Consider the following 60,948-nt stretch of genomic DNA (forward strand, 5'->3'; position numbering starts at 1 on the left):
CACTGGCACCAAGCCAGGATCTGCAGCCTTCATCCATAGACCTATTCTCCTGCTTAGGGGGTCTTTGCAATGGGGCAAGATTTAGGACCCATTCTCAGTGCTTATTGTTTAATCGCTTTCACTTTGTGCATCTTCTTACACATGCTGGGCCACAGCCTCAGCAGGTGTCAATTGGCGGGTGCATGGGGCAATGCCAATTCATGCCAGCACGGGCACTAGCCACCTGTGAACCACCTCCCTTTGTACTTTGGTGTCAGGTCAACCATCTTCTACTTACTAATAAGTCACTGATATCACTGTGCTGGAATTTCTGTAACGTCCTCCTTCTGAGAGCAGAGGCAGCTATGATCATGCGATAAAACAACACACACCGATGGCCACCTGCCAAAATATTATGCCTCTTATCCTGCTTTTTATCTAATATAAAAAAACTGGCACAGAACACACGTTAGGTTGTGACACTCTGCACCTCAGGTGAACACCCCGCGTGCCCATATTCAGCCTTATAATATGATGGTGTGGTATCCAATGCAAAGTTTGTCATGCTGGGTGTCTCTGGAAAGCTCATGATGCACTGATCATTACTGGTATAATAATGTTATAGATTGTAATTTCATGTATATAGTTATGAGGCTGAAAATGTGTCTTCATGGCTTAAAACAAGCCCAGGCAAAACTCTCCAGGAGCAGAGGGGCAGTTCACACCTCATCGGGGCATGTCTGGGACAAACCCAGCCCAGCCTCATAAGAACAAAGGACACTGGCCTAGGCAGCAACAAAGAATCTGTTGGACTCTCGAGTGAGTCACTCCCCTTCCCTTGGTCAGTTTGGGATTTCGATGAGGTAATGCTCACCTGACTCTGAAGTGCAGGGGGAGGGGTCAAAGCCAAGAGGAATGAAAGAACGTTTGCCAGGCTCTCTCTCTTCCACTTCCAGCTACAGACACCACCACCAAGCGACTGAAGTGCTGATCAAAGGGGAGAACCTGGCTGAAGGGCAACCAGCCAGCCAGTGGTGAGAAGTGTCTAATTTTGTAAGGGCACTGAAAGTGTTAAGATCAGGTTAGAATGCGTTTTGCTTTTATTTCATTTGACCAAATCTGACTTCTTGTGCTTTGATTTATAATCACTTAAAATCTATCTTTTGTAGTTAATACATTTCTTTGTTTATTCTACCTGAAGCAGTGCGTTTGGTTTGAAGCATGTCAGAGGCTCCCCTTGGGATAACAAGCCTGGTACATATCAATTTCTTTGTTAAATTGACAAACTCATATAAGCTTGTGGCATCCAGTGGGCATAACTGGACACTCCAAGATAGAGGTTCCTAGAGTTGTGCCTGGGACCGGAGATATTGGCTAGTGTCATTCAGTTGCACAATCAAAGCAGCGGCTGGCCAAAAGTGCTCATTCATGTAGCTGGGAGCAGCTGACATGCCACAGGCTGTGCGTGAACATCCTGGGAGTGGGAATTCTCACAGCAGAGTAGGATAAGGCTGGCTCCCAGGTGACTAGCAGATGACCGGTCCAGATAACACTAGGGGAACATCACATAGTGTATTAAGACACACTTTACTCCACTTGTAACATCATATTCACTTGCATTCTGCCCCACCCCACTCTCCACTTTTCACCCAGCATCTGGGAGAGGGATACCCTCAAGGGATACATGCTCTCCAAGATATTCATAACAGCACTTGGGAATGTTTGTTCCTCTCTGTGTTGATTAACGTACGAGGAGAAACTGTAGACCCTCAAATCATTTGGCAGAAAACCTGATAGTTCAGTACATAACGTCGTGACTCCAGCGGCAATCCATTCTCAGTTCACATGCGCCCAATCCATAACCCGCTCCAAAATGTAATGAGACACTGTAACTTAGCAGAGTTTATGGCCCTGCTGTCTACAGTAGGAAAATGGCTCGTGGTTGAAGACACATCCTTGGTGGACTCTCAACCAGTGTTGAGAATGGTTTGGTTGCAAGTGTTGACAGAGCCAAATGAGTTCCAATCCCCTTTGCAGAATGGTTACATCACAGTCCTCTGATGGGGAAATGGAACTCTCAGATGTCCTTAATTCTGAGAAGTATTGCCCATTTTTGTCCCCAAAGGTCCCTTCATTCCACAGAAATTCCATGCCCCTCACCCATATGTTTGAAAGAATCACATGCTATTAGATGCAACAGTTTGGCACCATCACATCCAGCAGCTTCCTGGGCATTGCACTGTAACAGTATTTGCATTACAAGCCGACAGCATAGGAATACAGGATTTGCCCTAGAAGCTCAGAGCTGCGGCCCCTCTAGTTCAGGATCCCATCTCTGATGGTGGCCAGCACCAGTTGCTTTATAGGAAGATGCAAGAACTCCAGCAGCAGCTGATGGCAGATAATCTGACCTCGTTGGTTTCATCCCAATCTCTAATACTTGGAGATTGGCTAAACCCTGAGACACGAGGTTTAATCTCCCTTGCAGAATTTGAATAGCAGTAATTATAATAAATAAAAGACATACCAACAGGATTGGAGTCCAGTTTAGTAAAGCATCCGATTCATGGAGAGCACTTAAGCACATGTACTTAATATCAGGCATGTGCTTAAGTGATTTTTCTTACCAAGGCCTTGAATGGTAGGAGAAGTAAATATATTTTTATATCCTGGAATTAAAATAGTTCATAACCCTGAGATATCATATTCAATGATTTGGTCAATAGAGGACTATCACAGATTAGTCAGATGAAGGTAGTATTAGCATTAGCTACTGAATATTCATCCTTAGCTAGCTGTCTTTTATGTTCTCCACATTGACCCCCATGTTACTCATTTTCTTCTGTGGTTTTTAATCCATGCTCCACGAAATTCTCCCAAATGCAGGAGTCACTGACAGCTGGTCCCTCCCAGCCCAGGATGGCTTTCTGCTTCACAGAGGTGGGGCTGAAGTTGAAGATACCCTAGGTACCAGCAGCAGTTCAGAAAGCGAACTCCTGGGGAGCAGTTTTCAGTCTGGGCTTTCACAGCTGCTAGTGTTGAACTTCTTATGGTCCTGTTGAGACAGAATAAACCACAGGTGAGGATCTGCTCCACAAAGGGGATGGGAGTGTGACGCTGGTGAGCACAGACCTTGGCGGGTTATGAGGAGCATATGGGAACTGATGGCAATGCCACTGGCATAAACCAAACTCTAACTATTGGGAGTTAGGAAGAAAATTTCCCTGTGGGCAGGTTTATCCTATTTCTGTCTCCTGCAGGGTTTCTGGCCTGTGGAGCCGTTGACACTGAGCATTGCTGGAGACAGGCTACTACACTAGATTGCCTGATCCAGCCTGGCACTTCCTACCCCGCAGTGTACCTCCAGTGCCCAGCTAAAGGGACTGGGCTAGGCACTGGCAAATCAGCAGGGACCAGAGAAGGAAGGACTTCACCACACAGCAGCAGCTGCAAGGATGCTTCTCGGCAGCTCCTGCAGGCTCAGCGCTCCAGAATCGATGCAGCCCAGCTCCTCAGGAAGAAATGACTGATGGACCTATGGAGTCACTGGTTCAGCAGCCCCCTCCCTGCTCAAGCCCCTTAGTGTGCTGGGGTGAAGGCAGCTCCCACACAGCAGAGTCCCCGTAGAGTTCCCGTAGAGGCCATGTCCCCTGCATGAGCTCCCAGAATCCTCTTGGTCAACTCACACCTTGCAGGAATTCAGTGCATCAAGCCCATCCTGACCAGTGATGCATTAACCCTTTCTGTTGCTCTGCACCATGTGCGAACACTCTCAACCCTCTGTCCCAGCACAGCCCACCAAAGAGCAAGAAGTGAAAAGCTTCCCTGTGTTGGTCTGTCTGTCGGAGGCAAGTGACACTAAATTTGGCAATGTAGTACATAGGAATAGGGCAGTGTCCTTTTAAATGGTTAGCAAGCCCTCCACTGGCGCTTACTGTGTTCTATGTTTTAGAAGTCACCAGAAACCAGCTAGAGCAGCATTGTGTGTAGCTAGGCCAGGCATGTCCGTGTAGGGCTATTTGGGACCCAGCTGTGCCCATGTTGATTCTTCATATTGTTGTGTAAAGAGCAAAAGACATAAGAGGCCTACAGACAAGAATCATAGAATCATGGAAGATCAGGGTTGGAAGGGACCTCAGGAGGTCATCTAGTCCAACCGCCTGCTCAAAGCAGGACCAATTCCCAACTAAATCATCCCAGCCAGGGCTTTGTCAAGCCAGGCCTTAAAAACTGCTAAGGACTGAGATTCTACCACCTCCCTAGGTAACCCGTTCCAGTGCTTCACCACCCTCCTAGTGAAATAGTGTTTCCTAATATCCAGCCTAGACCTCCCCCACTGCAACTTGAGATCATTGCTCCTTGCTCTGTCATCTGCCACCACTGAGAACAGCCTAGCTCCATCCTCTTTGGAAGACATCAGATACACACAGGAGGGCATTGGCAGAGGGATAAATAATATCCCAGGACCCATTGGACACAGTGTCTGAATGATCAGAGAACAGTCAAGGGACCATCCAGAAAAAAGACCACAACTGAGCCCAGTAGAAATGGAAACTTTTTAAAGTCTTCTGTGTTCCCATTCTCTTTTGATGGCTGTTACCCCAGGTCTGAAAATGAGCTGTTTTATGAGGCTGACACTACAAACCTCCACGATGATGTGTCAAAATGGTTTTGACAAAATTATTTTCTTTTGTCAAGAGTGGAGGAAAATAGTGGAGGAAAAACCCTGACCCCTCCCCCCCCACCCGCAAATGACAAGTTTGGGGTTGCTGAAAACAGAACTCATTTTGACTTTTCTGACAAAATTCCCAAATTTTTGGCCAAAAGTCTTTGAAGAAAATAAATATTTTTTTCGCTCTGGCGAAGTGTTTTACATGGGACCAAAATCATTTCCCAGCCAGCTCTAGACGCCAGCCACGGAGGCTGGATTGAGTGATACCGGAGGGTTTTAGAACTATTACAATATAAATCAGGACCATCAGGCAGAGAGGTGTTACAGAGAGAGGATGGTCTTATAGTTAAGGCACTGGATAGGGACTCAGGAGATCTAAGTTCAGTTCTGATCTCTGCTATGAACTCCCTGTGTGACCTTAAGCAAGTCACTTCATCTCTGTGCCTCTGTTTCTCCATATGTAAAATGGAGCTAATAATCCATTCCTTTGTCTCTCTTGCCTATTCAAATTGTGAGCTCTTCAGGGCAAAGATTGTCCCTCATTACGTGACTGTACAGCACCTGGCACAATGGGACCCTGATCTCAGCGGGGGTCGCTAAGTGTGACAATAATACAAATAACAATGGTGGGGTCAAATGCTCAGCTGGTGTAATCTGGCATAACTCCATTGATGCCTATGGAGCACCACTGGTTTACACCCCCTGAGGATCTGCCCCAGCATGCTGTCATGGGCTGCATCATACACTCATTTCTCCCTCTTACCCTGACGTTCTTGCTGTAGGAAAACTGCACAAAAGTATCCTGGAGATATTGGTCTCCAAAGCCCATGATCCTGTTCACCGTGTGGTTACAGATGCCGGCCACCTTGGCAGTTAAGTGCACAGCGAATGCAAATTTTATCTCCTCGGGAGACATCTCAGGCACTTGGGCCGTCACTTCTTTATTGACATAGACATCGGCTAAGTGCTTGAAGGAGCTGTAGGAGATATCTTTGAAGAACGTGGTGAGATTTGTGTCTTCTTTTATCTGTTTTAGAGGGAAACCAGTAGCACACACATTCATGAATATCATACGTATTGCCCCTAATCTGTGTGTCACTACCAACCTCACAAGATGACCCACTCCTGAAATCGTACTGGCTTCCTACCCATTTGGTCTATTCCTATCAATTCCCAGACAACCATCTCCTTCCTCTGCTAGCCTGAAACTCATCCCTGCAGAGAAGACCAGTGCAAGGTCAATGCACTGCTTAAGTTCCATTTTAAACCCTACCTGGTGCATAGCCTTTGCTCTGGCCCCTTCTGTCTGTCAGATTTCCTTAGGACTTACCCATCACTTCATCTCCCCAACCTCATCTAAGGTCTGATCCGAAGCTCAATGAAGTCAGGGGGAATCTTTCCACTGGCTTCAATGGTCTTTGGATCAGCCCTGGGTGATGAGAAGCTCTGAGAAGCACTGAGCACCTTTGGCAATCCTTTTGGATGGAAAGCCACCTTGTAGGTTAGCCAGGCTTTCAGTGACGTGTATAGCAGGTCACTCAGATATTGCAAAAGGGCTTGGGATGGAGCCCAGGTTCAGAAGTAGCTTAGGAGAGGTGTCAGGGCAAAGTCCTTAATAGATCACTCTATGTGAGACTCCACTGAAGTCAGTGATGCTGCCCCAGTTTAAACCAGCAGAGAATTTGACCCAAAATATCTACAGTCCACCAGACAAAGTCCTCCCCTTACCTTCTCATCCAAGTGATCCCCAGTGCTCTTGAGCAGGGCAACTATTTTTCTTATGATGGCTTCTTCTGCAGACAGAGAAAGAGAATTACTTCCAGAATTTCAGACCATCTCTTCTACAAGCCCAAGGCCTTCTGCCCTAGACGTGAGGACTGGATTTCAATGCAGGCACTTGAAGGTTATTTTCAGAAAAGCAATTTATGTGTCAAGGGCACCAGAAAAGCACCCTTACATCTGAGCCACGACAGACCTGAATCCCAGCTTGAGCTCTGCAGAGTCAGCCCCTGGCACAGAGCTCGTAGGACCGGGAATTTGGCCTAGCTGCCCATTTGCAGGTGTACAGTGTGGCTCTGAGTCCCCCTCTGTCTGTAGCAGGACTTTTATAGATCCCCCACAAAGGAACCTGGTCCGTTAGCTCACAGGCAGTAGCCCATTCCAATTGTGCTGACTAGCAATTGCCTGACTGTTTCCTTGTACTCCCCAGTCGTCTGTCTGGGTGTCCATCTGTCTTCCAGTAGTTACACTGTCAGCATTTTGTTAGTCATTGCTAACCCGACAGCCAATTTTCAGCCCCGTGCACTCATAAACGGGTTTAAAGTGCTCCAGATATCACGAGATTCGTTATAAAATTGCATGTTTGCAGCTCTGCCAATCAGCCAACAAGTAGCCCCTTCCTTGCTCAGAGCCAGCCACCTTGCTTACAAGGGCCACATGCCCTGCTCAGTCTGCATGGGCAATTCCTACCGGGATGAAATTCAGTCCTGGGCAGCAGCCTATGCTGCAGTAATGTACCCCACACCCATTCAGCGTGGTAGTCTGTCCTCCTCTAGTGGTGATTGGGCCACATAGCGAGGTTGATGAGCCTGTAACAGCTATGGATAGCAGAGCCAGGCCTTTTAGCTCAGGCACTGTTGGCTCCTGGTTTTAGACCTTGGGGTCCCAAGGTCCATTCCCGCTGCTGACAACCCATCCAGGGGCATCACACTACAGCTAGTGCCACTCAGTCCTCAACACAGGGCTTGTGCGGTGCACAGGCCTGCCTTGCGCTGCCTCTCTGCATACGGACAAATCTCATCCCACTGAGGGTTTTTTGTGCATAGATCAAGGGTGGCCCATGACTGTACATGTCCTGGAATGAGATGATACTGACCAGATTCAGGAGTGCCGACAGGTTTCAGTAGCCCCTCATAACTGTGTTTTCTTTTTCTCTTGGCTTCATTGCCCTGGATTATCAGCTGTATCTCTTCTGAGACTTGTGTGCAGTAAAGCTCATGTTCTTCCCTGTCTGCAAAGACAAAGATGGTGAGGTTTTTAATCGGTGTGACCCTGCTGACTGAAAGGGAATTGTCAGACATGTCATCTTCCAGTAGCAAAATTCCAGCTGACACTGCCCACGCTTCCCCTAGCTCTGGAACTCATGTGAAACTGCGGCCAGCGACTGAGCATGACAATCACATGGTGCTTTTCAAGCCCTGGCTTTTGCTACAAAGACAATCACTGAACCTCGCAAACATATGCTGAAAATTTACCAGCCGCTTCATAAACACTGTGTAGCAGAGAAGAAATGATTCTTAAAATGTGTCTATAAACTATGGGCCAGCCTACACTGAAAAGTTGTTCTGCTATAAGTATGTCGGTTAGGGGTGTGATTTTTAACTGATAAAATGATTCCATGAAATGCTCCATTGCGGACTCAGTTATATCAAGATAGAGGTGCTGGCTACTGGTATAGTTTTTGCGCATCCCAAACCGAAATAAGTTATACCCGTACAAAAGGGGAGATTTGCCATTTTCACTATACCAAGATAGTCAAAGTGGTGCAGCTTTCTTGTGGCAGCAGGCCCGAAGGAGAGAGGACTCCGTAGACACTCAGAGGGAGATCTTCAAAGGCACGAATGTCAAACAGTCCTGTAACTCTCACTGAAAGTCACAGATCATTTTAAGACAATGGGATTAAGGCCAGGTCTACACTTAGAAAATTTGCCAGTATAATAATGTGAGTTTGGGGTGTGATTCTTTATGACTTCATATGGCAAAAATCCCACCTGTAGATGCAAGTATACCAGCAAAAGAGTCCTTTTCCTAGTATGGTTTATTTTGTTCCGAGAACTGGTATAAATTACACCAGCAAAAGAATTTTTTGCCAGTATAAACTGCATCAAAACTAGGAAGATTCGCTGATATAGCTATCCTGGTATATCTGCACAAGCAAACCCTTTCCAGTGTAGACAAGGTCTTTGGCATCTGCAAATTTCCCAGTATGTGTCATAGTTACAGTCACTTTTCTGAACATAATCCCACTTTAAAATTCTGCCCATGGTCCCCTCAGGGAACACGGAGCTATTTAGCTACAAATGTTCTATGCTCCTACCTTGTGAGGACGGCCTGTGAATGCTCCGCAGTGGAAGAAAGCTGGGCCTCTTTGTTTTTATTCCTGCTTCCGTCCCTGCTTTCTTTTCCTCCTCGGTGGCATGTTTCTTAAGAGAGAAAGCTCTCCTGAGGGTGGATCTCTTTTTAATGATTTTCCCAGGCTGCGACAATGAACTAGAGGTCTGCCTCCAGTTCTTGTAGCTGCTTCTGCTTCCATGCAGCGAGGAGCCCGCTCCATGCTGGCCTCTTTTTCCTTCGTCTTTTTATCAGAGTGTTCTTTATAGTTATCAGTGTTTTTCTGGTAGAAGAAATTCAGGAGAGTCTTGATCCAGGAGTGTTGATTTTTCTGCTGGGACAAGCTCTTCAAGCCTTTCCCCTTTGGCTTCTGCTCGTCTTCTGTAGCATTCCCACAAGCCAATGGTTTGTTCTTCTTGCTGAGCGCGTCTTCCAGCCTCAGTGCCTGGGCTCTGTCTGCTTGGCCCTTCCTCATGATTATCTTGGAACCTGAGTACCCGCAGAGGTCACTTGCTGCTCTTCGGAGCTTAGTCATCTTCTTCCCCTGTGCGCCATTGGCCTCCTCCACCCTCTTCTTAGCAGCAAAGGAATCCTCACAGTTGCTCAGTGTGCGATTGACATAAATTTCCAACACCTTCTTGGCATCTTTCCTGTCTAGAGATAGGAACTTTCCCCTGGGATGGCTCTCTGTTTCCCATGGTCTTCTCGTTTGGGTTTCCATGATGTAGATGCTACAACAAAGGAAAAGAATGTTTCAGGTAGCCTCAGAGCTGGATTAGACTTAGTGGGACAGCTGGTGTAAATCAACATGGTTGAACTGAAGGCCATCAGTTGAAGCTTTGGCCCTCTGATACCGCTGGTCAATGATCGACAGCCTTTATTGGAGCTCATGATCCAATACGTCTGTTAGTCTATAAGGTGCCACAGGACTCTTTGCTGCTTTTACAGCAGGGCCCCCCAGAGGATTCCGGGGGTCTGGGGCCGTTGGCAGCAGGAGCCGCGGGACCAGCCACGCCTGCGGGAGCTCCACCAGAGCCGCGGGACCGGCAAGCGGCAGGGCATCCCCCGTGCAGCGAAATGTCTAGAGCCAGCCCTATTCGGCAGCGGGGGGCCCTTCCGTTCCAGGACCCGCTGCCAAACTGCCCTGAAGACCCACGGCAGGGGCCCCCCGCCAGCGAATTACCGCCAAAGCGGGACCCGCCGCCCAAGTGCAGCCCGCTCTTCGGCGGTAATTCGGTGGCAGGTGGCCCCCACCGCGGGTCTTCGGGGCACTTCGGTGGCGGGTCCTGGAACAGAAGGGCCCCCCGCCGCCGAATTACCGCAGAAGACCGGGTTGCACTTCGGCGGCAGGTCCTGCTTTGGCGGTAATTTGCTGGCGGGGGGTCCTTCCACCCCGGAGCGGAAGGACCCCCCCACCAGCGAAGACCGGGAGCAGAAGAAGCTCCAGGGCCCGGCCCCGCAAGCGTTTTCCGGGCCCCCCGGAGCGGTGAAGGACCCCACTCCAGGGGCCCCGAAAAACTCTCGTGGGGCCCCTGCGGAGCCCAGGGCCTGGGGCAAATTGCACCTCTTGCCCCCTCCAGGCGGCCCTGCTTACAGCCTTATTGTTATTACTCAATCAAATTCTTATCTAGGTTGTATATGTATTTCTTGTGCAGCTTTGTCACACAAACCAGGATAAAGATCAGAAAGATTCAGAAAGAAAAATTGAGCGGAGGGACTGGAAGAGTCAGGGGAAAGCCAAAGCCCATATGCTTCTATCCTAAGAGCAACTCCCAGGGGGAAGATTGGCTAGGTCATAAGCCAGGAGGCTGTATAGGACACAATGGATTTGCAAGAGTATAATCCGCATAATGTGATTTTAAAGACTAATAGTTCATAAACGTCTAAAGCTAAAATAAAATGCTACATGCTGGTAATCTCAGTTTTCTAGCATAGTTCCTAGCCCCAGTGATTAACTCGCTATCTGACCTTGAAATAACGGTCACTCCCTCAAATCAGAGGATAAGCAAGCCATTTACCAGACAAATCAGGGTGTTTACCACTCCTGTCAGGCTTGTGACTTGATCAAAGGTGCCTCACAGCAGCTCACTGGAGTTGGTGGTCTCAGCCCACTTCCTGGTGGACAGGTGTCTACACAGCAAAACTCATGACCAGCACAGCTGGTGGGTTTGGCATAGAGACCATGGATGGAGAGGATCATTGAATCTGAGCATCCTGCTTTCCCCTAGAGGTGGTCCCTCCAGGTAAGGGCTGGGGGCAGTGTGACTAGAACAGCCTGTGTGACTGCTCCCTTACATTATAATGATTAGCTGATGATGATGATGATAGTTACTGAAACCAGCTGATCACTAACTTATTCCCCTTTTCTTGTACCTACACCATGAAATGCTGCAACTAAAAACAAAAAATCCTAATTTTTCTCTGACACTAGCTGGGCAACTCCGTTCCCTTCAGTGGAGTTACTGCTGATTTACACCATTGTAAGGTGAAATTCAGCCCTGTGCAGAGATCCAGCACAAACAAAGCCTTTGCACCACTTAAGCCCTCTTTTGAGGGCTCAACTGGGACTTCAAGCGTTACCTGCTTTCTGCTGGCTCTCTCTGCCTTGCCTATGAGGTCAATTTCACCGTGACTGAGAGGAGAATCAGGTCCAAAGGATACTTTCCTTGCTAGAAATTAAAGGCACGGTATGCAAAATCCAAAATCACAATCGCTGCAGACAGCACGGAAAAGCTGCAGCCAAAATAAAAGCATGATGGGGCTTTCCCAGGTGCAAATCCCAGCTGACATCAATGGCAATGCACCAGTGCAAGTTTTAGATCACAGCTAGAGCCAACGGCGGTAAGACCACCCCACCCCTCCGAACGTCAGAACTTTCTCTAGAGCAGGGAGGCATGCTGTAGACTCATAGGCATCAAAAGCATCAGTCAACCCCAGGACGGCTTATATCACCCACAAATTTAGGAAAGCAAGTTCATTTTGTTGCTATTGATTCGGATAGATTGAAGACAAATCATCTTTAGTCTGATTGTATTTTATTTACCTTTCTGCTAGGACTCCTGCCTTTCTTGGACTGTTTCAAGACAGGTGCCTTAGCCACACCGCGCTAATGTTCATAGGACTCCCAGGAACCAGTGCAGTTCTTTTTATACTACAGCCGGCTTCACACTGAGCGAGATGTTTATTTTTACCAACCACTCAGGTAGCAGAAAGGTTGATAACACCTGCCTCTGGTCTCTTAGCCAGCACCTCCGCCCTGCAAGTACATGTCAGCAGTAAATAGGGAAGTCTATATTTGGCATGCTGGGGTTCATGAGTTTCACCGGAAGAAAATAAACTTCCTTATTCCAAGCAACCATAAAAGCAACAGCTTCATAAACTCCAATCAATGCTGCCAGAGGGCAATAAGTGCATTTTGAAACCTAGATGATCTACTGATCATGATGTTTGTTTCATTGCCCCTTTTGGCTCGAGCAGTTAGTCAATATTTGAGCCCTTGCCAGGTCCTTTCCATTAGGAGGAGACATGGATGATACACATCAGCTTTATGCTTTGGCAAAAGCCAGTTCATTTACAAAAAGGAAATATGTTTCCCTGAAACAGCAGGCCGTTTGCTTTCTCAGAAATCCAAGTCTGCCTCTCCAGTGAGTAATGTGCTCATAAGAAGCTCCATCTCTTGGCTTCATCCTAGGATCACTGTCTTGTTGGCTGCTGGTTATTGTCCGCTGTCTGCCTCTCATGCACAGAGCTGCAACCAATCTATACCTCAGCCCCTGTGCTTTACAATCAGTACCAAGGAAACCCTCTGTCAACGCAGCTCAGCTTCTGACCGGTCTTGACAGGTGGCCTATAGCCTTGGGCTTTGGCTTCCTATTGCTTCCAGCTATCATAACATAAAGGGGCCTTTTTAATTGCTCCTTCTCTTTAGCCTGAAAAAAAGGCGATTAGATTAGCCATCAGCTTTAACCAGGTCTGTGACTGATCTGTGCATCAAAGATGCACTTGATGACAGCCATCTACATCTTCTAGCATAACAGGATGTTTTCCATCACTGGTTATTCAATAGCTTTTTGGCCATGGGACCAGCCTTAAACAGAAAGGCTACAATTTTCAGAATGGGAGCCTAAAATTAGGCTCTTATGGCCATATTTAGGCATCTGGGATCTGATTCAAAGTTAACTGAAGGCCATGGAAGTCTTTCTACTGGTATCAATGGGCTTTGGATCAGGTCTCTAAGAGGCTTGATTTTTACCCAACATCTCATCATATGTGCAAAAGCATCATCGTTTATCCTAGGCTGAAAACGCACCTTTACCAACATTTAAACTACAACATTAGGTCTCAATTCTGCAATCCAATCTGCTCCTACAGCCCCCGTCTTCCACCCCGCAAGCACGTAGAGTTCAGCTGTAGCCAATGACAGGTGCAGGGATCTGCCTACACAAAGCTCACTGTAAGATCAGGGCCTAATGAGACATCCCTGTTCTTTGATTTCTGTATGTTTCTGCTCTCTGTGGTGATGGCCCTTCTTTTTCCAACACAAAATGTACCCTTGCCACACTACCTGCTGGAGCACCTTATACGCTTCACAGGAGTCCCCCAGATGGGCCATTTGCGGGCTAAAGTAAATAGATTGATTTATTTTTAAAAATGTAATAATGTACTGGACTTTTGGGACCAACAGAGAGGTTTCAATTGCTTTCACTCCCCCAGTATAATTTCCTCTGGATGGAAGCCATTCCATTATTGAGACCAAGAGCTTAACAAGCTGCAAAAAAAGCGTTATATAGCCCATGAGAACAGCCACAGTTGCAATACATAAGTGAGATAAGCCCTCCTACTTCAGGGCACAATCCAAACACTAATTGCCTGGGATCAGTAAGAAACTTTGCCTTAGGCAGGTTAGTCCATTAGGGGGATTTTACACCTCCCTGTTAAGCAGCTGGTATTGGCCACTGTCAGAGACCAAATACGGGCTAGATGGGCCCCTGGTTTGATCAGCTATGGCAGTGCCTCACTGCCTCTATTCCAAGGATTGTTTATTTTTCACATAGGTACTGATCTCAGTCACTCTATATAGGGACACATATTTAGCAAAGACAGGTACAGTAAAACCTCACCCACAGCCAGATCCTCTGCCAAAAAAACTGAGCAAATATTGTCCAAGCGAGGCTGTGGAGGAAAGAAAGAATGAGAATTTCACCTGTTTTTAGCTGTGCTCTAGTCCAGGGGTTCTCAACCATTTTCTTTCTGAGTCCCCCCACAACATGCTATAAAAACTCCATGGTCCACCTGTGCCACAACAACTGGTTTCTGCCTATAAAAGCCAGGGCCAGTGTTGGCGGTAGCAAGCAGGGCAGTTGCCTGGGGCCTCATGCCACAGGGGCTCCTGTGAAGCTACATTGCTCAGGCTTTGGCTTCAGCCCCAGGTGGCAGGGTCAGGGCCCCGGGCTTCAGCCAGCTTCAACTTTCAGCTGAGGGTCCCAGTGAGTCTAATGCTAGCCCTGCTTGGTGGCCCCATCCCCCTGAAACCTGCTTGCGGCCCCTTAGCGGGCCCTGGATCCTTGGTTGAGCACCACTGTTCTAGTCTTATTATTGTTTGCCTTTCATGCAGACATATGATACATATATCACCACGTAGTAAGGCCTCTTTATGGAAAGAAAAGCAAGCCCATTTTATGCACAAACTTGTGCCCCTTCCATTACTTCGGGAGTTTTGCTGGTTTTAATTATATCAGCAGAGGTGGATAATGGAGATAAGGCCATTCCTAAAAACAGAGTTAAAAAACATACAAGGGAGTTAATTATGCCCTAGACCAGGTAGGAATTTGGACCAGGAAGTTCATTTTCCCAGCATGGTGGTTACATTCCAAAAGCTGCTGTTAGCTGTTAATTGTTCTCATGCCACCTAGTGGCGAAGCTGGGCACTGCCCCTTGAAACATCAGAGTAAACAGAACTCAGTTGAAGCCGTGAATTTAAGGCACCAGTTACCATCCAGGCAAAAACCTCGCCTCTTGTACAGCCCTTGTGACCACAGACCTATGCACTGCAGCAAGGCTCCATGGGAGATGAGATATGCATAAGAATGGACATACTGCATCAGATCAATGGGCCATCTAGCTTCATATAATGTCTTCCAACAGTGGCCACTGCCAGAGGCTACGGAAGGAATGAACAGGACAGGGCAACTATTGAGTGATCCCTTGTCATCCAATCCCAGCTTCTGGCAGTCAGAGGTTGTGGGACACCCAAAACGTGGGGTTGTGGCCCTGACCCACTTGGCTAATAGCCACTGATGGACCTAACCTCCATGAACTCCTGATTCAGTTCCTCTCACTGTGTGATGAAGAGGAGAGATTTTTCCTGTTGAAGTTGTTCCACTTTAATTAAATATTAATTAGACCAAAGCAAGAGCCAAGTGCAAGAAGCCCTTTATGGATCGAGGGTTATGGTGCTCTTGTGGGCTGTCGAGCACCCAGCTTCCCTCCTTCCCTCTTCCTAACAAAGAGTAAATTTGAATACGGAGCTTGATCAAGTTTTTCCTGTTCCACTTTAACTGTTAATTGGGCCAATGGAAGCCCCAAAACCAGGAAGCTCTGAATAGTCCTGTGGTTGTAGTGCTCCCCTGGGATCCTAGAAAGCCTGGTTCAATCTCTCCCTCTATCTGAGAAAGATGTGGGATTTCAGAAGGGAGCTCACTGAGACTTTTCTTGTTGAAGCAGTGCCACTTTAATTAAATATTAAGTGGGCCAAAGGGAAGACTCAGTTCCAAAGAGTCCTCTGTAGGTGAGGGTGCTTGGCTGGGGTGTTAGAGACCCTGGTTCCATTTACTCCTTGGGTCCCGCAAAAGAGGCAATTTCAACAAGGAGTTCACTGAGTGCTTCCTGGTGAAGCTGTCCCGCTTTAGTTAAATATTAATTGGGCCACAGGAAAAGGCTAGTGCAAGAAGCCCTCTATAGCCTAGTGATGAGGGCTCTCCACTGGAATGTTGGAGAGCTAGATTCAATTCCACCCCTTGGCCTGAGGAAGAAGATGGATTTGCTGCCTCAGCTTTTAATTGGGCATGCATCTGACAAAGTGGGTATTCACCCACGAAAGCTCATGCTCCAATACATCTGTTAGTCTATAAGGTGCCACAGGACTCTTGGTTGCTTTTTGGTTTAGCTGGAGCCCATCCTTCCTGTATAGGCGCCTTCTTTCCCAAAATGTTCCTAAATCTCTCCTCCCTACACCATCATCTCATCCACGTATTGAGACCCGGAGGTTCTGCCTGTCTAACTAGCCCTGCGCATGGAATTGGAAGCATTTCAAAGAAGGCTACTAAGGAGGTCCTGGACTTTAATCTCTTACCAGCAGCCTATGTTTGGCCTCCAGGCCTTCTTGCCTACCTTTCCCTGTGTCACTGGCACCTACTTGTACCACGACCACCAGCTCCTTCCCAGCCCTGCACAATAGTCTGTCCAGATCTCTCGAGAGGTCTGCAATCTTCTCACCAGGCAGGTGATTCACCATGCAGTTCTCCCAGTCATCGCAAACCCAACTGTCTCTATTTTCTCGGTGTCAGAGGATATCCTGACATCATCTGGAAGGAGGGGCCCAACTATGGAATTGTTTCCCTCTGCTCCAGCTTGATGTTCTCCTTCCCTGAGACCTTCATCCTCCTCAGCAGCACAAAGACTGACAGACTGGGAGTGGGACCATTCTGCCGTGTCCCAGAAAGTCTCATCCATGTACTTCTCTGCCTCCCTTAGCTCCTCCAGTTCGGCCACTCCGGTCGCAGGAGTCCATTTCTGATGGCTATGAGCTGCTTGCACCGAATGCGCACATACGCCATCTCCTACCAGGCAGGTAATCACTGGCTAGCCCCCACTCTGCTGCTGGACCTCTACCCATGTTATTTTTACCCTTGCTGGGGGGTTGTTTGGGGCTGTGTGTGTGTGTTTGGTTTGGGAGGGGGGCATTATTTGCCTAATGCAGAGGATGGGAGGGTGCTTGAGAGGTGAATGGACTCCCACCCCTGCGATAGAAACACCAGCAGCAGGCCTGCTCTTCTCATTTCCCCTCCATGGGTCAGATTCCTCCAGCCTTTCCCCAGATGCCCAAATACAGGTGGCTTAATCCTGCCAAAGGACAAGAGAGGCAGGATCATAGAGGCATGAACCCAGAAGCTGCGGATATGGGCTGGGGTAGGGAGTCCTCTCTAGGACCAAACTCTGCAGAAGGGAAAACAGGAGCTTGATCCAAGTGTGGTGCCCTGAGTCTGATCTGGGGAGGCACAATCAAAGGGGTGGAACCCAGGGTACAGACCCAGCAGAACGTGGAGAGATTCCCCCTGGGGCTGATCAGGGGAGGCACAATCAAAGGGGTGGAACCCGGGGTACAGACCCAGCAGAACTGGAGAGATTCCCCCTGGGGCTGAATCCGGGAAGCGTTGGCCGGTGGCCCCCAAGGAATTATTTTGATGGCAGTCTCAGGGGGATACAGCACAGCCTGAGTCAGAGAGTCTCCAGGCTGGAAATGGGGACTCTGTGTGTGAATTTCCATGCCAGCATCAGACTCCTTGGTGCCAGGACAACATATGTTGGGATCTGCCAGGGAGCTAGCAACAGCGGGTCACCCACCCAGCTGCCTCCACGCATGAGAGAGAAAACTCTGGCTCATGTTTAGCACCGAGGTGCCTCCTCCCCATCTAAACTGGATCCATGCTCACCCTCTGCTCTGCTTCTGCATCCGGACCTGGGACCTAACCCTGGACCTAGACTGCCGAGCTGCTCGCTCCTGGGCCAGTTCAATGCCTGGATTCAGACACCTCCTCTGAAGAATGGCTTCATGCTGGCTGCTGCTCTCCCAGGCTGGACAGTGCTTGAATCACCGCTCATCCATTTCCCACTCAGTACATGGCTTGAAGGGACCCACTCCAACCACTTGACCCCAGGGCGCACGCTGTTCTCAAAATGACCTCACATCTTAGGCCTTGGTGCTGGCTTGGATGTGAGTCACCCTGGTGGCATAGCCCGTACGGGGACACAGACACACACATGCATTCACACCATGCCAAGATGTACACACAAGGTATGCACATCTAGACATGGTAGGCATAGGGGGGTGCCAATATTCTCAAACACACATGCCTACAGAGTCAGGAACACACAAACTAATCATCCCAAATGACCAGCAGAAAACAATTAAGTTTCCAGAGGGCTTGACTGGGGGAGGAAGATTGAAAGAACTGCAGGTGTCTAGCTAGGCCAAACAACAGCTCAGGGTGGGATTTTACCAGCCCTGGATGGATGTGATAATCAAAGAGGGACCGGCTTGAGGGGCACATAAAAAAAAGTAATGGGGATGGATCCCAAGCAAGGGAAGTGGTAGCCTGGATCTCAGGAATCATTTGCTAAATGACAGCTTGGGCTATCAGGCTGCAGAATGGTCTCCCCCATGGGCAAGAGGCCCTGTCGCTGCTGCCGTTGGAATTAAACCGGGTGGAGGTCTAGAAAGTAGACTCCAGGGAGCAATTTGCACTGGCAGAGGATAGGCTAGGGACCTGGAGGTGTTAGTTCATCCCTCACGTCAGTGATGTGCAGAGAGGCACACAAGCCTGTGGCTGTGTGTGCAGACACAGGGAAACACAGATGCATGGAGCACACGCACCTGCACCTCTGTACACATGCAGATACAGATGGGGGCAGATTTACCACAGACCCTCAGCATATCACCTCTCTGTCCTCATCCCTGCTTGGGTCTCACCTCCTGCTGCCTCTCTCTACTCCCCAGGACTCCCAGTCCCCCACCCCGTGTGCTCACGTGTATGCAGCAGGCAGAGCAGAGAGGCAGACGTGTAGAAGACAGGGTCTCTGCCTGTCCCAGTCTCTCTCACTCACTTCCCACTTCTTCCCCCTCCCTCCCAAAAATCATCTCCTTCTGCACTTCACACAACTCTCCGCTCCCTCTCCTGCTGCCTCTCAAAGTCACCTGCCTCACCTGGGCTTTATTTTCACCTATTGATTGCTTGGCTCTAACAGCCCACCTCTCAGTGAGCTGCCAGCTCTGGGAGAAGGATCTTCATATGGGCCCCCCGCTTTCATCCATCCCACCCTCCCCTCTCCACCTATCTGCCCCGCCACTCCCCATGAGGCATCATTAAACTCCAGAGCCTCCAGAGTAACATGCAGAAACTAGGGAGAAAAGTGGAGTTTGTCCTGGGAGGGGAGGGAGCGTGATGGATTAAAAGGCACGGGGCAAAGGTGGCAGGAGGGTGAATCATGGCAACCTATGAAATTGCATTGAAGGGAATAGCACAGTAGGGGGTGGGGACTCAGAACAGGATCTGGCCCCTGCTCACTTCTTAACCCTTTTGCATCATGATTTAGCTTCCGGACATAAATCAGCCTCATTCCACCACCACCTGCTGAGGCTCCAGCCCGCTGTCTGTCTCATACACTCACACCCTGCAGGTACCTCAGAGAGAGAACACACAGCTGACACTTGGATACCCTTCATGCTATAACCTTCTCCTCCACCCACCTCCCATCTCACACACACACACACTCCCGCCTGGAGAATGAATGTGGCCCCTGAATTTTAATGGCAAGGCAGGGAGAATGAGGCATGTGGGAAGGGGTCTTTAACAGGATCATTATTTATGGTGTGTCCAGGTGCACTAGTTATTTGAAAAGCCTCTTTAGTGAGGATTTCGATAATGATCAACTTTACAGGCCAAGAAATGCCCTTCCGCACACATTAAAAAACACTTGCAGAACTGTGGCAGAGCCTGCCTGGCTTAAATAATAGATAGCAGTTAATTAAAAAAAATAAATACTAGACAGGCCTATATGTCGCTGTTGTACTCTCCATCCCCACCAAAATATATATTTTTTATTAGCACTGACTTTTAATATGCTGCATCCCAAGCTTACTAAGGCTCACTTGGGGGCCTTAATTTAAACTATTAGGCTGCCATCCTGCATTAGCATCCATTAGCACGGCCCACTGTTTGCGCCACGTGAGGCCTAGTGGGTCCTCATGCAGGAGCAAGGCCTAAGTAGGGTAGCTAAGGCCCGTGAGACGCTGAGCTGGCCACAATGAATGGCGAGGGTCTTCAGCAGCTGTTGGGATGTGCTCAGGCCTGTTGCAACAGAGGTCAGGATATAGGGAACTAGTTAAGGTGTGAGAGAAATCAAGCTGCTGGCTGGTGTGCATGGCAAATGGCTTACTTTGTTCAGCTCATTACGTCAGCTGCAAACCAGATTCTTTGCAGCATCCATAAGACCAAAAGCTTTTTCCTCTCCGCTAGCACTGTTCATCCATAAACCTCCAAGTGCTTTGCAAAGGAGATCAGTGTCATTTTACACCTAGGGAAACTGAGGCACAAAGCCATGCAATGACTTGCCCAGGGTCACCCAGCTGGCTAGTAGCAGAGCTGGGACTAGAACCCAGGAGGAAAACAAGAGGATTTTTCTGCTACTTTGATGTGCCTCACTGTACTCTATGGGACAAGTCCCCTGACTAGTGTAAATCCATTCCCATTTACATCAGCTGAGACTCTGACCTGATATCTCCAAAGAGATAGAGCCATCTGGCTGCTCCTTCCAAATCACCCATACAACAGAGTAGAAGGGGCTCTGGAGCATCTCTTTCCCAGCATGCTCTCTGCTGTTGACACACATTGGTTTTTCACCTGACCAATATTTGTAGCAGAAACCTCAAGCTGCAAAATTCTTGCCTTGCTCCAAATACAGATGCACACCCCTCCCCTTTGGAGCTATTTGGATGCAGGGGTTTGGATCAGGTCCTCACAGAGATTCAGGTTAGCTGGAAAATTCTGCTCCAGAGCAGGGTTCTGAACTCAGCTCAATTTCAAGTGTATGTATATCTGAGGTTTGCTGTGGACCTAGCTCCAGGTTTCGGTGAGCACAATGCACTGACATGGTACAGCTTGGGCTACAAATGGAGATTAATATGTTTTCTAGACACCGGGCATTGGTTTTCAGGGCAGAGGGCCCAGAAGTGTGAGCCAAAGCCTCATTTGGAACATTGTTTTTTTAATAGGCAGCAGGTTTAAAACAAATTAATGCAAAGTGTGATTAATTCCTTTAGTTTTATTGTTTTTAACTTTTGGGGTCATGATTTCCTATTCCCCATCTGGTCCCAGGGGAAAACATAATCCGTTCCCTTTGCCTTATTTTTTAGCCCATACTACTAATCAATATGTTGTATTGACTGAGAACTGTCCAGACCTGTCATATGTCGCCATCAGGACTTCGTTTCTGCCACAGCTTGCCAGGTCTGAGCCCTGGCACCTCTAGGCTTGGCAGTTCATAGCCTTGGCACCTCTGGGCTTGTGGCATCAAAATTGCTTGAGGCCCAGCACCTCTAGCTTGAGGGAAAAGGGTATCCGACTGGCGACCCTGGTCATGGTCCATTTTGGGAGATGTAGTCCAGCCAAAGAGCCTGGCCCATAGAGGAGAATAGGAGTGTAAGGCACCCAAACTACAACTCCCATGAGGAACTGCTGTGCTATTTTTGCATCAAAATATTTCAGACATTGGCCAAAATATTTTGGGAGAGGGCGTTTGGTTTTTCAACAAAATATCAAAATTGTCAGTAGAAATTGCACTTTTTGTGAAAACTTTCATTTAGTCAGAAACCCAATTTTCTAATGATGGAAAGGTTTTGACCAGCACTAGTGTCAAGCCTTATTTCACTGGTTTATATCCAGCCTGAGCTGATAAGAACTGAAAGTTGTTCCCATCTGAAACTTGCGTGTAAGGAGTCTGGAGGTCTTATTAAACGAGATGAGCTTTTACATATCTCCCTATAGAACACTGACCTAAAACCCATCACAATCCACAAAAAGATTCCCGTTGACTTCAGTGCGATTTGGATCAGGTCCATAGGCTCATAAGGTATGTCTCCATTGCAGCTGGGAGTGAGTCCCCCAACATGGATACACAGACTGGCTAGCTCCACTTGAGCTAGAGTGCTAAAAATATCAGTGTGGCTACTGAGGGATGGGTAGCAGCACAGGCTAGCTACCAAAGCTTGGACCCAGGGGGGTCAGCAGGCGTCTCTCAGATGGTGAGCCCAAACCATCACCCATATTGCCACATCCACACAGCTACCTTTAGCATGCTAGTTTAGTACCTCTACCTGGGCTGGGAGGCCAGCTCCTAACTACAGTGTAGCTAAACCCATTGAAGCTTTCCCATGTTCTGCTGGTGCTTCTGGTTCCAGCCTGAAGGAGAGGTGGGGCTAAGCCAACACCCCAAATCAAAACCACCTCAAAGCTTTGCATGGGATTGAATTCCAAACCTGGATTGCACACATGGCCTCAACCTTTCAAACCAAATTCCCAGATCCCTGAACTTTAGGGATGTTCAAAATCCCCACCCAGATCTGGATCCAGATTTCACCCCTATCTTTATACTGAGCCAGATCAGCCCCCTGTCTCCAACACCCCAACATTGGAGGGAGGGTGTGTTCAGGATTTGGATCCAAACATTGCTGCTTGAGTTTCTCTCTCCTTCACATCAACGGCAGGAAGAATGATGAAACTAATGAAGGAAATGGATGTATTTATATAATACACAGGCCATGTCTACATCTAAAATTTTGCAGCGCTGGTTGTTACAGCTGTATTAGTACAGCTGTATAGGGCCAGCGCTGCAGAGTGGCCACACTTACAGCAACCAGCGCTGCAAGTGGTGTTAGATGTGGCCACACTGCAGCGCTGTTGGGCGGCTTCAAGGGGGGTTCCGGGAACGCGAGAGCAAACCGGGAAAGGAGACCAGCTTCACCGCGGTTTGCTCTCGCGTTCCCCGAACCCCCCTGCAAACCGCAGGGAAGGAGACCTGCTTGCTCGGGGTTCCGGGAACGCGAGAGCAAGCCGGGGAAGGAGACCAGCTTGATTACCAGAGGCTTCCTCCTTCCACGGAGGTCAAGAAAAGCGCTGGTAAGTGTCTACATTGGATTACCAGCGCTGGATCCTCTACACCCGAGACAAAACGGGAGTACGGCCAGCGCTGCAAACAGGGGAGTTTGCAGCGCTGGTGATGCCCTGCAGATGTGTACACCTTCAAAGTTGCAGCGCTGTAACTCCCTCACCAGCGCTGCAACTTTCTGATGTAGACAAGCCCACAGAGATTATTTCAACATCTGAGCCTTAGTGGCCGTAGGGGGAGGAAGCAGAGGAATTCTGGGAGGACTGTGTTTGAACAGAAATGAGTTTGTTTAGAAGAGCTCATCAGAGAGAACAGGAGAGGGGAAGACAATAGTCACTGCTCCCCTCTGTGAGGGATGCACCCAGAGCAGGACTTGGCAGACCCCGTGTGAGGTAACCAGGTAGCACAGGGTGGACAGACACAGAAAGTGGGTACTCCAGTAGCACAGTTAGTGAGTATATAGTACTTATAGCATAGTGCTGTGTAGAAATATGCTGTGGTTGTGAGTTCAAGCCTCACCTACAGCACTGTTTCTAAATAGGCAGTAGATTTAAAACAAAAGAAAGAAAGTATTTCTTTACACAATGCACAGTCAACCTGTGGAACTCCTTGCTGGGAGATGTGGTGAAGGCCAAAATTATAACAAAGGGGTGGGGGGAAAGAACTAGATAAGTTCCTAGAGGCTAGGTCCATCAATGGCTATTTTAGCCAGGATAGTCAGGGATGCAACCCCATGCTCTGGGTGTCCCTAGGCTCTGTTTGCCAGCAGCTGGGAATGGGCAACAGGGGATGGATCACTCGATGATTCCTTGTTCTGTTCATTCCCTCTGGGGCACCTGGAATTGGCCACTGTCAGACGACAGGACACTGGGCTAGAAGGACCATTGGTCTGATGCAGTATGGCCATCCTTATGTTCTTAACCACAGGAGCTTGTCTGTACCCAGCAGCCTCAATAGTGAATCCCCTTCATAGCCACTGCAGCTGAGTTCTGCCTTAGTCTGATCCTGGGCAGGGCCGGCGCTTCCATTAGGCGACCCTAGGTGGTCGCCTAGGGCACCAGGATTCGGGGGGGCGGCATTTTGTGTGCTCCCCACGGGGCGCATGGGAGCTTCCGGTTCCACTCCCGTTGCACCGCCAAAGAAGGACCTTCTGCTGACGTGCCGCAGAAAACAGTGGCAGGCAATTGAGCAGCTTAATGACTGCCGCTGTCGCCTGCGGCATTTTGGCGGAGGGTCCTTCTTCGGCGGCGCGATGGGAGCGGAACCGGAAGCTCCCACGTGCCCCGTGGGGAGCACATAAAATGTTGCCCCCCAAATTCTGCCTAGGGCACCAGAAACCCTGGCGCTGCTCCTGATCCTGGGGTTGGGGTGGGACCACTGTTTAACATAAACCTCTTTTCTTTGGAGTTTATGTGTGATTCCTCTCCTACCCTCCCTATCCACTTCTCATACCTAGAAAAGCCAGCGGAGTAAAGCCAATGCACTGTATCCCAATGCAACTGAAATTACTGGCTGCTGACTGCTCTCACATGTCCCGCTCGCCCACGCCAGGGGTTAGGGTTTGTTTAGTAAAAGGGATGGGCCCAACTTCCAGGCAAGCAGCTGATTTCTTATCCTTGCCAATGACCCGCTGTTCATTGACACTGTGTGAAAAGTCTGGCCCCCACATGAATCTGGGCGGGAATCGCCTAAAAAGGAAAGGATTGTTTATCTGCTATATACCAGAAAAGCAAATGGCCTAGTCCTAACCTTGGCACGCAGGTCATAAAAAGGCCATGGGCTGCAAGTATCTACCAGGCGACTGTTTGCACATGCAAAAGCAGCCAATCAGAACAAGGACCCGTCTCCAGAAGGGCTGGCACCTCCTCTGGGTCACTACAAGGAGGCGGCTACTGCTGAGTCCCGGACGTTGAACACGTGAGATTCCACTCTCTGTTCCAGGAACCTTTGCCCGTCACCACAACTGCTTAGATCCCAAAAGCGTTCAGCGTAAAGAGGAATTAATGGCTGAGGCTGCTTTCCTGGACAGGCGAGGAAATCCCCGATCCCTGCTTAGTCAGGCATGGTCCAGTCACCTTTGGCATAAGAAGCCCGGTAAACAAGCAGTTTGCTGTGTCATGTGATATCGACACCTGCTACGTGCGGTCCTGCCTGTCATCCAGTGTCGCTCCTGAGCTTGGTGATTTATCCCTGCTGGCTTTATCCCTGCTGTAACCCCAGCAAGGGACTTGGCCCTAGACATTGTGTCCAGCTGCCTGATTGTTTATGTGGGGCAGAGATGGGAGGGGATATTTATTTTGTAAGCAGATGTGGTCTTTGATATACATCCAGATTGTCCCTGATGGGTGTAAGGAGGAAACCAGACCTCCCCCAGCCAGGCAGGCTTAGGAGAAATGTATCTAAGCAACCGACGGGCTCAGGAGGGCTGGACACTGGTTCTGGGGTCTAGATAGCATGGCTGGAATGCTGGGTCCCACTGCACAAAAATAGTGTAAAACATGGGGGCCGCACCTGGGACGTGTGGCTAGGCAGAGTGATCGGTCATTCCCCAGCCCCTGGAGGCTTAGCAGTACATGGGATTAAGTGGTTGGTCCACTCACAATGGACTGGTATCTGTCAGGACAGCAGGACTGCAGCAGGTTGTGACAACTTCTGTGTGATTTGCCCATGAGGGGTAGAAGAGATACCCTGCTCTCACCATTAGACAGTGCTTCCACCGTGCCTCCCACTGGCACTCTTCTAATCACGTTGCACAAACATGGGATGCCGGGGCATGTTTGGCAACTGCCATGTAGTAGGCTCATGTGAAAATGTGGCCCTGGCCCAGGCCAGCTGGCCCTTTAAGGGTAGTTGAGCTCAGCCACACCTGTGCTGGGTTAGCAAACATTTCCCCCTCCCTCCTCCCCACAAGCTTGTCCTGATCAGCTGAGTGATTTCTTTAAAAGGCTGAAGAGAGTCAAGCAGACAGCTGGCCCTCTGGAGGACAAAGCTGTCCTTGGCTGGGAAATGGGGGCAAAGCTGCTGCTGCTGGGGAACAGGTGATGTGCCTGAGCAGTAGCAGGGGAGGCTTGCCTGCTGATCTCTTGGCTTGCAAAGATGTGGACCAAGCAGGCTGATGTCTGGGGGAGGATGCCAGGTAGGAGGGGTAGGGCTGTTGGATGTTCATTTGAACTTATTGTTAAAGGAAACAGATCCCCAAGAAGGGCAATTGTTGGATTCATGAAAGCCTTTTGTGAGTTACTAAGGAGCCCAAGAGGGAAAATGAAGGTTGGATGCCACAGAGCTACCCTGGCCAGGAGGGAGTGCTTGGGAGGCAGAGGTCCCTGTTACAAGCCTATAGTGATTAAATGGCCCCATTAGCTCACTATGGGGTGTCTTACATCCTTCTCCCCCTTTAGCTAGGGTACCTATTTCTGATGTGGCTATCTGGCCTGGGTGGTTTGCCACCTCAGAAGTGCTACAAAGAGTATTAACCATGGATTGCTGTTAATTTCAAACATAGCAGATGCTGCTGAGACCATACATAGACCCTGAATGGTGGGAAAGGCCTTAACAGACACAGCTGAACTCTGCCAGCCATAGGTGCATTACAGTTTATCAAGAAGGGAGCTCTCTGTCCCAGAATGACCCCTGCTGTGGAAACCTTAATCCATTGAACCTAGCACTGTTGCAGGCTAATATGTTCTCTAGCCTCTGTTCCATTCACTGTTAGGCTTGGCCTAGTAACTGGAGTCCTAGACTGAGGCTCAGGGGACCTAGGTGCTTCTCCCTGCTCTGCCACTGGCCTGCTGGGTGACTGTGGGCAAGTTCCTTTGTCTCACTGTGCCTCGGTTTCCCCTCTGTAAGATAGAGATAATATTTACCTCCTCTGTGAAGTGCTTTGTGATCTATGAGGGAGAAGTGCTATGTAAGAGCTAGCGATTATTATTTCATAGGCTTTAGGCCAACAGGGAACACCTAATCTGATAACATGAGCCAAAGACCCTCACCCAATAAGGATGGTTTCATGATGCAGACACTTGTATAAGCAGAGCTGGCTGGAGACCTCCAAATGCCTTTTCTCCCATGCCACCTGGCTCTTAGGCACTATTAGGCCAGCCTGAGAGTGAAAGATATTATCTCCAGGCCCCTGAGCTGCCCAATTCTTTAGATCATTTTATCTTCCCTTCTTCAAGGTAGAGTTGAGAAATATTTCTACCACTAATGTGCTGTATTAAAGGGAAGACCTTGGAGCAAAGCAAGATAAATCCTTGAGCAAGGATGAAATTCTCCTTTATGCAACACCTGGGTGCCCTTTAAGCCTTAAAAATTGGGCTTCAGTGCAGCACAAGCATTGTACTGACTCTCTCCACAGGGATGGATTTCACCCTAAGAAAGAAGAGACTTTTTTACTTTCCTCTGAGGTGAAATTCACCCCTGCACGGAGGAGCAATCCAAAGCCTGAGCATGCTTGTAACACCCAGGCCCTGTGCAGATTTGTGAGTTTCATTCCCAGATTAAGTCCCAAAATTCTGGGCTACTTGGACCAAGGGCATGGCCAATGCTTCTCTCTCCTCCGTTAGATCCTGCTAGATCATCAGGTGGTGAAAACTGAAGCCTAGGGTGCCCTAGCTGAGCATCTGGCCTTTCATTTCCTTCTCTTGCTACCAGATGGCTCCAGGGAGTTGTTTAGAACTCGCACGTTGTTTAAGACATTAATTCTGTGGAAGTGAAACTTCTCCACCAGCGTTTATGGAGAACGCGTCTGGTCATGCTGCGACACAGCACATAGCGGGTGAAAAACGTACGTATCGTGTTTATGTTAAAATACTGCTTCTGTGAGTCCAGATCTCTGGGCTGTATCTGAGGTCGTGTTTGCTGCACGTCAGCCTTCTGAGAACCAATTCTTTGGAGGTTCAGGCAATAAACTTTGCAGCCAACCAAAATGTAAAGGTCAACAGAGGGACCATTTTCAGTGAAGAAAATAGGGGATTTCAAATATGAATGGAATTTTAATGCTTTTCCCTGAAGTGGTTCAGCTGGATTCTAATTTTAGTCTACACAAGTTTTACCTGGTGACATTCTGCTGACTCTATTGGAGTCAGCCTTGATTTACACCAGTGTGAGCAAGAGCAGGAATTGCACTCTTAGGGACAGATTCTCAACCAGTATAAATTAGCTTGAATGGCGCTATGCCAATTTACAGCTGCAGAGCCACTGGTGGTTTATCTTTCCAGCAATGTGCATTGCAGCTTTTGATGCATGTATGTTGTGGGGGGGATAGACATTCCACATCGTTCTAGAATTTAGCGGCTCTCTCAGCATTCATACTACACTAGCACCAGAGTTTCTGAGCACCCTCTGGACTGTTAGCTGAGACTAAGCACAAGTTAGGAGTGGAGCATGGAATGGTGCTCCACCCCCATCCCTGACAGCTTTTCTTACACTACTCACCAATGGGCTAATACCACAGCTGGGTTCTTCAGGGTGCAGTGGGATCCTGGCCAAAACGTTCTCCCTAATCTCACCACCTACACTGGCCACAGGTGGCAGGGCTGCATAGGAGTCTCCAGAGACTCCCCCTACACACTACAGCAATTTACTCCATAAGGCAGGGGTCAACAACCATTCAGAAGCGGTGTGCCAAGTCTTTATTCACTTTAAGGTTTCGTGTGCTGGTAATATATCTTAATCTTTTTTAGAAGGTCTCTCTATCAGTCTATATTTTATTATATAACTAAATTATTGATGTATTGTAAAATAAACAAGGTTTTCAAAATGTTTAAGAAACTTCATTTAAAATGAAATTAAAATGTTGATCTTACGCCACCGGCCCGCTCAGCCCACTGCTGGTCTGGGGTTCTGGTCCACTAGGCCAGCAGTGAGCTGAGCAGGGCCTGCGGCTGGGACCCCAGCTGGCAAGGGTCCAGCAGCCAGAACCCTAGACTGGCAGCTCAGCCCGCTGCCTCTCAGGGGTTCCATCTGCCAGCCAGGATCCTGGCTGCTGGACCTGCTCAGCCCGCTGCCGGTCTGGGGTCCCGGCCCTGCCCATACACAGTGGGTACCTACTTGGGCCAGAACCAGGGAGAAGGTAGGTACCCACTCCATTTAAAAATTGGCATGCATGCCATTGGTTGCCAACCCCTGCTGTAGGGCCTGACTTTCTGATACGGTAGCATTTGCATTCATATAAATGGTAACACGGTGCAGGACAATGGAGGAGTGGGCCCTGTATATGTCTACTTTTAGTGCCGCATAAAGCATGGGCAAAACAGCCTTGGATCTCAGCCACTGTCTGTAGCCATTATACAGGGCTTTATTTCAGCATCTTGCTGCACACACAGAAATTGCCTCAATGTATATACCCCTCCCCCTTGATTTTATTGTAGTTATTTTTTGTCCAAATTGGAGGGAAGAACTGACAGTGACAAGCCATCCCTCCAGCATCCTATCTTCCATCCCTCCAAACCTCACTCTCAGGAAATATCTTCACAAGCCACACTGTTATCTTGGAAGAGCCAGCATGATTTTCACACAGCTTATGAAAGGCATTTCATTAGCTGAGCATGTGCACGCCAATTTGCGGGGCATTCATTTGAATCAATTCTTTATTTAAAAAAGAAAACTGATCAAATGAGAACCACTCTAATTGCCTCAGGGAGAAAGGTCTAAACACACAGATGTTTGTCGGAGGGAGGGGGATTATTGTCTTTTCCTGCAGACCAGTGCATAGTGTTAGTGCTTTACAAGCTCTTGGGCAGGCTGGCGAAAACATGATGGCACTTTGCGTTTTCTTTATGGCCTTTTGTGCACCCAATCTCTGGGCATTTTATAAGATGAGACTTACTGATGTGTGGCCCTTGTGCTGGCCCCCAGCACCGATGTGAAGTTAATAAGGGTAGACCCTGATCCAGTAATGCTTGGTCACATGAATAGCTTTACAAACAGTGGGTCATATCCCCAGCTAGTGTAAGTCAGCATGTATCTATTGACACATTGAGTTCAATGCTCCATGCTTGCATAAAGTTACTCACATGCATAAGTGTTTGCCATACCCCTGTGAGATGGGTTTTACAATCCTTATTTTACACATGGGGAAACTGAGGCTTGCCTAGGGTCACATGGAGTCCGTGGTATTGAACCCACCAGTGCTGACTTTCAGAGTCATTCCTTTAACCACTAGGCCACATGTCCTCTCCTAGAGGTGGAACAGTCTCCAGAACTGGAATTTAGAAAACATGGCCTGTGAGGAAAGGTTGAAAGAACTAAGCATGTTTAGTGTAGAGAAGAAAGAGAAAGTGGGAGAGAACCTGGTAACCTCCAAGTAGGTAAAGGGTTGTTGAACAATTTATCATGGTCCTCTTTACACGTCCTCCAAGGGTAGGACAAGCAGAATAAGCCAATTCCTTCGGTAAGGGAGATGGCAATAAGATGGGGAAAGGCTCTCCTATGGTAAGGATATTTCAGCACTGAACAGATTACCTAGGGAGGTGGTGGAATCTCCATCATTGGTGGCTGTTAAAAACCAGTTAAACGATGGTCTGGGTTTACTTAGTCCCGCATCAGCACGGTGGGGTGAACTACATGACCTCTTGAGGTCCCTTCCAGCCCTACATTTCTCTGATGTATTATGTAGGACCTAATCTTGCTGCTACTGAAATCAAGGGCAAGGATCCCATTGATTTCACCTTATTTTGTACACGGATTTTTAAGTTAAACACTGATAGACCCTCTAGAGTTGAGATGGCAGGAGTGGCAGCAAACTCTCATTGCCCCTACACTGGACCTGTTCTGTGAGTAAACTGACAAATCTGCAGGCTTCTTAATCTCTCACCATTCAGTCACCACCAATAAATGGAGTGAAGCAAGTCAATCAGTGGTGTTTATTCCCTAAACAAGAAGAAATCTATAAAAATATAAATGGATATTGTCAGATTAAGTCCTCTTAAACCACATGCATGTATGTCCTTACCTGTGTTACTAGTAACACCTGAGGTTATTAAAAAGGAATGAACTTGTAAAATCTAAATTGGCTTCTGCTGTTTGGGTTCTGCATATGACTCATCTTGGACACTGGAATCAGATAAGTTAGTTTCACTTCCAGGATCTTAATGCTGAGTTGCAGTGTCTTGGTCACAAATACTGCAGGGCAATGTTTGAACTAATTGCATGGACATCTAACATGAGAACCTCACTTGCTGTCAGACTGTGTAAACACTTTGGCCCAAATGCTCAGGTACTATAAATCAGCATCACTCCATTGGACCTATGGCAATTTAATTTACAGCAGGTGAGGATCTGGTCCATTCATTCTTTTAAGAGATAAACAAACCAAAAACTCAAATTCCAATCCCCCAAAATTTGGGAAGTTCTGGTCCAAATCTGAAATTAATGTCTGGCCCACTTCTCTAATGTAGCAGATCAAAACCCCAGTTCCAAATAACCCCTCAATTTTTGCAACATGCATCTCTGAATCCTCCTGCAGTTATCAAGCCTACTTCTTCTCACTTATGCCAGTGAAACAGCTAGCCGATCTGTAATTCTCAAGTGTTCCTGTCATTGTTCATTCCTGTAATGTCACATTTTTTCATGGCCTGCCAATCATAAATGTAGTATTAATAGAGTGAAATTAATTAAATGTGCAGCTTAAAGGACCCCTTCAGTCTACACATCTTCACTCGAGCCCTGATTCAGCAAGGTGCACCCATCCAACTTTAGCATGTGAGAAGCTCTAGTGAAGTCAATGGGACTATCACATACTTAAAGTTAGACACGCATGCCAGTCAGTTGCTGCATCAGGGACAAAGACCCTGATTCAGGTAAGCATGTAAGATCATCCCTATTAATGAAAGCACTCAAGCATGTACTTAAGTGCTTTGCTGAATGGGGATGTCTTGCTGATTTGAGGGCCAACAAGAAAAAGACTAGTTTTGAGACTCAAAGAATGAGCATTGTCCATAATGTACCAAATTTGATCATTTAAAAATGAAACAGAACAAAGAGCACCTATGAAGAAAAGACAACTAAGCAAAAGACCAGACCACAGATTGATCTCCGATTACATAGGACTGGAGAACCATTTCTGTGCATGACCTCTGCTGCTAATGGTCCCTTGGTGGCATAGTCTGACCAGAATATGTACTGAAGCCCTTAACTTGCAGCCAAAAGGAAAAAGTTGGCCTCTTGTCAGAGCACGAGACATCCTGATTTCTTCACAGTGGCATCAAAGCTTGTCTATAGGATAGCATGTTCCCACATTAGACACCATGCTGCAGATTTCCTAAGGTGAGACCTCCAGCGTGTCCTCCTTAAAATCCAGTCCTTCCTGCTCCTCACTCTCCAGCTGCTCTAGTTTGCTTGATTTGTCATGTAGTATCTCCCCATGACTCTTCAGAAATCTGGAATAAAAAACACTTGGGAATTGGCATCATTAGCTCGAGAGCTGCCAAAATTCCCTATGCGCTCAAGAGGGGCCTGATCCAGAGTCCATTGAAGTCAATTGTTGCCTTTGCAGCAACTTCATTGGGCTCTGGATCAGGCCTTAAGAGATTAGGGCATGAAACAGCTCTCAGAAGATGCTGGGCAACTTACAAGGCACCTGATTCTGCAAGATACTCATTACCCTCATCTCGTCCTCAGGAGTTGAGGGAGCTCAGCCTCTGGCAGGATTGGGCCCAGGAGCCTAGTCTATAGATCAAAATCAGAACCTCTTATCCCAGCCCTAGACGCCTGTAAAACAGGACCTAGATTTTGGCTTTGCAGAGAAGAGCTCACAACTGAGGCTTTGCAAAACCAAAACCACCCCCTGTGGTTTAACTCGGCCTGAAGGCCAACTTCTGCTCTCAGAAAGATGTATGCAGCTTTAGTGGGAACTGTGTGCATAAGGGTGGAAGTCAGGCTTTGGGCCAGGTTCTGATTTCAGTTCACAGCAGTGTCCATCTAGAGCAATTCCATTTACTCCAGTGCAATAACTCTGGATATGCATCAATATAACTGAGATGAGAATTTGGCTCTAACTTTTTTGAGGAAGCTTTAGATCTAAGGAGATGAAGAGCACTCAATGCACAGGATGGATGGAGGCAGCTGAGCAATTTTCCCATTAACTAGTAACATCTCTCTTTATAGGGTCATTTAAGCTGTCTGACTTATGTCACCTAAATCAGTGGTTCTCAACCAGGGGTCTGGAGCCCCATGGGCGGCCACAAGGAGGTTTCAGAGGGTCCACCAAGTAGAGCCAGCATTAGACTTGCTGGGGCTCAGGGTAGAAAGCCAAACCCCCACTACATGGGGCTGAAGTCCAGGGCCCTGGGCCCTGCCACCTGAAGCTGAAGCCAAAGCCTAAGCAACATAGCTGTTGTGGGGCCCCTGTGTTGTGGGGCTCCAGGCACTTGACCTGCTTGCTAAACCCCAAACGCTTGCCCTAGCTCTTGTATGCAGAAAAACAGTTGTGGCACAGATAGGCCTTGGAGTTTTCATAGCATGTTGGGGGAGAGAGCTCAGAAAGAAAAAGCTTGAGAATCCCTGACCTAAATAACAGCTTCTGTCCTGGTTCCTTTTTGATAATGTTGAGTTTGTAGTAATGTCTTAAAGCTCTTGACATCTTCTCATAAGTCATGTTCACCCGGTTCTGTAAGAATAAAATACATTTCAGTACAAAGCACCCATAGGATCAGGCTCTAAAAGGAGGTGAGGCACTTCCTCTTTAATCTGGGGACAAGACCTGGTACTTGAGAATTAAGGAATGACCAACTGATTCTCAGCCAGACTTACCTTATGATTTCCCCAGAGCCTGGCAAGTCCGTTAGGATCAACAACCCGGAAAATCTTGGCTTCTTTATCTTCCCACTTGATGTATGGCTCATACCGGCTGTCAGAGAGGAGCTGATAGACATAATCCCAGAGTAACCTGCAGTCTGCATGTTAACAGAAGAAAACATTGACAGTTTTAAGCTAGGAAGTATCCACACAATCTGCAACCAATCAGCAGACAGTGTTCAGTAATACCTCCCTCTTATATAACGCTTTACATTAGATCTCAAAGCACTTTACAAAGGAGGTAGTTATTATTAATCACATTTTACAGATAGGGAAACTGAGGCACAGACTCACTGCTCTGGACCTCAGAAGCATGGGAAAAGCTTCCCCAGCCAGGGAGACTGTCTAACCCTCACACACTGTGTAGCACTCTGTCCCTTTTTAGTGGTGGCTGGGTCATGTACTGAGGTTGAACCTGCTAACTTAGCTGGTCCTTTTAATACTGGCAGTAGAATCATAGATTATTAGGGTTGGAAGGGACCTCAAAGAGACCATCTAGTCCAATCCCCTGCTCAAAGCAGGACCAATCCCCAAAATCTCTCCCTCAAGGATTGAACTCACCAACCTCAGTTTAGTAGGCCAATGCCCAAACCACTGAGCTAGTAGACTCACGCTCTTAAAACCAGAGGGTCTGGGTTCAACCCCGACTGTAATGATTCACCCAGAGGCATGGCACTGGACAAAATCAGCTGTCATTGCAGCTCTGAGTAGGGCAGCAGGAGGCAAATGAGCCCCACACACTGTGCTCTCTCCAAGAGATCTTACCTTTGTTCTTGTCATCTTTAGAATAACAAAGGCTCTTAGAATCTGACCTGCTGTGTGGGCAAGGACACCTAACAGGACCCATCTCTAACTGTATACAGTAATGGTGATAGTCTCAAGTCATCCTTGCAGCTCTAAGTTGGCTGGTCTCACTGGACTCACCACTGAGTTTTGGAAGCATAGACCTAGATTTCCCAGTGAAACTTCTTGTATGCCCCTTGTTGGATGGAAACTGTTTACATCCCCAGGCGTCTTATTTTTTCAGGCAGTGGCTGCTTTCAATGGCTGAAAGCCTGTCTGACACAGGCATGAGCTTTAAAAGTAATACTCACCTGCAATTTTTCCATCGACTGGGGCTGGCGGTGTATTGGGAAAAGACAGATGATCTCTGCCCTGTAGCTGACTTCTGGGCTGTGATGAGAGAGGTTAAGTGGCTCCGCTCTACAGGAAGCTTTGCTAGGACACCTGGGCTGTTCTGCACAGCTCAGACAGCTCGTTGACAATGAGGGGACTGCAGCGGGGGAAACTTCTAACCTGCACTTCACACCTGCAAGGAAGCCAATGCATCCTTGTTTGTTACAGTATTTCCAGGATGACCCTATGAGAACAATTTACCAGTATGATATGGAGCACAGATGGCTAGGATGGACTTCTGGGCACAAGTCCATGCCCCATGCCTGCTTCAGGGGGATGATGGACAAGGTTCTCCTGGCACTGATGTTAGTGTAACGCTGACTTCAGTACATGCAAGTGGAGAATGGAGTCTATTGGGCCATCCTAAGGGAGGGGAACTGTTGCAGACAGAAGCAGTGGGGAACTGAAAGGGCACTGAGGTGATGGTAGGGAGCCACTGGCTAGGTGGAGGGTAGATAGTGAGTCATCAGAGGAAGCCAGAAAGGGAAAGTGAAGAATGTCAGATCAGGCTAGGACAAAATAATCACATAAGGCCATCTAAAAGCTGGGCTTCCAAAACTGAGGCAACTCAAAATTAGAGGCCATGGCTGAAACTGTCACCCCCAGGTGACTTGCTGAGGCTGCAGTCTATCAGAGCTGGGATTAGAATTGGGGACTCCCTGACCCCACTCCTGTGCTCAGCCCACTAGGCCTTGCCTCCCTCAGACAAAAATGTAAACATGCAAATGAGACAGCTGACAGGCTTGTTTCCTTGATGAACCCCACCCCCACCACCCACATCCACTGAAGGCTCCTAAATAGGTACGGTACCTTCTGGATGGCTCTGGATCTGCATGTGCTTTGCCTCCCTAAAGGGTGAGTTAAATAAAGGGCTGCACACCAGGGCTCTTCTCTGGGTCTTAATGTATTGGAGTAACTCATACAAACATCCACCTGTGGGGAAGAAAGACAGTTGGGTGCATCTGGATTAGTAGGGTCTGAAATGTGTTTAATCATAGCAGTCTGCTTGGGCAAGGGTACCCTGCACAATGAAATGGACATGGAAAACTGACACACATCCTCCGCTGTCATGTGGTCTCTACCATGTGCCTAGCTGCTGCCCAGTCCATCACAGTTTGAGGGACTCTTGTGAAAGTGTGTCTTGTAGATAAGGCACTAGACTAGACTCAGATACCATCAAGGGATAGATTTTTAAGGCCAGAAGGGGCTGTTTGACCTCCTGTGTAACATGATGTGCTAACAAGGGCATAGAATTCACCATAGTCTCAGATCTTCTAGACTCAGTGTCCTTGGACCAGTCACTTGATGGCTCTCTGCCTTAGTTCCCCATCTGCAAAAGGGGGCTGATGCCTTTGTCAGTCTTGTTTCATTACACTATAATCCTTTAGAGAAGGGACAGTCTCTTACTATGTACTAGCTACAATGCACTAGGCCACAGCGGCTCTGAGCTGGGTGTGAGCCTCTGGTGCTACCATAAGGCAAATAATTATGGAGTCTTCTCCATGTGCAGTAGCAGAATTGAAGCATTCCCACCATCTGTTCCCTCCACGCTTGTGAATTTCTTGACATGCATATCCCACACTTGCATAGGACCTTGCACCCCAAAGGACCTCAAACTTTTAACAGACAAATTACAAAGGGTCAGTTCACCTACCACTGAAATTGCAGCCACCTCTGGGGTGGAACACAACAGCTGTTTTTAAGAGTGCATTACAACTTTACACAGCAGTTCAGTATAGGAAACAAACTTACTATACCTAATTGAAACTGCAGAAGAACTATGTATGGCCTGTGTGTGATGCTGGCAGACCAGGTGCCAGCTCATGCAAGGTCCCCACATCCCAACTAAACACTGACAAATACACAGCTGGAATCAAACTGACTCACCTGTGTGTTAGCATTATTAAAATGGGTATTAAATTATAAAAACGTGTTTATGGAATGCTTGTGTGTTGCTGCATGCATTAATTCCACTTAACACTGTATCTCATATTGGAAGTAATATTCAAGCATTTGTATGTACATCTCTGTAACTCTGTAAATCAGGACTGAAGAGGGACATTAACTACTGGTGAAATGCTGGTCTCCACAGACTGTCCTGGTCAATAAGGGCTAGTCTACAATGGCAATGCTAAAGCGCTGCCATGGCAGCACTTTCACATGGTTGTGTGGGTTGCGGCACACAACCCAGCGCTCTTAATATTAATAATAAAAAAACCCACCTCCACCAGGGGTGTAGCTACCAGCGCTGAAACTTGCTGCCCTCGGGGGGGTATTTTTTCCCACCCCGAGTGAGAAAGTTGCAGCGCTGTAAATGGCCAGTGTAGACCAGCCCTAAGGAAGGCCCAATAACACCAGATGAACTAGAGCGGAACATTAACAAGGACAAAAGTCTTTGTTTACTCTTCCCCTGCCCACCCCATGAAGATGAGTCATGCAAGTTAATTCCTCCCTCAGCTGAGTTTGCAGCTCAGAGCCCAAGGAAGGAGGAAATAAAAACCCCTGATTAGGAGGAAATAATCTCTGTGCTGCTTGAACGCTCTAACAGGCAACATTTTCTAGACCTTAACAAAAGCCCTAAAGGACATATTGAGCTTGCTTATTATAAAGCTTCTGTTACCTATAAAATCTTAAGACTGGAACTCATTTGTGTGTGTGTGTATATGTTCACCTGCCAGGGCCGGCTCTAGTCATTTTGCTGCCCCAAGCACGGTGGTACGCCGCGGGGGGCGCTCTGCTGCTCGCCGGTCCCGCAGCTCCGGTGGACCTCCCACAAGCGTGCCTGCGGATGCTCCACCGGAGCCGCGGGACTAGCGGACCCTCCGCAGGGACGCCTGCGGGAGGTCCACCGGAGCCGCCTGCCGCCCTCCCGGTCAAGCGGCAGAGCGCCCCCCGCAGCATGCCGCCCAAGCATGCACTTGGCGTGCTGGGCCTGGAGCCGGCCCTGTCACCTGCTTAACCTCATAAATAACTCTCTCTTGCTTCCTTTTCCTAGTTATAAGTTTTAGATAGTTTATTCTAGGACTGGTTGCAAGCATGATCTTTGGTGCGAGTCTCTAAAGTGCAACTGACCTGGTGCATAAGTGGCTGGATCTCTACTGTACTCCATTCTAAAAGATCCATTTTAACATTACTATAAATCAGAACAAAACCCCTGAGAGAAAATACAGTAGAGATCCAGCCACTTACCGCAGTCCTCTGACTAGGAATAACCTGAATATTGCTGTGATCCTTGGTGTAAGGAATCCTCTATTGCAAAGGTATTGCCTACCTCCCTGTCCCTTTTGCCTCCTCTGTCAGCAAGGCTGCCCACAGGGGCGGGAAGGGGTAGCAACATTAAAGCGCTGCCACAGCACTTTAAGGATGGTCTGTTCCTGTGGCAGCGCTTTAATGTTGCTGCCTGCCCCCCGTTGCAGGGACGCCGAGGGGCACAGCAGCTACTCTGGGCCCTTTAAATCAACACAGGAGCCCCAGGTGGCACGGGCTAGGTAGCTTGGAAGGGCTGGCTTGGGGATACTGACCCCCCAGCCCTGCCCCCTTCTGCCTGAGGCCTCGCCCCTTCCAGGGGCCAGAGCTGCTCCCTTCCCCCTCCCATATCAGTAAGTGTCCTCAGTTACTTTCACCACTCCCTGGGTAGCAAAACAGATGGGAGAAACTGAGGGGACTGTCTGTTGTTCCATGTTAAGGCTGTTCTGGCACATAAGGTGCTTACACTTGATTGGTTGGTGAAATTTAACTCTAGAACTCAAAACCAGGTTGGGGGCATGGTTCTTAACGATCTGCCTTTGGTACTCATGCTCTTAAAGCCACTGAAGGACAGCTTGACAGTGTCTGAGAACACAAGGCAGGATTCAAAAGACAACTGACATTTGTATGAATGAGAACATCCAGAGTTCTTAGATATTAAAAGAGATCCTTATGCTTCAGGGCATATGCCAATCTCTACAGATGGGTCAGGAAGAAACTTTCTTCATAGGCAGGTTCTCCACTGCAGTGTTCTTACACCTGTCTCTGAAGCATTCCACATGGGACACTTCCAGAGATAGGAAACTAGACTATATGGATCACTGGTCTAATCTAATTTGGCAGTTCCTGTAATCCTGCCTAGCTATAGCCTAGATGGGTGAGAAAGGCTTGGTAGGGATGCTTTCTGCATTGTGATTTTGTTTCTTCCCCCTTTCCTCAGGGCATGGAAACAAGACTGGCAGGATTTGATATTTTCTGTTACTGTCCTTAGCTGCATTACCAAGAGGCCATCAAATAATATATAGAGATATACCTATTCCCGTAGAACGGAAGGGACTTTGAAAGGTCATCAAATCCAGTCCACTACCTTCACAGCAGGACCAAGTACTGTCCCTGACAGATTTTGCCCCAGATCCCTAAATGGGCCCCCTCAAGGATTGAACTCACAACCCTCAGTTTAGCAGGCCAATGCTCAAACCACTAAGCATCCCTTCCTCCCAGAGCAGGAGCAGCGTGCCATGGTACTAGATTCTGTACAGACCACATTGTGAAATTATCCCTCCCCTGAAAGATTGACAGTCTAATCAGACAACAGGTGAGTGGGGAAATGACTGCCCTAGGTCACACAGCAGGTCAGTGGCAGAGGGATGAACTGAAGCCAGGTTTTTCAGAATCCCAACCCAATGCCCTATCCTGTGGTCTGCATTGTACAGCACCATCAGCAGTGTCATTACAAAAGACTATTGTTTCCTCTGACCTGAACTAGGAGCCCTGTATATGAAATCCTCCTTGGTGAGAATGCAAAGGGCTTTTCCGTTCATTTCAAAACTTGCTTTCGTCTGTCTCGCCGGAGTGAATATTCTTTCTCAGCCCACCTTAGCCAGTGAATCACATCATCCTTGCTCCACAGTGAGGGCTGGATTCCTGAAACCAAGCAAGAACATCTCTGAAATAAAGGCCCAGTAAGAACAGGGTGGGATGGAGACACTGATCTTGTCTAGCATCAAACTTTCCATTCTAAAGGAACTACTTTCTAATTACAATAAACAGAACAAATCCCTGAGAGAGAAAATGCAGTACAGAGGAGCCTTGCTGGATAATGTTTGGCTCTGTATCATCCACTTACTTCTCCTAACATCACTGGCTTAGATTCTCAGAGGACTAGGAACTGTGTGCCACAGGTCTACAATAGGAGTTGTGTGCCTAATTCTGAGGCCTGTTGAAAATCCCAACCTCTGAGTATAACTAGACCTATCTCCTCCCAAAGCACTTGACAGCCATTACTGCATCCTCATACCCTGGTGAGAGGAGTGACTGGCAGTAGACCAACTTATTTACATGACAGTAGAACCTATAGCTCCAGCTGACATCCTGGTCCCATTACCCTAGGTTCTGTACAGACAGTAAGAAAAGGCGCCTAACTCAGAGTTCATGTAACCCTCTGGTCAGTGTTACTCCCCTTTGTCCTCATACACAGGCACATAAAAGGTAAGGTAGAGTTTGCACACCTGGGTCCTGGAAAGGTCAGGGACACAGGGATGTGAGGAAGGAAATCAAGGCAGCAGGAACTGACTTAAGAGTCCCATTTCTTGGGAAAATCACTTCACTGTTCTGTGCCTCAGTTTCCCCACTTGTGAAATGACGATGACTTACCCACTTCTAAGGTAACTAATGTTTGTGAAACCAATATGAGCACAGTGTGTACTATTCCCCCTTCTAGTGACTGGTCAGCTGGAGCATAACAGCCTACTAGTGCTATTGTTAATGAAGTTACTCCTTTAACTGCCAGGGGTAGAGGTCTTCAGTACAGTACTGAAGATCCAGAAGTCATATTATGCTGGTGGTCCCATGTAGTGGGCTGTAGCTTTTGCATAGTGCTTTATAAAATACCTCCTCAGTGATGTTAATTTGGAGGCCATTAAACAAGGACACCATCTACTCACTGAGCCTGCCTGGTAATTTGAAGATTTCGCCTCACTGATTGGCTGCGAGAATGCTGCACACCTGGATTGTGATTGCAGTGGTAAAGACGCTGCTGTTACAGGGCTCAGAGAAGAACTGACTGTCACTTCACCTGGGGAGAGAGGTTAACACGTCAACTGACAAAGAACAGCACCAGCTGATAAGTACCCTGCTGCTGGGCCCAAGCAAGGATATTTTTTAAAGCATCTCAAACAGTAGCTTTATTCTGTTTATATGCAGGTATCCTCTTGTAACCTCCCCTCAAAAGCTCAGCAAACTGAGCCTGGTATGGTAGGTGGAGGGGACACCATCAGGGAAAATCCACTGCAGGAACCAGTGCTGATACAGTTTAGGGTACTCTCCTCTGAGTCAGTCCTGAATCAGTGCTGTGTTCCTGGAAGTGCCATCTTACGCCCAAGACATAAAGCAGAAGTGCTAACTGTCTGTGGTGGTCAGATTCCCCCTCATTTGCTGCAAGAACAGGCTAGGGAAGGATTTTTAACCCTCATGTACTGACCAAAAGTCACTGGGGCAATTGCACCCTCTCCTTAATTTCTCCCTAAACTTTAACATTGGCTCTACACTTCTTAAGCACACCATGCTCACAGTCCAGAGATGGAGGAATTGATCTGTGGGATGGAAGGAGCTATATATCTAGGAAGGGTGGCCTAGTGCAGTGGGTCTCAAATTTTTTTTTTTTACTGGGGACCCCTTTTGCATCGCAAGCCTCTGAGTACGACACCCCCCCCCCCAAATAAATTAAACACCCTTTTCAATATATTTAACACCATTATAAATGCTGGAGGCAAGCAGGGTTTGGGGTGGAGGTTGACCGCTCACAGCCCTCCATGGAATGACCTTGGGACCTCCTGAGGGGTCCCAACCCCCAGTTTGAAACCCCTCTGGCCTAGTGAATAGGGTCCAAGTTCAATTCTTAGCCCAGCAGCAGGCTGCTTGAGCACTCGTAGGCAGGTCATTTAATCTACCTTGTGCCTCAAAAAAAAAAAAAAACACCAACAAAAACAAACAAACAAAAAAAAACCAGAGCTAATATTCCCTACCTCACTCGGGTGGCTGAAGGTTAATTCTGTTAATGACTGTGAGATGCTCAGGATACCATGGCAATGGGCAGCCATTTATTAGCTGTATTCCCTCTACATCCCTTGTCAACTTCAGCATAAATGGCAGCTCCCACACTTGTATGGCCTTATTTACCATAGTCTTCAAGACCTCACGTTCTTTAATGGGTTTATCCTTCCAACATCCTGTGAGGTAGGGCTACCGCCACTTAGATGGGAGAACTCACACATTGCCAGACTAAGGCCCAGATCCTCAACGGTGCTGCCTATCTGTGACTTTCCCAAGGTCCCACAAGGGGGCTGTGGCAAAGCCTGGAATTAACCTGGACCTGTCAGAATAGGATTTAATACCATAACCCCAGACATCCATCTGCTGTAAGAGTTCCCTCTGTATCCCCTGGGAACTGATTATATGGGGTATGCACACCTGATTCTAATGGATAATCCTTCTTCAGTGCTGAAGGGGGGAGGAGGATCATGAACCCCTGCCAATTTGCTGGGGTGGGGGGGGAAATATCCCAAACCCAGCTGTCACTTCTGTTAATCCAGAACATGTTTATTGGCCTTGTGGATGAGGGGGAAGTTGTAGACTCTGAGATCCTGATCTTTAGTAATGCTTTTGCTAGTCTCCCATGACATCTTCATAGACAAACTAGGGGCAATGTCATTTAGATGAACGTACTTAAAGTGGGTGCAAAATTGGTCGAAAGACCATACTCTAGATAATGGTTTGCTGTCAAGCTGGAGGGACTGATAACTAGTCTCAGTGGGGCACTGCAGGGGTCTGTCCTGGTCCAGTATTAGTATTTTCATTAATGACTTGGATAATGGAGTCTAGAGTGTGAATACAAATTTTGCAGATGACACCAAGCTGGGAGGGGTTGCTAACACTTTAGAGGAGAGGATTAGAATTCAAAGCAACCTTGACAAACTGGAGAACCAGTCTGAAATCAACTATCTGAAATTCAACTACGACAAGTGCAAAGTACTCCACTTAGGAAGGAAAAATCAAATGCACAATCCCAAAATTGGAGATAACCTGCTAGGTTATAGTGGATCACAGATTTAATGCAAGTCAAAAATGTGGTGCGGTTGCAAAAAAGCCTAATATCCTTCTCAGGTGCATTATGTCATATGTAAGACAGTGGAGGTAATTGTCCTGCTCTATTTGGCACTGATGAGATCTCAACTGGAGTACTATGTCCAGTTCTGGGTGCCACACTTCAAGATGTGGACAAATGGGAGAGAGTCCAGAGGTTTAGGAAACTTAACCTATGAGAAAAGGTTACTGAGCATCTTTATCCTTGAGAAAAGGAGGGACGGGGGGAAACTGATAATCTTCAAATATGTGAAGACCTGTTAAGAGGACTGATCAATTGTTCTCATGTCCATAAAAAGTAGCATGAAGAGTAATGGGCTTATGCATCCAATCCAATTTATATTGTGAAATGTGCAAGGAAGTAGTCTTTTCCCCTCCCCCTTTGAATCCCAGTAATGTGGTTCTAACCAATTGCTGAGCTGACTTTACACTGGAAAAGATTTCACTCCCTGGGAACTTTACTACCCACCCTGCAAAAAGATTTAGCCAAATTTTCTAAACCAGCCACTGATTCTGGGCTCCTTAATTTCTGGGAGCCCAGCTTGGGCCTGAGTGGTGGAGGTGCCGCATCCTTGCAGTTCCCAGTGACTTCATTTGGAGTTGGGGGTGCTCAGCACCTCCAAAAATCAGGTGCAAAGATACACAAATTGAGCAGCTCCAAATCAAGGCACCCAAAACCACCAGCCACTTTTTTTAAAAGTTGGCCATACATTTTTCTCACCTTTCCAAGCTGCCAAGGAACATCCAGACTCTAAAGCAAGGATCCTCAGCCGCAGGCAGCTCCTTCACACAATCAGTATGTGTCACTCTAGTTGAGCCTAAAGATGCGAACCTGTTATCAGCCAGAATGAACGGTGCATTCATGGGAGGGGCTCCTGGCAATGTGAATATTCTAATCTACAGGCACAGGGCCATTCTCCTCCTGACCTGCTGCTTACAAACAGGGAAGAATCAGTAGGGGAAGTAGAAGTGGGTGGCAACCTGGGCAGCAGTGACCATGAAATGGTTGAGTTCAGGATCCCCACAAAAGGAAGAAAGGAGAGCAGCAAAATACAGACCCTGGACTTCAGAAAAACAGACTTTGATTCCCTTAGGGAACTCATGGGCAGGATACCCTGGGAGGCTAATCTGAGGGGGAAAGGAGTCCAGGTAAGCTGGCTGTATTTTTAAAGACGCCTTATTGAGGGCTCAGGAACAAAACATCCCGATGTGCAGAAAGAATAGCAAATATGGCAGTTGACCAGCTTGGCTTAAGAGAGAAATCTTCAGTGAGCTTAAACACAGAAAGGAGGCTTACATGAAGTGGAAACTTGGACAGATGACTAGGGAGGCGTATACAAATATTGCTCCAGCATGTAGGGGTGTAATCAGGAAGGCCAAAACACAACTGAAGTAGCAGCTAGCAAAGGATGTGAAGGGTAATAAGAAGGGTTTCTACAGGTATGTTAGCAACAAGAAAAAGGTCAAGGAAAGTGTGGGACCCTTAATGAATGGGAGAGGCAACCTAGTGACAGATGTGGAAAAAGCTGAAGTACTCAATGTATTATTTTGCTCCTCAGTCTTAACAGACAAGGTCAGCTCCCAGACTGCTGTCCTGGGCAATACAGTATGAGGAGGAGGTGAGCAGCCCTCCGTGGTGAAAGAACAGGTTAAGGACTATTTAGAAAAGCTGGACATGCACAAGTCCATGGGTCCAGATCTAATGCATCCAAGGGTGCCGAGGGAATTGGCAGAGGTGATTGCAGAGCCATTGGCCATTGTCTTTGAAAATTCATAGTGAGCAGGGGAGGACCCGACAATTGGAAAAAGGCAAATGTAGTGCCCATCTTTGAAAAAGGGAAGAACAACCTGGGGAACTACAGACAGGTCAGCCTCACCTCAGTCCCTGGAAAAATCATGGATCAGGTTCTCAAGGAATCCATTTTGAAGTACTTGAAAGAGAGGAAGGTGATCAGGAACAGTCAACATGGATTCACCAAGGGCAAGTCATGCCTGACCAATCTGATTGTGGTCAGGCATGGATATGGGGAAAGCAGTGAATGTGATATATCTTGACTTTAGCAAAGCTTTTGATGTGGTCTCCCATAATATTCTTGCCAGCAAGTTAAAAAAGTATGGACTGGATGAATGGACACTAAGGTGGATAGAAAGCTGGCTAGATTGTCAGGCTCAACAGGTACTGATAAACAGCTTGATGGCTAGTTGGCAGCCGGTATCAAGCCGAGTGCCCCAGGGGTCGGTCCTGGGGCCAGTTTTGTTCAACATCGTTATTAATTATCTGGATGATGGGATGGATTGTACCCTCAGCAAATTCATGGGTGACACTAAACTGAGGGGAGAGGTAGATGTGCTGGAGAGTAGGAACAGGGTCCAGAGTGACCTAGACAAATTGGAGGATTGGGCCACAAGAAATCTGAGATTCAATAAGCACAAGTGCAAAGTCCTGCACTTAGGATGGAAGAATCCCATATATTGCTACAGAATGGGGACTGACTGCCTAAGCAGCAGTTCTGTAGAAAAGAACCTGGGGATTACAGTGGATGAGAAGCTGGATGGGAGTCAGCAGTGTGCCCTTGTTGCCAAGAAGGCTAACGGCATATTGGGCTGCATTAGTAGGAGCATTGCCAGCATATCGAGGGAAGTGATTATTCCTCTCTATTTGGCACTGGTGAGGCCACATCTGGAGTACTGCATCCAGTTTTGGGCCCCCCATTGCAGAAAGGATGTGGACAAATTGGAGAGAGCCCAAGGAAGGGCAACGAAAATGATCAGGGGGCTGGGGCACATGACTTACAAAGAAAGGCTGAGGAAACTGGGTTTGTTTAGTCAGCAGAAGGAGTGAGGAGGGATTTGATAGCTGCTTTCAACTACCTGAAGGGGGGGTTCCAAAGAGGATGGAGCTCAGCTGTTCTCGGCGGTGGCAGCTGACAGAACAAGGAGCAATGGTCTCAAGTTGCAGTGGGGGAGGTCTAGGTTGGATATTAGGAAACACTATTTCACTAGGAGTGTGGTGAAGCACTGGAATGGGTTACCTAGGGAGGTGGTGGAATCTCCATCCTCAGAGGTTTTTAAGACCTGACTTGACATAGCCCTGGCTGGGATGATTTAGTTGGTGTTGGTCCTGCTTTGAGCAGGGGTTTGGACTAGATGACCTCCTGAGATCTCTTCCAACCCTAATCTTTTATATTTTATGATCTCTCCTGGACTCAATGTCTGCATAACACAGCCCAAGGTAGCCACACTATTACATTTGAGCAACAATTTATAACTGCAGCAGAAGATGCACCATTTCCATTTATGGAGTGGTTGTGTATTATGGAACTAGAAAGTCTCATACTTTATGTGGACAATGTCTTTGATGCCTACTGTTAATTGTGTCCAAACCAGGAAGATCCTTCCAAAATTAATCTCTGCACTTCTTTCAGCAGGTCTGTTATTAGCTATATTAGCAGTAGTATTGTTTATCTGCTTTTAAAACAAAACAAAAAACAAAAAAAAGCTCTATTTACTAGGAGACAATCCAGCATGAACTTGTAACACTTTTTACAGCAACATGAGGCATGTTTCAGATTCATTCTAAGCAACAGGCTACAGGAAAAATAAAAGTAAAAGATTAGCAGGGTAAATTATATGTTTCTCTTCTGGAAAGACACTTTCCAACTTTGTTTTTTTTCCTCCCCTTGCTCAACTATATTGCAGCTAGATTTACCCTCTTGAAAAAAATCCAGGTGGTTGATATTCTGCCAATTTGCAAGTATTCTTGGGAGACCAGAAAAGCAGCCTTAATTATTCCATTTATTTTCTCCTTTTTAGAGTGTATGAGGTGCCTTCATTTCCTTAGTTCTCATGGGTTCTCTTCAAGGGATTTATGGAGGCTTGCTGCAGACTTCATAAAACTTACCTTGAAAGAAAACCTAAATCATTGAGTATTCCAGCAGCTCTAAGTTAAGGTGATCTTGTAAAATTATGGGGGAGATATTAAAAAAAAAAATTCTCTGCATAATGCTAGTATATTGGTCCATGCTCTATATACCTAAGCATGATCTAGCCTGCTTTGCCTCCTTCTCCTTATGAGCTGTCCCTAAGGAAGGAAGGGGAATTCCAGTGTTTGTTAATTACAGGCTTATACAGAGCAGGGAGGATCAGAATGTTTCAAGATCTGAAGCCTCAGCAAGATTGTAAGTGTCTGGGGGTGGGGGGCAGAGTAGAGGGGCTAGGAGAGTTTGGGGATTTGGGGGGAAAGCTATACTGAGGGGGCAGAGACTTCTAGCAACTTTCCTCATACACCCTCGCTAGAAGTATTTGAAGGGGGGAATATTGCTGGGGAGGGGGGTGAGTTAGCCGGGCTGTTTGAGGGGATGGGGTCGGGAAGGAAGCCAGCGGGGGGGTGCTTGTGGGGACTGGGGAAGGAAGGCTGAGGGGGAGGGAGAGTGCACGGGGAGGTGGGTGGCTGTTGCATCAGCGATGTGGCTCAGCTCTTACCTGCATTGCAGGGGGAGGTGGGAGGTGCAGCTCCGGCCCTGGGGGGCTCCGCTCCCGCTGCTCCTCAAGCAGGCTTCCCCCAGTCCCCCCCCCCCCCCCACACTCAGCCAGCTGGGAAGCGAGCCCTTCCCTCCGCCCCGGGCTGCCTGGTCCCCCACTCGCGAGCGCAGACACAGCAGTGTGTGGTCGCTGGTCTGATCCTTCCGGGAAACGAAAACGAAACAAACCGGATCTGAGAGAAGCAGGCGCTCAGCCCCGGGGCAACTGCGGCGTCCCCCCTCCCCATGCCGCCCTGGCCTCCTGCCAGATCCCAGCGGTGCCCCGCCCCGCCCTGCAAAGACCTGGGGACGCAGGGTTGGGTGGATGTTGGTGGGATCAAGGTTGCAGGGCTTGTGCCAAACCCTGGCAGTTCCTAGTCCCGGCCCCTCTAGGCTTGGCAGTTCCTAGCCCTGGCACCCCAATTGCTTGATCCCTGCTGCCTCTTTCATTACAAATTAAGCACTGCAGGGTGGCCACCAGCTAAGCTGCCCGGTGCCAGGGAACTGCCATCTCAGGGCACAAGGCAGACACTTCTGGGCTGGAGGATTTTGACAGCCGGAGGCAGGGGGGTGTTTTACAGTCCCCCTTACACCTCTAAGCCCATCCGTAAATGGGTTGTAAATTTGTGTGTGACACATGATGGCGAACGCCTGCCTGTCAGAGGTACTGGGTACCTTAATCATACCAGGAACTAACCTTGCATATGCCTCTGCACCCAGCCCAAATATCCTTGTTATAACTTCCTGCAAAGTTTGCCTTTCCTATTGCAATGAGCTGGTGTCATAGCCCCCTACAGGATGAAAGCAGAAGTGCTCCATAGTGTCCTAGTGCCTATACTGCTAACACATATCCAGGATCCCCCTTTAGCTTACGTGGTAGTGGCTTGCAGGTTCTATTTTAGCAACGGGGATTTCTAGTTACTCCTTCAGCATAGCTCTAAATGCCCCTGCTGTGCAGCATAGGGAGTGCTGTGAAATCATAGGTAATCAGGGTTGGTTAGTTCAATGTGAAATTGAAAGGCTGTGTATCCTAGCTTCTTGAGGACCAGCTTTGATTTACAAAGGGGATGTGTAAGTAACTCTCTGTACAGTACCTAGTACACTGGGGTCCTGGTCCACACCTGTAGCTCCTAGGTGCCAAGATAATACAAACAAGAAATAGCTGGTTAGAGTGTATCCGCCCCTGTCTAATACTGGATAGCATCAGAATTAGACAACTGTCATAGACCCGCTGCTGCTAAAAGTTAACTGAGATTCTTCTTTCCTTCAAGTGGAAGGGGCTTATCAAAAATCCTTCAGACAGCAGGGAAAGAACTCTGAGCTTGCTCTAAAAGTGCAGGCCCTTATCACTTCAGCTAAATGAGTAGGATCTGATTTCTAACGACAGCTCTTGTGATGTTCTAAGTAGCCATATTACGCAGCTCAGTAACTACCATAAAGTCCAAGGGGGTCAGAATGTGTCTCAAGGTCTTTCTAACCCTCAATAAACAATGTATCTGTATAAAAAAATCTCCCTTTATTTACCAGGTTGAGAGAGTTCTGTGTTAATCTGGTCTGTAGATTGATTCCCTGAGCATCTCTACTACTGTTTTACATTTTCAAAGCACTGAACGATCATTCGTTGGGATTCCCTCACACCTTTTCCATTCAGCTTACCTAGAACAAGCTAAGCCAGCCCTACATGGGATAAAAGGGAAGGTCCTTTCATGGATTGAGAACTGATTAAAAGACAGGGAACAAAGGGTAGGAATTAATGGTAAATTCTCAGAATGGAGAGGAGTAACTAGTGGTGTTCCACAAGGGTCAGTCCTAGGACTAATCCTAGTCAATTTATTCATAAATGATCTGGAGAAAGGGGTAAACAGTGAAGTGGCAAGTTTGCAGATGATACGAAACTGCTCAAGATGGTTAAGACCAAAACAGATTGTGAAGAACTTCAAAAAGATCTCACAAAACTAAGTGATTGGGCAACAAAATGACAAATGAAATGTAATGTGGATAAATGTAAAGTAATGCACATTGGAAAAAATAACCCCAAGTATACATACAATATGATGGGAGCTAATTTAGCTACAACGAGTCAGGAAAAAGATCTTGGCGTCATCGTGGATAGTTCTCTGAAGATGTTCACGCAGTGCACAGAAGCGGTCAAAAAAGCAAATAGGATGTTAGGAATCATTAAAAAGGGGATAGAGAATAAGACTGATAATATATTATTGCCCTTATATAAATCCATGGTATGCCCACATCTCCAATATTGTGTGCAGACGTGGTCTCCTCACTTCAAAGAAGATATTCTAGCACTAGAAAAGGTTCAGAAAAGGGCAACTAAAATGATTAGGGGTTTGGAGAGGGTCCCATACGAGGAAAGATTAAAGAGGCTAGGCCTCTTCAGCTTGGAAAAGAGGAGACTAAGGGGGGATATGATAGAGGTATATAAAATCATGAGTGATGTAGAGAAAGTGGATAAGGAAAAGTTATTTACTTATTCCCATAATACAAGAACTAGGGGTCACCAAATGAAATTAACAGGTAGCAGGTTTAAAACAAATAAAAGGAAGTTCTTCTTCACACCGTGCACAGTCAACTTGTGGAACTCCTTACCTGAGGAGGTTGTGAAGGCTAGGACTATAACAATGTTTAAAAGGGAACTGGATAAATTCATGGTGGCTAAGTCCATAAATGGCTATTAGCCAGGAAGAGAAAGGAAGGGTGTCCCTAGCCTCTGTTCATCAGAGGATGGAGATGGATGGCAGGAGAGAGATCACTTGATCATTGCCTGTTAGCTTCACTCCCTCTGGGGCACCTGGTATTGGCCACTGTCAGTAGACAGATACTGGGCTAGATGGACCTTTGGTTTGACCCGGTACAGCCATTCTTATGTCCTTATGTACACCATTACCTGGTTAATCATTGTAAGATGGCTGTGAGGTAGGTAAATAAGTATTACCACCTCCACTTGACAGAGGGGAAGATGAGGGTCACCATGCCCAGAAGTAGCCAGTTGACTTCGGGTGCCTCTGTTTTTTGAGGTACCCAACCTAAGAACTTGGGCCTGATTTTCAGAGGTGCTAAGCACCTAAAATCTCAATTCTCAATGTTGGTCTTTGGCACCTGAAATCAGCAGCCAGTCCTAAAACTTGTTGCCTAAATGAGTAGGTCAAAACCACACACCAGTTCATGGAAAAACTGGTACAATAGCAGAAGGCCTTGACTTAACAATACTCTGTATGAAGGGTCCTGGGCGGTAGTATGAAGACACGAGCAAATCTGAAACAGAAAGAGGGTCAACTTAAATGCGGTAAGAGGGAAGCTGACATCAATAGCAGATCCCTTTTGTGGGCCTTGCAGCAGTTATTCACTATATCTACTTGTGAAGTGAAAGGCACGAGGGCTGTCATTTGCTATAGGCAAAGGGGGCAGGTGCCTCCCAATCTTATTTTTCTCCCCATTTCATAGGTCAGTGTCATAAACAGATAAGTAAGAGTTAATAGAACAGAAGTACTTCATCTCTCTTTTGCCTGTAAAGGGTTAACAAGATCAGTGAGCCAGGCTGTCACCTGACCAGAGGACCAATCAGGGGACAGGATACTTTAAAATCTTGAGGGAGGGAAGTTTGTGTGGGGGCTGTTTAGTTTTTGATTGTTGTTCACTCTGGGGGCTCAGAGGGATCAGACATGCAACCAGGTTCCTCTCCAGTCTCTCCGATACAGGCTCTTATAAGTTCAGAATAGTGAGTACTAGGTAGATAAGGTGAGTTAGGCTTATGGTTGTTTTCTTTATTTGCGAATGTGTATATGGCTGGAAGGAGTTCAAATTTGTATTTTGTGAAAGGATTTTAATTTGTACTTGTATACTTAGGCTGGGAGGGTATTCCCAGTGTCTATAGCTGAAAGACCCTGTAACATATTCCATCTTAAATTTACAAAGATAATTTTTACTGTTTTTTCTTTCTTTAATTAAAAGCTTTTCTTGTTTAAGAACCTGATTGTTTTTTTATTCTGGTGAGACCCCAGGGGACTGGGTCTGGATTCACCAGGGAATTGGTGGGGAGAAAGGAGGGAAGGGGGAGAGAGAGGTTAATTTCTCTGTGTTAGGATTACTCTCTCTCTCAGGGAGAATCTGGGAGGGGGAGAGAGAAGGAGGGGGGAAGGTGGATTTTCCTCTCTGTTTTGTGATTCAAGGAGTTTGAATCACAGTGATCTTCCAGGGTAACCCAGGGAGGGGAAGCCTGGGAGAGGCAACGGTGAGGGAAAGGGTTTACTTTCCTTGTGTTAAGATCCAGAGGGTCTGGGTCTTGGGGGTCCCCGGTCAAGGTTTTGGGGGGACCAGAGTGTACCAGGCACTGGAATTCCTGGTTGGTGGCAGTGCTACAGGTTCTAAGCTGGTAATTGAGCTTAGAGGAATTCATGCTGGTACCCCATCTTTTGGACGCTAAGGTTCAGAGTGGGGAATTATACCATGACAGTCAGTATGTTCCCTTTTTTTTTTTTTTTTTTTTGCTCCCCTCCCCCTGACTTTGCAGGATGTAATATAATCGCCTATAACATTAACACAAATTTGCCCCTCCCTATCTCTTCCCCTCCAAATTTTTCTGAAATTATGCCCCTGAAAGGCACAAGTCTTGACAGAAAGGACAGGTGTTGCTTGCTTGCTTTTTTTTTTTTTAACCATTGATTTGTGGGTATGTTTTCTGCTGGCAGCCAATCTTTCCTTTCCTCTCTTGTTTTTTGAATCCGCTTTCCTTTCTGTGACAGTTAGCCCACTAGCAGTGAGCACCTCCCTTTATGCGGTTGCTATAAAAGTAGATCCTAATCTTCTTGTCTCCTAAATGGGCTCAATTTCTGCCCTAGGAAGGGGAATACAATAAAATTTTGGGGTGACAGTGAGATTTTGGTGGATTCAATCCCAATTAAATTTTAGCCTAACCCATCCAGAAACTAAGGCCTTGTCTACAGTGCTGAAACTTTCTCACTCAGGGGTGCGACCCCCTTCCAAGCGATGCAAGTTTCAGCACTGTAAAGTGGTAGTGTAGACAGTGCCACAGCCCTGGGAGCCATACTCCCAGCCCTGGTAGGTACTCCCCTTGTGAGGGTGGGTTTTTTAACAGCACTGGGAGAGCTCTCTTCTCACTGCTGGCGCTGTGACTACACAGCCATATTGCAGTGAGGCAGCGCTTCAACAGTGGTAGTGAAGACATACCCAGACAGTGAGACACTGGCCTGCCAGGAGCTGACTATCTTCCTATTGCCAACACCTTCCCCTGAGGGCCCAGCACCTCCTTACAGACAACTTCTCAAAGCCTGTGCCAAAAGATGATTTATAAAGGCATAACTACTGTTCTGAGTTGTGCTTTGACAACCCCCCATTGCTTCTCCAGCTGTGACTAACATGTGGGATGATACATCTGAACCACAGTCAGGGACAGGATCACATTTGACTTCATTAACAAAAGAAACATGAAACATTAAGTGCAAGTGGTAAATGTTTATTTTTCATAACTGAATAAACAAATAAATGTGGTTAGAAACTTCTCTATACTTAATCCTGAGCTTTTTAATAATAGAAACAACCATAAAGCACCCCAGCATAGAACAAAGAACACAATTTATGATCCAAGTAGGCATTTTTAAAATAATTGTATGAAACATTGACCTGTAATTTTTATATTCTGCCACCTTTGTTCCCTCATGACTTCTCCCATGCAGATTAAAGCTAATGCACTGTTACCACATGAAGGAATGGCTCTCACAGGCAATAATTTCAAATGTTTACACTTTCTGACTCAAGAGCTACTTTTAGAAATTAACATTGACTCTGTAACATGTTGGTGGGTTTAGGTGATAGAACCTTTATGCTGAAAAACACCATTATGAACATATTTGTTACTGCAACAGCTGCAATGTACTACAGTATTCTTTCTGCTGCTTTAGTGTGATCATGGCTTTAAACATCAAAGTAGCTGCTACGCAGAATATATTGCCACATAACCTGGAGGTTTCTTCAAACTAACCGGAGACTAACGCTTCCTGGATACATAACAATTTTTAAAGTTCAAACTAAGATTCATAGCCAACGTTTTCCAAGCTGCGTGCCAAACATAGGCTCCCACCTCCATATCTAGGCATCTAAATGAAAGTGGCCTGATTTTCAGATGTGCTGAGCATCTGCAAATCCCAAAAAAAGCCAATGGAAGTAGGAGGTACTCCACACCTTTAACAAGTAGGTCACTTTTCTTTCCATGTGTAAATAGAGGTAGGCAACAAAAATGTGTGTATTTGTGCACTGGCATTCAGATTTATTGACAAATGATTGATAAGGAAGTCTATATGCTGTGTATTACTGCATCCACCATTAATTTTTTCAGGAGTGGTATAAGGTGTGGTTAAAGGTGACTGTCTACAAGAAATACAATTTACAGAATTTGCTTTTTAACTAAATATAGGCCCAGTCTTGTAAACATTTATGCAGGTGAGTAACTTTACTCATGTGCCTAATCCCCTGAATTCAGTAGGTCCTAGGTGAGTAAAATTACTAAAATGATTGTGTTTGCAGCATCAGGCCCATTAAGGTGTATCCCAAAGGAATGTTGTGAATAATCAAAATGGTCACAGAGGTTACATTTGATCCACCCAACTACATCACATGAGGTCAGTGACCAACACAACACATCAGCACAGTCTAAGCTAAGGGATCTCTTTGTTACATACATCACACTGTAAATCTAGCCCAGAAATAATGCAAAACTTCATAAAACTTTCTAAGCAAGAACAAAGTAAAGTGAGCTGTCTCCTCTCTGAAGTCTCTTGGTTGTCCCAGGTGTAGGCCCTGTGAAAATACACATGCCAAGGTGTCATAAACAGATAGTTAAGGGTTAATGTCTCTTTTACCTGTAAAGGGTTAACAAACAGTGAACCTGGAACACCTGACCAAAGGACCAATCAGAAGACAAGATACTTTCAAATCTTGGTGGAGGGAAGTCTTTGTTTGTGTGTTCTTTCTTTGTCTGTGTTCTCTCTGGGTTCTGAGAGGGACCAGACATGTAAGCAGATTCCTCCAATCTTTCTGAAAAAATCTCTTCGTTCTAATTTTAGTAAGTACCAGGAAAAAAGGCGAGTTTAGTCTTTGATTGTTTTCTGTATTTGCAATGGTATTTTGCTGAAAGTATTTTAAATTGTATTTTTGCTGGGGGGAGGCTTCTCTCTAGTGTCTATAAGCTGAAAGACCCTGTAATATACCATCTTGAATTTACAGAGATAATCTTTACTCTTTCTTTCTTTTAATAAAAGTTTTCTTTTAAAAACACCTGATTGTTTTTCCCCTTGTTAAGGCTTAAAGGAAATTGAGTCAGTACTCACCAGGGAACTGGTGGGAGACAAGAAGAGAGAAGGGGGAGGGGAAAAGAGGAGGGGGAAAGGTGCATTCCTCTCTGTTTTAAAATTCAAGGAATTTGAATCACAGTGATCTTCCAGGGTAACCCAGGGAGGGAAAGCCTGGGAGAGGCAATGGTGGGGGACAGGGTTTACTTTCCTTGTGTAAGATCCAGGGGGTCTGGGTCTTGGGGTCCTCTGAGAAGGTTTTGGGGGGGACCAGAGTATACCAGGCCCTGCAAGTCCTGGTTGGTGGCAGCACTACAAGATCTAAGCTGGTAATTAAGCTTAGGGGGATTCATGCTGGTACCCCATCTTTTGGACGCTAAGGTTCAGAGTGGGGATTTATACCATGACACAAGGTATTAAACAACATGCTGGGAATGCATATGTGAGAAGTATCAAACCTTCTGCCTGTAAACAGAAAACATCAGGGGTCTAATCTTGCAACCTCTTGGCTTCAGTAAGAGCCAATCCCAGGAGGGAGGACTGCCGATTGGACCTCAAGAACAGCGGGTCAAGGTGTTTTAAGGAAATGGCAGATTCCTCTTCCTGCTGCTGCTGGGGTGGTCCATGGATGTGACGCTGTAATTAATAGAGCGCTGTTCAATGAACATACGTGGTGCTTCTCAAGCATGACCAAGAACAGACAGTCCTTGCTCAAAGGAGTTTGCCATTTAATTCAGACAATTCTTGCATACAGAGCACAAAGGCTTGTCCCCCCAATCTCCCTCTACCTGTTCAACATCCTCGTCTCGCTCAGCACGCTGCCTAAACTCTCTGACAATCCTGTGATCAACGGCATCCCCAATGCGAGCCAGCTGAAGGGCCAGCTTCTGGCAGAGTTCCTCTTGGCTGCTGCTCCTGGAGAGAAGAGCTGGCAGAGGAAGAAGGGTAAGGTGACCTGGACGGGGGTGAGCACAGGTTAAACAACAGAACTGTGGACACAGTCGGCTCGCATTGCCTGCATGGAACGTAATCCTGACTGAGGCACCTGCAAAGGTATAATTAACGGGCACCACACCTTCCCCTCAGGGCCAGGAACATTTCCTGGTCCCAAGGAATAAACCCTCCTCTGTGTTAGACAAGGCCATTCCACTCCACTCCCTCCCACAATCCACTTGTGTGCCAGAGATATCACCCCTCCCCGCTGAGTTCCTTCTAGGGAAATTCTCCAATAATCACTCCCCATTCTTTGGGTATCAGGGACATCCTCCCATCACTCCCCCAGTGGAGTACCAGGGACAATCCCTCCCCCACCCCCAATCCTTCCTTGGGATACCAGGGATGTCCCTCCCCGTTCTTTGGGTATCAGGGACATCCCCCCATCACTCCCCTCTTGGGGCACCAAGGACATCCTCCTACCCCCGTCACTTTCCACGCCCCACCGGAGAGCCAGGCGCTGCGGCCCTCTTCTTTCTCAGATCTGATTGGCTAGCGTGTCATGCCAATGGCCAATCAGGTTGAGGGAGTGGTTTGGGGCAGTGAACCCGCCCGCTGGGACACCGAAGCTGGAGCGGCCTGCGGCGGGGAGGAGGTAAGAGAGGGAGGGGGCGGTGTCCCTCCTTCCCCCGAGTGACTAGGGGCGGGGGCTGCCTCACACACTTGGGGGGGGGGTGTCTGGGGCTGCGAGGGGCTAGGGCTGCCCCCACTCTGAGGTGGGATCTCTGGGGGACCAGGACTTTCCCCACTCACACACTCTGAAGGGAGTCTCTTGCAGAGCTGGAGCTGGGGCTGCCTCCTCACACAATGTGACACCTCCTCGCTTTCAATAGTATCATTTACTCTTCTGCAAGGGTGCACGAATGTTGCGATTCACAATGCTGTACTTGCACTGGTGGTGTTTTATGCTCACTTGGCACAGATGTAAATAACTACACAAGGTGCAAGGCGGTCAGTTATTTAGTGTTTATCTTTAGATTTACTGTCATGCACAGAGTTTGCAATGGTTTAACTATAGTGTGTGATTTTGTAACCCACTGAGGCCAGGTTTACAGGCAGTTTCTGTACGGGTATAACTATTTGTTAGGGATGTTATCCTTTACAATAGGAATAATTACTCAGTGCAACCTAGTGTGGATGCAGTTTTATCAGTATAAAGGCACTTTATACTAGTATAGCTTATTTTGTGTTGAATCACTCAGGTCTGTTTCAATATATGTTAAATCAATTAGAACAGTTTAAACTAAACTGAAATAAAACTGTGCTTAAACAAAAATAAGAATCCATGCAGGGGTGTGCACTAGCTTTGCCTAAACTGGTGTAGATTTATGGATAGACAGCCCCTTGTTTTGGGTATTAAAATTATCTTTGGAAAAATATGTTTTCATTTTCTTCCAACTCTGCCCCATGCTAATAGTTCTGAAATATTTTTGCTTGGGTTGAGGTATAAAATACTGTTATATTTATATGTGGGAAAGATAGCATAGATCGGCCTGCACAACATGCGGTCCGCGTGGGCTCACTGTGTGGCCCACGGGTTAAGCGGCGGGGTGGGGCTGCTGGGTTTGCCCCCTGCCCAGGGGGGCTCCACCTCACTGCCACATGTGCGCCACGCTCCAACCGCCCTAACGGCCAGAACCACACGTGTCTCCATCTCCCGCTCCCCCTGCCTGGCGTAGAGCAGGTATGTCTCTTCTGGGGCCCACTGAGGTCAGAAGCACTGGGCACGAGGCAGAGCCGGTAAGTGCCGAGTGAGGGGAGGGGCGTCCGGCCTGGGCTCAAGCCGCAGCTCAGGGGAGGAGGACTGGAGCTGAGACCTCCCCCTCCCCAAACCTCCCTTCGGTTGGGGGCAGGGTGGCTACTACGCTGGTTGGTCCCAGGGCAGCCTCCGTAGTGATCGGTGTGGGGTGGGGTTTGAACTGTCTGTGGGCAGCCAGAAAATCCCAGGGGAGACGCGTACACATGTGTGTGTGTGTGTTTTACACTTGCCCTGCCCTGCCTGCTGCCCCCTTCCCTAGTTCAGGGACCTCCCCCCTCCCCGGCCCCTAACACATTCCCCCCCCCACCCGGGCTCCTTGGGGCCCCTGTGTTTGTGTGTTTGGACAGTCCCCTCCAATCCATTCACACTGTCCCCCCTTTTCCCTCCCCTTATTTTGTGGGGGGTTGACGAGCCGGGCGGGCAGGCAGCGGTGGCAAGACTTTATACTTGGGGGGGAGACGAGGAGGCAAGCGGCGAGTTGGTGGCTGGAGGGGTATCCATTTCAGTATTTAATTTTTGGGACTGCTGTGTGCAGTAATATAGTGACCTCCTAGGGGGGGTTGAAGAGGGGTGTGATGGTGGGGCTGAGTTGGGGAGGAGGAGGGTCCTATTTTACTGCTGTGACCTGGGTCACCCTGTGCACACTGTTTTTCCTCCCCGCCACCTAAAAAACCCTTCCTTTTCGGCCCACAGCTGTTTCAGTGGGGCGGCGCTGGGGGAAGGAGGGTTTGTTTCCCTGGGGTGGGCAGCATGGGGAGGGGGTGTTTCCGTGGGGCTGGGCGGCCGCTGGGGTGGAGGGGGGGCTGGGCGGGCACTGGGGAGTGGTTTTTGGGCAGGGCCAGAGGGTTTCTGGCCCTCAGCTGTTTTCTTTTGGGGTAATATGGCTCTTGCCGCTCTATGAGTTGTGCAGGCCTGGCATAGATATTTCTAAGGCCCTCTTATCTTGTGAGTGTTCTGTGCAGCCAGATGCCTGGCACCTGAGTGGAGCCCCCATTGACTTCATTGGCTCCATGAGAGTACAGGGATTTGTCCACGTGGAACTCCAAAGGGCCCAACTCCCTGTCTGTGCTACAAGTTCAGCCATGTTCAGAAACTGATTTTCGCAAAACACAGTTGTGTTGGACAGTGTGGTTGGTATATAACTGTGGATTATTTTTTTTAATCCATTGAAACTGGTCTCTGAGGAGGGGAGCAAGGAATACTGGTCTCAAACTGTTTAAATATATATGCCTAATCCACCATGTTAGTGGGAACCACTTTCAAATAATTCTCAAAATGGCTACATTTGTAGTGGTAGATGAAGCCGAAGAGAACAGATAACTGTTTACTTTGTTCACACTCCAAAGACTGTGGTCCTAAACTTCATACCCCTTTTACTGATTTATGCATTGTGCTACCCCCCTGCTACATGGCCTGTAAGTATGTTAGGGGAAAAGGATTGAGAAGCAGTTTTATCTCATCTGATCTTGTTGTAAATAAATTCTTACCTGGGGTCTTGCCATATCTGAGGCCTCTTCTTTTTGCGGTGTTACAGTCTTGCCTCTGAGAGCATCTGAGAAAAGGGCCTTCACTGCCATCAGCTTTTATTTCTGTTCCACTTTATGATTGATACAACGTACATTTTTGTTGTTAGATGCAGCTGCCATAGCTCATCAAAAACAACCATTGTATGGTTCTTTTATTGGGGTGATGGTTTATTGTCTACTAGCATAGAGAGTTCGAGGGCATGCTAGGACTTGTGATCATTTGACCTCTCCTTAAGCCCCCAGAAGTGTCTGTCACATTTTTATTAGTATTTCCCTACTGCTGCCCTTTTTTTCACACTGCCTTATATCAGTGGTGGGATTTTCCAAAGGGTGCTAGGGGATATAGATGCCCAATACCAATTTAAAGTCAGTGGGAGTTGAACCCTTTAAAAATTCCACCCAGTGAGCCTGAAGACCTAGTGCAGAAAATATATATATATAAGTTTAAATATATTTTGCATTTCACAGTAAATTGGATGCCAGGATCTTACAGTGCTCTGTGAAAATGAACTAAGCCTCAACACCACTGTTGCACAAACTGTAAACATTGTAATTATGTACCTGCTAGTGTCCAGCCAAGGAGGTAGCAGTATCTATTATTTGCGTTACACTGATACTAGAGGCCTCAGCCAAGATTAGGGTCCCATTGTGCTAGGTGCTGCACATACCATAAGATTATGATAGTTTGAGGGGTTATGTTAGTATGCCCAGGCTGATTTTTGTGAAAAAGCATATTGTATGTCAATCTCCATTTTGAGTCACCTTGATCGCATGCTGCAACTGTATATTGCTATGTTAGAATGCATCATCCCTCTTGTGCTGGGGGAAAGGCGCTGATACCTAGGTGTCTGATCGTGAATAACGGACATTAAGATACCACCAGAAATTGAATAGCTTTGCTCTAGCAGGGAGGCTACCGGCAAAGACTTATGACTAGGGCCCTACCAAGTCACGGCCATGAGAAAGCATCACAGATTGTGAAATCTGGTCTCCCCCCATGAAATCTGGTCTTTTGTATGCTTTTACCCTATACTATCTCCCCCCATGAAATCTGGTCTTTTGTGTGCTTTTACCCTATACTATACAGATTTCATGGGGGAGACGAGTGTTTCTCAAATTGAGGTCCTGACCCAAAAGGGAGTTGCAGACAGGTCACAAGGTTATTTCAGGGGAATCGCAGTATTGCTAGCCTTTATTCTGTGCTGCCTTCAGAGCTGGGCAGCCAGAGAGCGGCGGCTGCTTACTGAGGGCCCAGCTCTGCAGGCAGCAGTGCAGAAGTAAGGGTGGCAATACTATATACCACCATCCTACTTCTGTGCTGCTGCTGGTGGTGGTTCTGCCTTCATAGCTGGGCTTCCGGCCAGCAGCTGCCACTCTCCAGCTGCCCAGCTCTGAAGGCACATCCTGAAAAGGGGTATTAGATAGGGGTTCAGTACCCTGGGATTATAGAGGCCAGATTTAGATGCAGTGTCTAGATGCTGATCAGACCCAGTAGGCTTGAAAATATATGGGATCCAAAGATTGGGTGTATCTGACCACAATGAGGGAACTCAGCCAGTGCCAAAACATATAACATTCCCATCCTGAAGAACTTAGAGTCTAAATAGACCACACAGGTGGGTGAGGCTCTGTGGCCTGCAGTGTGGAAGAAGTCCGACTAGATGATCATGATGGTTCCTTCTGACCTTGAAGTCTATGAGATAAAGGGTAGGAGAAAGAGAGATTAAGTAACTTGCCCAAGCATGCACAAATGGTCTGTGGCAGAGCCAGGAACAAGATCTAGATCTCGTGTCCCATTCCAGTGCCTTATCCACAAGACCATCTTTCCTCAGTGTGTTGCACTGTTGAGTAATTCAAGCAATTGGATTAATATCTCTGGTGTTGAAGTTGAGGCTAGCTTAGCAATGGTATGAAACTATGCATTGTTTGGTCTCAAACCCATTGTTGGTAGGAGGTGACATGGACTTGGTATAAGATATTCCCTCCTGCGGTGGAGGGTCTGGAGACTTGTGCATATTTCTTGAAGAAAGCCAAATTGTTTGGAGGATTTTAA

The 60,948-nt window shown here is 47.4% G+C and overlaps 1 protein-coding gene across 1 annotated transcript; it reads right to left on the reverse strand.

The window, feature by feature from the left end:
• Positions 1-30,549: 30,549 nt before the first annotated feature.
• ETV7 (ETS variant transcription factor 7) lies at positions 30,550-47,472 on the reverse strand. Its single transcript, XM_030561226.1, is given in 11 exon segments — positions 30,550-32,079; positions 33,208-33,308; positions 33,452-33,594; positions 34,591-34,635; positions 34,638-34,805; positions 35,483-35,605; positions 39,396-39,483; positions 39,486-39,562; positions 40,582-40,614; positions 40,617-40,713; positions 47,261-47,472. Coding segments are annotated over 11 exon segments (999 nt in total). The 5' UTR covers positions 47,267-47,472; the 3' UTR covers positions 30,550-31,961.
• Between the last annotated feature and the right edge of the window lie 13,476 nt (positions 47,473-60,948).

The sequence above is a fragment of the Gopherus evgoodei genome, chromosome 4 (genome assembly GCF_007399415.2).
Source record: "Gopherus evgoodei ecotype Sinaloan lineage chromosome 4, rGopEvg1_v1.p, whole genome shotgun sequence".
Classification (NCBI taxonomy): Eukaryota; Metazoa; Chordata; order Testudines; family Testudinidae; genus Gopherus; species Gopherus evgoodei.